Raw genomic sequence first — 70614 nt, forward strand, 5'->3', positions numbered from 1 at the left:
GCCCCATAACTGCAGGTGAAGGCCAGGTTGGCTGGGGCTCTGGGCACTGATCGGCAGCAGCCCTGCCCACAGCAGGGGGCTGGATCTGGCTGGGCTTCCAGGTCCCTTCCAAGCCCAGCCATTCTATGAGGACGCTAGGACAGCAGCTGGCTCGTGTAGCGCTAGGTCTCCCCTGAAGCCTCATCCCACGCGTGGTACCACGGCTGCATTGCCTGGCGGTGGCCTGTGCATGAATACTGCCCGTCGGAGTTCGGGACCGCTGCAACAAGAGATTGCATCACCTCGCTCGTCCAGGCTTAGTGGGCGCTCTGCGCGAGGCCCCGTGCAGGGTTTCCGAAGAGCAGGGGCGTTCAGCTCAAACCGCGACAGCGGAGGCCATTTGCAGGACAACAAAAGGCCACGCGGTGCTGCAACACCGCCGCAGCCATCACCCGTTCTCGGGCGCCACCTACCGGCCCCGATCCGCTCGATCCGTGCGCTCCCCGGCGCAGCGTGAGGAAGGGGCCGCCCCCTGGGCTCGGGCTGACTGACGGCAGGGGCGGAGCGGCGCCGTGCAGCGGGCAGCATGGCGGCCACCACGGCTGCGGGAGGGCTGCGGCCCGCGTCCTGCCCTCGTTTGCTGAGGGCGGTGGGGGCCCGCGGCGGGCTACCGTGGCCGCGGGGCGGGAGGGCGGCGGCGGCGGGATGGAGCCGGCCGGAGCCCGGTGGAGAAGCGCAGTACTGCGCCGAGCTGCTGCGGTGAGTGCTGCGCGGGGAGGCTGGGCCGCGCTGCGCCCAGCCCGCCTCGGGGGTGGGGAGAGCCGCTGGGCACCGCGGGGAGGGCGGCCCGGCCCGGCCCGGCCCGCTCGGGGTTGGGGCTGCGGGAGGCGGTTAGGTCTCGGTCACAGAAGATAAGATGGATGTAAAAGTTGTTTTTTTTTTTTTTTTTTTTCCTATTTTTAACGGTAAAAAGACTACTTATAAAAAATACGCAGGCATTCAGAGTAGTGACGTGAAACGTGGTTGTGCTTTCGACATCACTGATTTGAAGCAGTTCATATAGTAGCTCATATACTGCATGGAAATCTTAACAGTCGGGAGGAAACGAAAAGACCGAGGAGTTCATAGAATTATAGAATCATAGAATGGCCTGGGTTGAAAAGGACCTCAAGGATCATCGAGTCTCAATCCCCCTGCTGAGTGCAGGGTTGCCATCCACTAGAGCAGGCTGCCCAGAGCCACGTCCAGCCTGGCCTGGAATGCCTCCAGGGACGGGGCATCTACAGCCTCCCTGGGCAACCTGTTCCAGTGCGTCACCACCCTCTGAGTGAAAAACTTCCTCCTAATATCTAACCTAAATCTCCCCTGTCTCAGTTTAAAACCATTCCCCCTTGTCCTATCACTATCTACCCTCACAAACAATCATTCCCCCTCCTGTTATACGCTCCCTTCAAGCATTGGAAGGCCACAATGAGGTCTGCCCGGAGCCTTCTCCAGGCTAAAGAAGTCCAGTTCCCTCAACCTTTCCTCATAGGAGAGGTGCTCCAGCCCTCTGATCATCTTGGTGGCCCTCCTCTGAACTCGTTCCAAGAGCTCCACATCCTTCTTGTGCTGGTGCCCCCAGGCCTGGACACAGTACTCCAGATGGGGCCTCACAAGAGCCGAGTAGAGGGGGACCACCACCTCCCTCTCCCTGCTGACCACTTCTCTTTTAATGCAGTTCAGACAGACATAAATCGCTTTGGGCAGTGCAAGCAGCTCTCTGGCGCTGGGGTTGGGTCTCCCACACACTAGAAAGAACAGCAACAGAGTTATGCTTTATTGATGCCGATATGCACAACTTTTTTGCAGTATGCAAGATAGCCTTTTTCATAGCTACTTCTTCTTCCATTAAGCAAGTCTTCTACAAGTAGCTGGCAGCTGTTTGATAAAAGCACGTTTCCCTACTGGGTATGTTTTCTTGTCTTCTGCTGTTGATGGTGTCTGCTCCTGAAGACAAATGTATGAACTGATGATATCGTTTGGTTTTATAGCGTGGAAGAAATTCTTCTGAGGACTATTCATCTTTTCATTACGGTTAATGTCCAGTAATGGCCACAGCCTGATTCTTATCCTACTGTAGGTTAATGTGTAAGCTTATACTTACTTGAGAGCAAAGTGGTGAAGTACTGGATACCAGGCTTACAGTCGTTCCCTTTCGTTCCTTTCCTGATGCACAAAGAGAGCTGGCGTGGAACACAGTGCTGCAATTTGAATTTTATCATACCAAGGCTTATTTGAAGGTTCCAGAAAGTTCACTTTTCTGCTGTTGTGTTCAAGGGGGCACTGTCAGTGTAAAATTCACAGTTTTCTGATTTATTTGCTTATTTATTACAGTAAAACCTTTCTTTTTGGTACGTGTAAACCTCACAGCTCTGCCCAGCTTGGACAATACTGGGTATTTTTACAGTCTGTTCAGAAACAATTCCTAGGTTTTGAGCTGATAATGCTTTGCAGGAAGTATATTAACCGAGAAAGGTTTGATGCATTTGTTCTTTATTACGAATATGGCTGAAAGCCTGCTAAAATCCAGCAATGACTTTTTTTGTTGTTGATGCTTGTGGCTTTGCATCAGGCTCCAACACAAGTTTCACAAGTATTATGAGAACTCTGAGTGTTTGTTAGTCATTAGCTGTTGTGTGTTTTAGGGAGTAAGAACAGCTGTTAAATTTCATTTCCTTTTCATTTTGTGCTAAAAGTAGCAACCGTAATACTAACCCCGGTTTTGGTTTGGTTTTGCTATCTTAAGCTCACATTCAAAAGAAATAGGAGTATGTTTGAGGACAAACTTCATAAAAATGAGTAAATATTTAACTTGACGCTTACTTCTCCATTCTCAAAGCATAACTTGGAGTTGCTGCTTTTGTTCTCTTGAAGAATCGTGTTCCTAGCTTATCAAAAGTACACAAATACTGCTCAAATCAAGCAAGCTAGCATTTCTGAGGTGACCCAGTGTTTCTGGTAGTTACACCTACGTTTGGTTTTGCAATTTAAAATCATTCTCTCTGTGCTCTGATTGTTCTTAATTTAACTTAATGGCACACCCAAGCGGCCAAACAAAAGTATATCACTTTAGATTGGCGACAAGTGCCGGAGTTCTTCTACTTTCAGTGTAGTTGTCAGTAAACCAAAATTTACTGGTTAATCCAAGGCTCTTCTGCCAAGCTCCAAAGCACAATCTTTCAACAAAATGTGGTTTCGTGTTTAGAATAGAAGTCTGGAAGTCAGACAGCCTGGCTTGTGTTTGCAGTTCTGCCACAGGCATGTTCCACGCATTTAGCCAAATATCTTGAGATCTGGATTCGAGGGGTACATTTTGAGTTTAGATTGCACTCCTCCCTTTCAGAGCTTGCCTTATTTTAAAATAAACTTAAAAGGTGCTGCTTTTGCAAGAAGTTGGACTTTTGAACTATAACTTGCTGCTACTATTTTAGGAGCCCTGTACTAAGCGATAGCATGCCTGATTTACATTGAGCTATAAATAATAAATGCATTCTTTTTTATCCTTTTATAGAAAGCGAGACTATGAAGGGTTTCTCTGTTCTCTGCTGTTGCCTGCAGAATCTCGAACCTCTGCTTTTGCCTTGAGAGCCTTCAACGTGGAACTGGCTCAGGCAGGTATTAAAATTTATTTGTGATCTCTGGAAACGTGTAATTTAGAGTTTTGAAACTGTTATTTTACAAGTAGCTGGTGTTTTGCTGAGAAGAACTTTTCATATTGTAAAGGGCAATGAAAGAAGCCAGTACAAACCTCTGGCTTTGAGTGGCCTTTGGAAAATAGGCTCCCCCGATTTATTTTGTTTGTATGTGTAGATTTTATGACTCTCCTTTATGTTCTGTATTTTCAGAATTAAGTGATAACGGGCTGTGGTCCATAGTACTGCTATTTGACTGCACCTGTGTCCTGGCTTCAAATGCTCTGAGTGAATTAGAAAAGTGTAGCTAACCCCTATCTGTAAAAGGCCCATCAAAAGCTTGGATGAGGGAGTCAGTTGCTGGCAGAAACTAAATAAAAGAAAAACTGCTAAGAGGGAAGTTTGTAGTTAGAGATTTGTGGTTTGGGAGTGGCTGCAGTCTCTCACCTTTGCTGGTTGGCCAGAAACTGCTAGGGCAGGCACAAAAGTTGGTGGCACTTGCCAGAAGGGAGCAGTCCAACAGATGTGCTTACTCAGCAAACCCCATGATAAGTCTCTGTGGGCTGTGCTTCTGGCAACCCGTAGTGCTTCCCTCCCTCACTGCTGTTACCACTGCTTCTTATCCTGAGAAGAATGCCAAGGTGGGAGTTGTTCTGGACTTAAACTCTATGGGTTCCAAAGTCATGTTGTGGTGAAGATTTTATTTTTTATTTATTTATTCTCTGTAGCGGTCATAAGTTTCATTAGGAGTAAACAAATTGAGAACTGAGCTCTTTCCCTAGTGAGTTAGTCTATGTCCTGTGTCTGTCTTTTCAGTAGAGACAGACTGAAGTGCCTTAAGGAGACTGTGAATTTTACTCCAGTTGTGTTCTTTCCAGATTAAAGACTCCATAACTCAGAAGACTACAGGTTTGATGCGAATGCAGTTCTGGAGGAAAGCTGTGGAAGATATATACTGTGATAACCCACCACATCAGCCAGTTGCTGTAGCACTGTGGAGGGTAAAATACATCTTTGTTATCCTGAAGTTCACTTGATGAAAATATTGCTCTGAGAAACAATGTTTTGTATGTTGTGTGTTGTATTGTTAACTGCATTATTTTATATAAAACCGTTAATGTAAAGGGCGTGTATGTCTGTGTGATACCTTCCTACCTTCAGTCACAGAATAGAATCAGAGAAGGAGGATATTTAGATAAGACCTACTTGAAGGGTCGGGCTTCTGCGAACCAACTGCTTTTTTTTCTCTTCTGATTAGGAGGATGAATAGAATTGTGTTAAAGATAAGTTGATAGCAGGTGAAATCATAGAATTGCAGAATGGCTTTGGTTGGGCGGGATCCAGTTCCATCCCCACTGCTTATGTGCAGGCACATCTCCCACTAGACCCGGTTGCTTAAACCTGGCCTTGGACACTTCGAGCGATGAGGCATCCTCAGCTTCTGTGGGCAACCTTTTCCAGCACCTCACTGCTCTTGCAGTAGAGAATTTCTTCCTAATGTCTAATCTAAATCTGCCCTCTTTTAATTTAAAACCATTACCTCTTGTTCTGTCACTACATTTCCCTGATAAAAAGTCTCTCCCCATCTTTCCTGTAAGGCTCCCTGTATGTACTGCAAGGCCACTGTAATGTCTCTCTGGAGACTTTGCTTCTCTAGGCTGAAGAAGCCCAGCTCACTCAGCCTTTTTTTGGTAGGAGAGGTGCTCCAGCCCTTAAAGCATCCTCATAGGCTCCTCCGAACCCACTCCAGCAGCTCCACATCTTTCTTATGCTGGGGTCCCAGGCCTGGATGCAGTTCTGCATGTGGGGCCTAATGATATTGGAGTAGGGCAGGACAGTCACCTCCCTCACCCTGCTGGCCATGCTGCTTTTAACACAGCCCAGGATATAGTTGGCTTTCTGGGCTACGAGTGAATACTGTTGGCTCGCGCTGAGCTTCTCGTTGACCAGAACTCCCAAGTCCTTCTCTGCAGTGTTGTTCTCAATCCATTTTCTGCCCAATCAGTATCGTGTTTGGGATTGTCCCAACCCATGTGCTTGACCTATTACTTGGCCCTTTTGAACTCCATGAGGTTTGCATGGGTCCACCTCTTCAGTCTGTTGAGGTCATCCTGGATTGTCACTTCCCTCCAGCTTGCTGACCTCACCACAAGGATTTGCTGTTGGCTGATTATTGAGCATGCATGCAATCCCACTGTCAAATGTATGAATAAACTTTCCCAAGCCAGTGCTGGTCTTTCCTGAAGAGCAAGTTCTACAAAAAGACAGGAGACAAAGCACAGGGATTGATCTAACAAATTGTGTATGAGGAAAAGCCCAAGACCATACCTAGTTACTGGATAATGGGGAAAATCTTGATACAGCCTTTGTCCTTGCTAAGGAGTTGTTTGATGACTTCTATTTATATATGATATTCTGTGCGCTGATTTTGTGTCCGTTGAGTAACAGGAAATGTACTTGTGAACTGAAAAGTTTATTTTTACCAAGACACCCGTATGTGAATTCTTACAGGCACTAGAACATTACTCATGAAATACACCCACTGATCTGTTCTGGTCATGGCTGAAGAAAGAAATTTTTGCGCAAATTTTTTATTTCTAAGCAGAACTGCCATGGAGAAGTTCATCAGATGACTAAAGGCATTATAAATTGATCCCCCCTTGATGATTTAGAATCAGAATAATTTAATCAGTAGGGGCCTCTGGTTGTCATCTAGACCACGTTCCCATTCAAAGCAGTTTGAACTTCAGAGCTAGAGGATCAGATTTTCGGAGTCGTGTTGAGTTTAATTTCTTCAGAGATGGAAGCTCTGTGTGGTGCTGTAGGGCCACAGGCCACGTCAAGTCTTAGAACCTTTCAAAAAAGCACCTGCTGTAAGGCTTCTAGAAGATCGGAACTTGTATTTAAACTGGGGATCTCTGGGCTCCTGGACAGGAAGAGCTGCAGTGTGTCTAGGTCTCCGTAGCTGAATACAGTTAACGTAGATCCTGTAGGTAGTTAGCTGCATGGAGCAGCTGAAAAGCCACCAGACAAATATGGAGTCTTCATCCTAGTATTCATTTGCTTTGTTTGCATTAAAAATCCCTGATGACCACTGTAGTGCCGGGGTGGAACAATGCACTTGTGGGACTGGAGCGTTTTAACTTGTTTAGTTCTCTGTGGCACCTCTGAGGCCTCAAAAATGAGTTCTTTCCAAATCCTCTTCGAATGAGTGTTGACAGTGCTGAAACTGTGGCCTGTCCCTGGTTGTTCTTCCTTCAAGTGTGAAATAAAGCATAAGTGAACATTTGTTCCTGTCTGTCAACACGTGGGTTAAAATTGGATTTAGACAAGATGCTGTTCATTTAACTAAGAGAAAACACAGGTGAAGCCAAGAAGTAAAATAAAGGAAGAACACCTGTTATTTAGTCACTTTAAGGAAGAACAGAGCTATTCAGGGGTATCTTTAGCTCTTACAAAGTGTATGTCATAGCCACAACAGAGTCCGTACAGTTAGAACGTAGGCTGGCAAATGTTGCAAGCCTTTCTGCAGAATTATGGGAATTAAAATATCGCCCTAGCTTCATCTTTAACACAAACATTATAGTGTAATATTGATAGTTCTGCGCGTCAATCCGTCTGTGCCTTTGAATTTTTTTTTCCTTGTTTCTGTTTCAGCGTATGGCAAACCGCCCAGAAACAGGATCGTTTTCTCCCCAAATGCTTGTCTCCTTTCCAAGGAGGAACTTGCTTTTGTGTAGTTTATTTTTGTTTCTGAAAATATCCTCACTTTTAATTGTGTGAATAGATGAGGTACAAGTTGGTTTTGGATATGATTGTATGTATTCTTTGTGCTGCTTTTAATTTCAGGCTGCTTATGTGTGTATCAATGTAGGGCAGAAATGTTTGTTAGCTAAAGATTGACTTTCAACAAACATAATTCAGATATAAATTACAGCCCTTTCTGACGGCTCTGGCTGCCAGTCGTACCCCTTTCTCACACAGAAAATTGTTTTTGAAGTGGAAGAAAGAATTGGCCTGCCTGTGTAGTAAGATTTGGCCTTACATGTGACTTCTCTTCAGAGAGACCGATAGGAGACGGTCCAAACAGAACAGGTTCTGAAGTAAAGTGTTGGGAAGAATTCTGAAAGTATTTCTGGGAGCTCTGGTACCTCTGACTGCTGCAGAGCACTGTATTCTGTATTCCAGAATACTCAAATTTGGATTCTGAGAGTTGCATGTGCGAGTAAAGTATATAAATAGTCTGTAAAAATATTTCTACAACTATGAATGGCTCAACTCTTGGTGACTGTAAGATAAATTTAGGTGGCAGCCAATCTCTTTGTTCTTACATGCATGTCCATTTTGAACCAATGAAAAGTGAAGTCCAGTTCTCCATTCATTTCTGTGGAAAATGAGAGAATTTGAAAAAAGAGAACACTTGAATGACAGTAGCTTAAAACGGATGTAATGCGTAAGTAGGGTAATTCAGCAGAGCTTGGTGTAACACTTTAACTCTTGAGCTTCTGTGGCTGTTTCAAGGACTTTATTTGCCAGCTCACGCCTCAGATGAATGAGTGAGAAGCCAAACTGTTGTGTAGATGTAACTTGGAATTCACTTTTTTGCATACCTGGTGCTTCCTCAAAGCACAATTTGTTGAATCAGCAATAAGACCTAGTTTTATCAAACCTTGAAAAAACACTTGCAGTTGTAATGCACGTAAGGATGTAGATAGTGAACTGTAAGGGTGAAAATTATGAGAAACCTGCTCCATAAGTTTTGTTTGTAAATATTTAGAAGTATGATTATAGTCTTATTGACAGTGTGGTCTGCAAAATTCACGTGGGTTTGAAGGAGTATATGTGCCTTTGTGTGCATGTATGGATGCATCTATGTAAGTAAGAGGGTTGAAGATAAGTTGATAGAGTGAAGAGTTGCAGTAAGCAAGTCAAGTACGAGTTAAGAGCCAAAAGACAGATGTGTGAACATGAAATGCTTTAATAAAAGCAAGCAAACAAATCCCCAAACTGTAATATTCAATACAGTGCTTATTTTGTTACATAAATGTTTTTAGTTAATTGATTTGATGCCTAAGGTTTCATTTTTTGTGTGTAATAACAACTCATAGCAAATGGCAGTTAGACAGTTTTTATATTAGAAGATTCTCATTTTCTGCTAACTTACCACTTTGATTCAACCCAAAGAATATGGTCCTTGTATGAAAAGCAGTATCAAAAATAGCTTTCAAGTGTCGTAATGCAATATTGCCATCATTTTTTATACATTAACATCAAGTTTTTTTAAAATGATTTTCAGGCTGTTAAGAGGCATAACCTGTCTAAAATGTGGTTCACGAAGATTATTGATGAAAGAGTAAGTATTTACCATTCAATGTCTCATTGCTTTCAGTCATATTAGTCGTCTTCCCCATAATTTTATGTGTTTGTGTGTAAAAACAAAAGGTTAAGTAATTCATCTTTTTCAGACAGTGGTATTTCTCCTGAGAAGAACACTTCTGTATTTTCATTTAACTCTCCCTTGATGTTCTTACTCACTATTTCTGCCCTTTTTGGCCAAAAAGATAATAGAATCCCTTTAGAATTTAAAGGAGAGCTTGTGAGTCTGCATCTTTTTTGTTCCCTGCTCTGAGAACTAGTGTATCTGTGCTCACGTTTTTATATTGCAGACCTTAGTTTCTGATTTGAAGTAGTTGCCTCTAGTGGTAATCCACTGTGAGTTACACTTGGCCTTTCTGTTTGTAACTGAGAGAAGTCCTGTCTGGTGAGATTAAATAGTAAGGTCTCCATACACAACTGTTAAAAATTCTGGAAAGCTACATTTTAATAGAAATGGAAATGAGGATATGTAAGAAGCAGACCTTGTACCTGGTCTCTTTTTATGCCATTCCAGTCCTGCTGTTGGCATCTTTTTACTCTTTTTCACCTCTTATATTACCATATCAGTTTTGCCCCTAGATTGCCTTATCTTGTGATGAGTCATGGATCTAAAACCTCAAAATTGGAATAATCTGTCTGAATTTTCTGCCATACTTTGCTGCATTTCTCTCGTGTGCTTAAGCTGTGCTCGAAGTCAGGGCTGTAAAATAAGATGAACTTAAAAATACCCACCTTCTAGGAGGAAAAAATGAGGAAGAATTTCACGGGTGCAGTGATATTGCTACCAACTCTGACACGAGGGCAAGACTATGGGCAGGAACTCCTTGAAGTAGCTTTGCTGCTGAAGCTGGTATCTCATGAAGTTACACTCCGAGCAAACTGATAGTCAATTACTTTCAGTGTCGTTGCTATGAAAGACTTGGGAGTTTTAATATTTAAAACTGGTAGATTTTAGCCACAAAAGCCACTAGGACAGGAAGAATGATGGCAGAAATTCTATTTTGGGGAGTGTTTTCAATATGACTTTGAAACTCGTGTGTGATGGATTGATTTTTTTTTTCTTGCTTTGTGTGCATGTTCTAAAGTATATATTCCTGTTTATTTTCCATTCTTCAGTTGCTAATAAAGCATTAAAATTGGCAACTTGGTAGTGTAAGAATACAATAAAATGCTTCCTATTGGCTGTATCATTTTTTTTTCTGAAAAATTTTGATTTGTCATTGCAAGCTATTATAATCGCTACGGTCACCAGACTTGGTTGCAGTTGTATGTACTTACTTATGGTAGAGTTGCTATGGGTTTCAGTGCCTGTTTCTATCTGAATGTACGTTCCTTTTATATCTCTTAATTTTATCTTTCCTTTCTAATAGTGGATTAGGCTAATCTGAACAAATAGCTAGCACGAATAGCAATTATACTTACCTTTTACTGAAGTTCTGTGTTCAAATTACAGGAGAAGAATTTGGATGATAGAGCATACCGTAACATCCAGGAGCTTGAAACGTATGCTGAGAACACTCAGAGTGCTCTCTTGTACCTCACATTGGAAATGCTGGGTAGGTGCTTTCCCATTTTTAGATTTCGCTGATGACTCATTCATACTGGTATGATATTTATCATTGTTTCAAAAAAGAAAAACCAACAGTTTTTCCACCCAATTTTCATTTCAGTAGAAGTTGTCACGTTAGATTTCTTCTGAATGTCAAAGCTGAGTTTGAAAGAGGAGAAAAAAAGAAGAGTAGAAAGAGCACATTCTTCTCAGGAGGAAATGAAGTACCCACATCTTAACCTCTGATATTTGCTTTCTCAGTGGGGATTTGGTGAAATCTTGCGAGTGTCTTTCTGAACTTCTGACTGTAGAAATGTAGGACTGCAATGCCTTTCATGCTGAGAAATGTCTTTAATACTGAAGGGTGCATGGGTCACTTCTGATGCAAGCAAGATGATCCTGTTTTTAAAAGTCTGTAGTGGGGACTCCAGATTTTCTGTGTGGCCTCCTGTCATGTTTACCTTCTCTTAAATATGCCAATTTAACTAAATATCTAAGCAAGAATCTCTTTCACTATACATTAAACAATTATCCTGTTTTCTTCCACAAATGGTGAAGTTAATTGAACGTAGGCTAGCTGTTTCCCATCAGCAGTCTTTTCTAGACTACACGGACCTAGTTTTGTTTGCTGAATTTCTTGTGCTTTTTTAGCTTCTTTACTCCTGCCATCTCCAGTTTGTGTGTACCTTTCCTTGTAGTAGTGATGCTTCATTCTACCGATTTTGGGTTACTTTTCTTGTCAGGCTCATTTTGACTTGTAAACTTGTCTTCCAAAGTCTGCTTTCTACTGCCATTGCCAAAATAACTCAGTGTAGTCTGCCTGTATACACTATTTCGAAAGGGCTGAGACCCATGCAAGGCTTGGGCAGTGAATCTGCTATACTCAGTATCATTTCCAGATGTCAAGTAGGCTCATTGATCCTGTAACCCCATTTCTGTCTTTGTGGAATGTTGCTTCTGTTAGAACTTTTGTGAATTTTAGTTTTCTTTTAAATTTTCATTTTATCCTAGTTCAGCCTTGTGATCAGTATAAGCCAATACTATATGGTCTTGCCACAAAGAAGGATGGTGCTGCTCTACCCCACTCAACATCCTCTTGTCTCAGTTAGTGGACAGGCAGGAGCCAAAGTTAGCTGTACTGGTGATCTGACCCAGTTTACCATGCTGCTATCTCATTACCCATGAACATATGGGTACAGTGGGGGGAAGCATACGGCCATTCTCCTTGGCTTCAGGACACTGCTGAATCAGCTGCAGCTAATGGATGAAATCACGCTGTGAGCATTAATGCTTGTCAGGAATCTCACACTTGAATGATTTCTCTGGCAGGGAAAACAGTCCTTGGAATGTTGCTGTCCTGAAAGAAGATATACCAGTGTAAGCGGCTCTGTAGCAATGGGTAGTATCTGAACAGGAATCAGTGAATTCCCTACTGCTTTGTGCCTCTGAGATGAGGTCTCAAGGCAGGTTATGAACGTAAGCAGTTCTGTAATGCATCGGTACACTTGTTAGCTTTCCATAAATATGACTGTAGTACACATCAGAGAAGACTTCAAAAGGCCTGACAGTATAATGTACTATTTCTGCCATTTCAGGTGTGAGGGACATCCACGCTGACCACGCAGCCAGTCACATTGGGAAAGCACAGGGCATAGTTACCTGCTTGAGAGCTACTCCGTATCATTGTACAAGACGAAAGGTCTTTCTGCCCATGGACATTTGTATGTTGGTAAGAGAAACAAGTTACCTGGAATTGAACAATGTAGTTTCTAACTGCATCTCTCAGCACTAGATAGGAGTTCATACCTTATTAGCACAGAAACAGCACACTTTTTTATTTTTATTTTTTTTTAATTTCTTGATGCAATGGTTTCTGCTGCAGCCCAGTGATGCAATGGTTTTATATCTTTTGGAAGGTGAGAGGAATGACCTTCATGAAACACCGGTTTGTTTTTTTTTGTTTCCCCATTTTCTAATCTTTTCTTAAATCTAGTAGTGTATATGTAGGGACTTCTGAGCAGTCTTCTCAAGTTTCTCTTTATGTTACCTTTTAAAAAATATTCCGGTGTTCCTTTCTTTCTTTTTTTGGTCTTACACAATTGATAGCTGTAAGCATACATTCCATTTATTGCTGTATGAGATGGTATGTAGTTCTCCAATTTGAACTGTATGCCTCGTTTGTATTGAAACTTAGTAGCTCTTGCAATTTGGGTAAACTGGAAATAAAGCTCATATTTTTTCATTTATGTGATCTGTAGTCATGACAGCAGTTACTCCTTTGTTTCCAGTCTGTGTTTTTAAATGTTAATGCTGTTCTTTTTATGCTTGAGCAAAATTTATGTAATTACGGTGATGCTTAAGGGACTTGTGGTAGTTTTTTCTGTATATAATTTCAGTACAATTGAAAGTTTTGATTTGAAGTTTAGTCACTTGAGTAGTCTGCAAAAGGCACAGACACTAATGTAGGACAGGTTTATGGGACTGCCGGAAGAAGCTGCTCCCTGCTTTCAGCCCTTCTGGGACTGAATAGTGTGTGAGACTGTCCAAGTTTTTTAGGTTTTCAGTTATAATCTGAAAATTCACAGTCATCCCTGCTGTGGAAGGTGTTGTACAGTGAAACTGCATAGTTAAAGATCAGGAGACTGGCAAACAGCTTGTGTCCCTTCTGTGCAGACTGAGCATCGTGCAAGCATTTCAGCGGCAGGCAAGTATTGCAGAGTTGTACTTGAACTTGTACCTCCTGTGAAGCTCACTTGCCTACCTTTATACAGTTTTCACGTCTGAATGTTGTTGAGAAGAACAGGAAACTGGTGCAATTCTGGACAGACTGTATTCTGTCTTCCTCTGGTTACTGTAGTCAGAGAATGCTTTTTTAAATTTTTTTTTTCTTTTGGAAACCCAGGATCGCCAATCCCAGGGAAAAAATGGCTTCTTTGTTAACTGTTGCAGGCTTTGTTATGCTTACTACTGTTTTTTGGGTTATGTTTAAGTTGATCTGACTTCCCGAAACTTTAAAGTCTAACATGGTTATCTGTCTGACCACCGCGTCTTTAGGGAACAAGTCTATGTAGAGAGAGTCAGTTTCAAATGTTCTTTTTATTCTCTTGAATTTTTTTCCAAGTAACTGACAAAAGCTAAAATGGAATTGTGAAATTTGTTGAGAGTTTTTTACTTTTTGCTTTTCCTTCCTGTGTCTAGCATGGAGTTTCACAAGAGGATTTCATAAGATGCAAGCAAGAGAAGAATGTAAGAGATGTAATTTATGACATCGCCAGCCAGGCCCATATTCACCTAGAACACGTGAGATTCCTTCCTCCTTTCTCTTCTTCTGATAAACATAGTTGATGCTATCCTTTACAAAGCACCGTGAATGTGTTGTTAGAAATCTTATAGCTGCATACTTTATTTCAGATATTTTAACCTAAATTACTTTGAGAGAAGTGTAAATTTAAAGAAAAAGAATCCAAACTTTTTAAGTATTTTACAGCTACTTCTGTATGAATTTTATTATTTATGAATATATTTATCTGTAGGTACAGGAGGCCGTTTTCTCACAACCAGGTGCAGTTGCATACGTATAAATACTGCCTAAAAGGCTTCTTACTGGGAGAGAAACTTCGAGGAGACTATTATAAGTGCAAGAATGTGCCAGAGTGGCATCAGCACCATAGGAAGCACTTGCACATATGGTACCTCACAGCACAGCAGGAGAGCAGGGCATTTTGGCTCCAAGTGCTGGTTAGTGTATGGCAGGGGGGAATTCATTCCTCAGCATGACCAGACCTGCTCAGAATTGTGTTGGGAAATGTGTTTTCTGTTTGTTTCTTTTCTGGCTCACAGCCAAGCGCATTAGGAAGGATGCTTCTTGCTTGGAGCAGAAAAGAATGAATTCTGAAGACCTGCACAGTCTTTTTTTTTTTTTTTTTTTAAATAAATGCTCTTATTTTAGCTATACTCAGAATGTAATGCAAAAAACAAAATTAATCAGCAATGCATTGTTATGTCTGCCTTTATCTGGAAAATAAGACTTGTGAGAAGCACTGTAAAGAGTTTCTTATGTCAGCAGTCCATGTACATGTGTACTTGGAGCATCACATCCAATACAGGAAGTCTGAGAAAACACTGCTTCAAAGTAAGGAAATGTTGGAATTCTCTGCATTTACATCACAAATGTAATCCTCAATTACAGTGTTAGCCATAGTCACAAAGTATTTTCTGCAGTATAGGCAGGAGAACCCTTCTTCATTTTCATTTTTCTGAAAGTAAAATAAGGTATCCCTGGTTCGTTCTGAGTTGTTGATTAGCTGATTAGCTTTTAGGGGTCAAAAATGCGCAGCTTCAGGCTTTATTTTTAATACAGACTGTTTATAATTTATAGTAGGGGTATTCCTCTTCGTGCTGTTTCACCTCACGTCTCAGTTTTTGTTCTCCCGTTCTGAAGGAAGCTGTTAATTGAGCAGCGGGAAACAGAGGCAAAGAAAGTGGAAGGTCACAACTGCCCGCTTTGACGCTCAAGCAGAAACCTCTTTTTTTTCCCCTCCCTGCTCTCCTACCTGTAGCGCACAGGGCATGAAACCTCTTGGGTTGCAGTTGTCATTACAAAAATGCTAAGAGTTTGGCCTGTGACGCCTCAAATCAGTGACAGCAGGCATAGAGAACGGGCTGTGTGTATTTATTAATTGGCATTAAGAGGCAGTAATAATAGGGTGTTAGCCTCCTTAGTAATCAGATAGTCTTTGTTAATGCAAGGATAAAGGTACTTTTTCCCCTAATGGATGATATTTCAGGACATCAGGTAAATGTAGTGGGCTAGTGCCTTTCGATGCATCTGTTCTGTATAAAACTGCCATTTTGTTTTGCTTAAGGGTGCTCTCAACCACTCGCCCTCTGACTTGTTTGGAATAATAGGGAGTGGTGAAGCTTAAAGCTGCAGAGGTTTTAACAGTCGCAGAATTTACATGAGCCACACATGCCTTGGAGGATAAGGATGACAGTTATTATGCCTGTTTCACAGTCAGAAGAAACAATCTCAAAATGCTAAGTAAGTCTCAGGGATATTATGTAAAGTGTATTGGAGTAAAACGGCACTTAATCTTGCGAGGGAAGTTTCTGAAGCATGGTCAGCTCTTTTTGATCCTGTGGCTGCTGACCAGCAGAGGGCAAAAGAAGACAGTGAAGACTGCAGTTTTCTTTAGGAATGTTGTGTTTTATCAGAATGAAAGCACATGATTAAGGCGCTGTGTCAGTCCCACACACCCTTTGAAATGTATTAGCAGTCTTTACTTGTTCACTATCTTTCTCTTAAGTACTATCTCCTGCATTTTTCCAGGAGGTCTCCTTTTGGCCTTTTGCCTTTGTTTCAATTATGGTACATCAATTTGCCAGGGAAGATAGGGTGCTTTCTAAGTGGCAATCGTGCAGACCCATTCTGAGTTAAGATGATCAAGCAAGATTACTTTTTTCCTTTCATCTCACAAATAACAATAGTAAGCTAGATCAGGGAAGGTAATTTTCCTTTTATATGCATACACATTAATTTCATCTTAGAGTTTTGAAAAGATTCACTGTATTTCTCTCCTCAAGTTTCAGCCACATTTTCTCAGTTTTCTGGGAGGGTCCGTGGAAAACTAACACAGATTCATAAATACTCATCACTATTTATGAAGAGTATTTCTGTTTGTTTTAGCATGTAAGAAAAGATGAAACGAGGAGGGATTCTGAATTTATAAATAATCCCCACGGGAAGATCTGCTGAGCTGTATGTGCATTTAAACTGTAGAGCTGATTCAGCCATGGTTTTGCTTAGGCTGTTCACACATAGACACTGAGGGCCTGAGGCACTGAGGTACTTGCAGAGTCCCATGAGTATAAACGGAGCATAATTGAATTTCTGGAACTGATGGTAAGACTGGCCCAAAAAGATCCACTCAGAGAAATGCTTTTCTGGTCTGTCGATTCTGTCTCTTGGGATGCAAAGAATTATTTGATATGGAAGAAATTGTTACGCTGTATTTATTAAAACAGATGCAACTTGGAACTTTGTAGGAATGAGGGATGCTAATTTACATTGTTTTATTATTATTATTATGCAAAATGCAAGGTTGTCAAAAGGTTAAAGAATTCTAGGAGGGATCTCCCAACATAATGCACTTTTTGCATAATTACTTCTGTATACAGTGAGGGATGGTGCTGGCTTACCCATAATGAAAAGCAATAGTTTCAGTATGTCAGAGAATAATGCATTCTGTTGGCTCTAAACACTATGTATAGTACTTTATGTTTAGTCTGAAATGTTAAACTCTTCTGATAAGTCCTTTTTTTTTTTTTACTTCCTTCCCATCTTATCCCCTTTACTTTCAGGCTAGATCTTTCAATAAGAAAGTTCCTGTGGAGGCATATCCTGCTTTTTACTATACGGTGGGTGTGATAGCATGTACTGTTGACATGGTGACCTCGCTTTTGTGCTAGTACGTTTGTAAAGAGTAGAGGATCGAATTAAGCTTAAATTAATTAATTAAAATTGTTAACTAATACTTTATGTGTCTGTGGGGCAAATGTAGTATCTAAAACTTCTGTTAGTATATGCACTACTGAGGAACCTCACTGTTTGAGCAAAACTTTCACTCTTTTCTTTAACTACGTGATTTCTCCAATGGTGCCTGTGCTCATAGAGCAGCTTTCTAATGCAAGGGGCCATAATCTTGTCTGTTTTTATAATTTTCTGGTTGGTCTTGTGAAAGATAATGCTTCCTTTCTCAAAAGTTGCCTTTTGTGTTTTGTTGGAATGTGATGGTTACACTACACTTCCTGAAACAGACGTACTATCAAGTCTTTTTGCAGTTCTAATCTGGTTTCATGTATCACTTTTTAAATTTAATGCCCAATTATTATCACCATATGGACTGAGCCTTTTTTTTTCTTTTCTAGGTTGCTTTAGATGATTATTTATATAACATACGGAAAATGGACTTCAATATATTTCATCCAAGCTTACAAAAGAGGAATACACTATTACCGTTGTATTTATATATTAGAACTTGGAAAAAAACATATTAAAATTGTCTTAATATGAAGTTTAGATTGCTGTGTTTTTTCTCTTTAGTGTCTTAACTTGGTAGAATGGTTAAGTGTCTGACTTCACACTTCTGCAAACTGTAGAAACTGCTGTTCATGGGAAGTAGCGGATGTGCATGAACTGTAGCTGTCAGCTTGCTGGCAGTAGTTAAGTTTGTTCTTGGAATACGAGGCTGATATCTCTGCTTCACGTGTCTGCCAAGTCATCTGTCCTTGTCTGAGATGACTTCCCTTGTCTCTTTCCTTGTAGTAACAGCACTATGATAGAGTTTTTCTTGGATAAATTCTGTACTAATGGATACTTCTAACAGTTTACACATTAATGACAAAAAAAAAACAACACCAAAAAAAACCTTTGTGCCCCAAAGCAGCGAAGCTGTTTCAGCAAATATATTGTATATTAGCTAAGCAATTCTATTTAGGGCAAAGAGCAAACTTTTTGCAATATGATGCTTCGTAGTTGAACGAATGACCACATATATTTGGATGTAAGAAAACTGTCAGGAAAAGCTTCAGCTTTCTTAATTATCGAGTGTTTATGTAGCACTTCAAGATGGTAAAATCAGTCAGAGCTGTAGCAGAGAAATTATTTAACTGCATGTTGAGGTTGAACTTTGAAGTAACTCTAGGCAGTAGGAGGATAGCTTTACAGCAGATAAGGAGAATTCTTACACGGTTTTTATTTCTAACTCAGCCAGATACTTTCACTGTGCTGTGAGCTTGGCATTGTCTTCCTCCTGCTCCTTCCTCTCTCCGTTATCAGCCACAGCTGTCACTGCCGTGTGGGTCCGAGTGCCCGTTTATTCACATTCGCTGTGTCTCTCAGGACGCCCTCCTGTGTGGCTTCACTGAATTCTTTCTCTTTAGTACTCTTAAGAAATATATTCTTGAACGTGCCGGGTCATTTTAGTCCTCCCTCTCTGCAAATGTACTGCTCTGTTTTTTGGTGGAGAATTACAGGGAGCTTTGTACTCAGCATCTCTTAAGATCAAGCTTTAAGTGCAAAACACTTGCTTGACTTGTTTTTTGGAGGAATAATACTTCCTAACATCTGGCTTGATTCAGTTGCACAGATCCCGTAGTCTCCTCTGCCATCATCCTCGTTCTATTAAATAGCTTTTATCCTAGATACTTTTTTTTCATCAGAATTAATCCCCCCAGATGCTTGGTTGTATAACAGCATCCTGTATTTTAGTGTACAATGCTACGTAGCACATTTCCGAGAGCAAGATTGGTGGCTTTTTTAACCACAGAATGTGCTAGTGTGGTGGAAGTCTCAGGAACCCAACGTTAAATCCTTCATTCAGTGGTTTTGTTATATATGTTTGAAGTTGGTTTGTGACATAGATCTTAGTTAATTCTGCAGTTTCCTATGCCTGAGTAAAACATTTCTCTTTGAATTTGTTCAGCTCATCGTCTTGCTTTTGGTACTAGAAGTGTAATAGTCACAAATAAAAATCTGCATATACTGGCTCAAGAGTCCACTGGACTATTTTCTGAAAGTAAAATCTTAACTGGCTCTGTCCACTTCTCAGGTCAGCTGCTGTATCTCAGCGTTGCTGTTCTTGAATCGGGCAGAGGAGTCTGGCAAAAAGAAAATACTCTCTTCCACTGCAGGCACCACAGCTCTTCCTGCCAAGTTAAGAGCAAAGGCTTAAGCTCTGTTGCTACTACCAGGCCAGCTGCACGTTCACTCTGTTTATGTTCTGGAGAAAGCATTACAAATGTCTCTTTCTGCAGTTGGTCCTCGTTTTGTTCCTAGCGTGCTGAGTCAGGACAATAGAAGCAGCCCCGTTTTTCCTTTCAAATGGAATCACTCTCCTGTAAAGTTAACTTTTGGCAGGAACTTAGTACAGTAACTCAGTGTCTATGGAGGAGGAGGAAAAGAAGAAAAAAAACATGCAGTATAACAAGTGCATTGAGTTGCTACAGTGATAGCTTGCTTCCAAGCCGCAAGGCCAGTGCTTTGCTTTGGTGTTGAAGTGGAAGAAATGTTGACAATGTGCTTACAAAGGAAGCGGTGGAAAGACTGATCCGTTCTAATGTGAAAAAGAAACCGTGTGATGCAGTAAATGGTAAGCGTGGTGAGAGGAACTTATCAGTGAATTAGTAAACAAGATATGGAGTAACCAAATTCAAGTTACGATTTCAGTCACAAGAGATTTGTGAGTGACCTCAGAAAGTAAAACAGTTTGAAATGCAAGTGACAGGAGGCTGCCTGAACAAGCAGCTGGTGTCTCATTTGTATCCTTCAAGGAACAGTTTTCTTTCCTGGATGGTTGTGCCAAATTCGGCCCTTAGAAGCTGGGTTGTGAATGGGAGCATTAAACACCTGTCACACAAGGTAGCTGTAGTATGCGTGCTTTCACTAGTACTATCCCATTTTATTTCTTCATACCCATTGGTGGCACGGGAGAAATTCTGCTCATCAGTTCTGATAATTTGTAATTCTGCATCCTACAAAAAATAAATCCTCCTACTTCTGCTTTTTTTGTTGGATCTGTCAAAATACCTTCTTACAGTGATGTTAACCTACTAGTAGTTCATATCAGAAGAAAACTAGCGTGTTGCTAGCTGCTAATTACATGTCTGAAAATAATTTCCATGCCTAATTGAATCGTTTAATTAATTTAGCTCTTGTTAAGCAGCAGTCTAGCTGCTGGTATGCTCAGTTGCCTTACGTGTTTTGTGCATCTATTTGATCATTAAAGTCTTGTTTTCTTTTGGTTAAGCATTGAATTGTGTTTTCATCTTTCTTTTCGGAGTAGCTCACTGGAGTGTTCAGAGTCTCCTTCCACTTAGACTTGCAGGTTTAAGATCCTAAAACATAGTAATTGTACTGTTCTTGTAACAGTTTGTATCTTATCTGCGCTATGTAAAAACTGGAGTCAAAAGTGCTGAACAAACAGAAATTGTCATCAGACATCACTTGACTGATGATCTTGCAGTTGAGTTTGTTTCTGGCTTAGCCTGAGTAAGAACAAACAAAAGATTTCAAGGAAAAATAAAAAAAATCTCCATCACATTTGAGATTTACATCCACTGGACTGCACCCGCTTCTCTCAGACCTTCAGAACTTAGCATGTGAATATTTGGGTCTTATTTTGATCCTCTCTGGTGCTACACAGCCTTCCTCTTTTGCATTCGTCTTCATGTTTTTCAAAGGAAGATAAGAGAGGAGCCATTTAGATGATTATGAGTAATCTATGCCAAAATAATGAGGATTTTCTTTTCATGTTGTTCTCATGCCAGGTTAAGACCTGAACTACAAAGGTATACTTACAGAAGGATTTAGCTTTATGCCGAATGTGTTTTCTGTTCTCAGAATGTGTATTCTATATTCTGATAGCAGTTGCATGTTCTAAAAATTTACACCTGTCCTAATTTCCCAAGCATTTCTCCCTTTTTTCAGCCTCTGAATCTTGCTCTAAGTGCAGATTTTTTAAAAACGTGGCTGACTGCCAACTGTGAAACTCTTAATTGTGCAATAATAAGCAGTTGAGATCTTTCTTTTGCAAGTTGGCAGCGGAAGGCAACTTGTAAATGGTAGCTGCTCATGTGTAATGTGCTTATAAGATCTGGGAGCAGCTATCTGTGTACTGCAGCCTGAGCTGAGGATGATTTTGCCCTGTGTGTCCTATGCTGAGCGCAACTCTGTCCTATTCAGACTGTTCGAACTTTACATTTTCTTTACTTTTGCTCTAATTGACTTGTCCTTGTATTAAATTAGCATCACAGTACTCTGGGGAATCAAAGCCAAAACGTTGGGGCCAGAGTGGGGAGATTGTTTGGACTTCGCTCAGTTCATAGTTTAAGAAACAAAACAAAACAAACCCCTCCAAACTGTTAAAAATTCAGAGCACGTGTTTAGTTGTACCAGAGTGTATTTAGATGCTGTTTCTTGACTTATTACTGCATGTAATCAGTTAAGGCTGAAGCGTGAAAGCTTAGATTTTGTAATTTCACACCTCCTTTAGTTACCTCAGGCGGAGCAAAACACTGGGGTTTAGAGCATCCATGGCTATTTAGATTGCCATGCTTAAATAAGCATAAAATTAAATGAGGGGGAGGGAAGAACAGTTGAGCTGTCACTGTCAGGCTTCTCCAGTGTCACCAGGACCTCGTTCCTTCCGCAAAGTACTTGTGGATGGCACTCTGGGTAGAGGTCCAGTCTCCCTCCTAACCAAGACAGCCGAAGTAAAGGTGGGCTATTTTCACTCTGCACAAGTCTGCGAGATTCCCAGCCTCTGTCAACCTCCTCAATTATTTTCACTCCAACTTCCAACAAACAAAACACAGGAAAACCTCTCTTGGGGAGCTGAGTTCATACGGCAGTGTGCAAGGGGTTTAATAATGAATGCAGTTTTCAGAAATTAGAGATCTGAACTGTAGCTGCAAAAGTTGTGTGAGGTCTGCCTGGCTGCAAATAATACAGCTTTTTGTGCAGTGCAGGTGAAGGGCATGAGCAACTAAAGCACAGCAGAGCAGGAATTCACCCCATACATCTAAAACAATGCAAATAACTGCTGCTCAGCAGCTGCTGCTAATCTTCGCAGACCCCTGTCTGTAAAGGTGCCTGGAGCTGTGTCTCTGGGTGGGCTCATAGCTGTCCCAGTCTCAGCAGTATGATGTTTATCTCGTTAGCACGTCATGCAGGATCTGGTTATGTGGAAAACTACTAGTGAGGACCTAAGAGCATGGCTGGGCTTTCACAGCACACAGCCACAGCTATGGGCATTCAGGGGCATCCCAGCAGTGAAGACCCCCACCAGCTTTCCTCGTAGCTTGGAGCCTTTTCAAGCCCTCATCATGCCAGAGGGTGCCTTACCCACCAGGAGACAGCTAGTATGAAGCTGTTGGCGATGTAAACGGGCTTCTCTGCGTGACTCAGCTTTTTGCACTGATGTTACTCCACAATGGAGCACAGGATTCGCAGCTCATTTGGAAAGAGGGAGATGACTGTATGGGGCTGGTGGTTGGATTCGCCACTTCCGAGAGGAGAGCACGAAGCTCTGGTGTCCTCTTCTGAGACTGGGAATTAGGTGTTTATGTGCTTCTGAGATCTGGATCTCGGTCTGCTGGAAAGCGTTACTGCAAATCGTTGCTGGAGGGATAGAGGTCTGAAACTCCTTTCCTGCCAACCCACAGTCAGACACTGCTATCGTTGCTTAAAAACCCCAAAGTTTCAAATACAGCAAATACATCTGTTTGTTGTCTTCTAATAGCAGGAGATGTAAAAGCACCCTACAGGCCATCCACACTTTTTAAATTGAGTTATTGCCCATTTCTGTCCAAACAGAACAAAAATAAGTGTTCATCCTCTTAAACCATAGCTCTGAACAGAACACTTGAAGGATGGAATTCCAAATTTCAGCATATGGTTTATTCAGAAATGAACACATGGGACCAGATTCCTTCAGTGTTTTGCAGAATACTTCACAATGCCAGACTCCTGACAAATTTATATGATTTGTACATTTACAAATCCTATAGTTTAAGCTTTTAGTAAGATAATACACATTGAACTGCAAAAACACTCTGCTTTTATGGGACTTGGAAAGCCAAAAAGCACAAAACTCAGGACCCAGTAAAGCTTTCCACTTAAGAAATCTGTGTTATCAGATTAAGTTCTTAGAAGGGGTGGAGAATCACCTTCTGATTTCAACAGTGCAAGTTTAGAATTCAGCATTACGGGTTAGCTAATGAAAGCAGACATTAGGAATAACGGGAACGTTTGAAGGATCAGAAGGGGAGACACTGATCCTTTGGAAACAAAGAGTTATTTCTAGTTCAGCTACTGAGCCCTTCCTTCTCAGGCTGTTGGCTAGCAGTTTGGCTGTGTAAACTGAGGAAAAAGAATGCTGTTTGGAAGAGATGGGATGAACACCAAATGAATGAAAGGTTGTTCTGTGTTTACATTATTTTCTATTATACGCATTATTTTTAGGGAAAGGCCTTGCTTGTTATGGCTACTTCTCTGCCAAATTCTTTCATACCTTCAGCATGAGTGCGTACTCTTGGTTATGATGAACTCTCAGCATAGGAAAATGCAGCATAAATGATGGATTTTCCCTTGACTGATAGGAAGTTGTTCTCGGGTTCTAAAGAGATTGAGATTTTGAATGTACAGATGGGTAGCAATGGTCAGAAACTCTTATTCTTTCAAAAACTGATCCCTTCCTGTTAAAAGCGTCAGAGGAGAATCCATCAGAAAACGAGCATGGCTTGAACCTTCATGTTATTTGTTAAGATATGGTGTTAAAATGGTGCTTGCTGTGTCTCATCTGTATGGTAAGTACAACAGAGGGGCAGACAGAAAAATCGTACATTGGAGTGTCTCTTGATCTCAGTTGAGAAATAACAGATCAGTTTGCAATTTTTGGCTTTTAGGGTAGGCTAAGGTGTTAAACTCTTGTAATGTTTATAAATGGCAGTAGCTCAACAAAAACCTGAGACAAAAATTACAGAAACCTTCTGAATTACAGTCTGTGACTAGGGGCTAAACTTAGAGAACACATTTAAGCAATTTTAACTGAGGGAATTTGGGAATCAGTCTGAGATCTTGAATTTGATTCCTGAAGTTTAGTTTCTGTTGTACATGTAAAGGTACTGGCTCACAAGGTCTTCACTAAGCAACAGTAGTTTATGTAACTCTCGAAGCTTTGGAAAAAAATACTGAAGATTTCTAATACACAGAAACCCATGTTATTAATGTGACCTTGAATAAATTATTTTAAAATTATATAAAATTACAGATGGTCCTGTTTTACTGGTCTTTTTATCATATGAAAGAGACAAATGTGTCTTTTCACGGGAAAAAAAAAAAGCCCATAAATTCATCCAGATGTTTTTATTTAAAAGATGAAATGCATAAGAACAGTTGTATCTGAGTACATCAGACTGATTTTCTTTTGAATGCCTCTTCTCATTAATGTTACATGCAAAATAGTAACCACAGTGCATTAATTTTATGTCAAATACAGCTCCACTAAAATGGTGTGAGGATCCTTGTTTATCACTCAGCTATTTCCTGTGGTTATTTTGCTACGAACAATTTTTTTTTTTTTCTATGGCAAGAGTACAGTTCTAATCCCACCTTGACCTGACTGAAGTTAGAATGCCCGGTGACCTGAATCCTCAGAGGATCAAGGTGTTCAGCAATGATTAACACAGGTTTCTGTGGTTCATCCCTGGCCCTGGCCAGTCCATTAATTGGACATGGTGAGTTTGCCATGAAGTACTGATCAAAGGTTAGCAAGCAGTGTGGTAATTTTCAGAATACAAACACGGCTGGCTCCTATAGGATGAACAGAAGTAGATGGGAGCAAAATTATAGCAGCATGTTTCTAGATAATATGTATTTTATTTTGAATCCTTCAATCATCAAATAATCAATTTTAGAAGAATGAATACATTTGCACATGATGTTATGAAGGTGAAAAAAAGAATAAGATAAATTGGATAAATGTGAGGGTGAGAGAGCACTGGAACAGGCTGCCCAAAGAAGTTATGGAGTCTCCTTCTCTGGAGATATTCAGAACCTGCCTGGATGCCTACCTGTGTGACCTGCTGTAGGGAACATGCTTTAGCAGGAGGTTGGACTCGATGAGTTCCAGAGGTCCCTTCCAACCCCCGTGATTCCGTGACTCTCTGTGAAATGTAGGGATCTGTTATCTGTCAGTGTCTCCTAGAGGAGTGTATTAATTGCAGCCTCTGTAACACTGAAGCCCACATCTCAAAAAAATAAAAGAGGAAAATAATGAGAAAAAAACCCAGACTCCTTAGAAAGGCAGTTCACAAGATAAATAGGAAATTGCTCTATTTGTTTTTCCTCAGTCTCCACTAGTAGTCACTGTTGGGGACGGAGCGTGAAGTTTATTGGGTGCCAAACAGGACTCCTTATGGCTCCTAAGATCCAAGAATGGGGAGATCTGTTTTGGGCATTATGGAACGTTTGAAGAATTATTTTCCCTTCTATTTTTTGGCTATATCAAAACGAACAGATTCCATAGAGGGGTGAGGAAGTAATGGCAGTGAAAACTCCCATGTTTTACAACAAATTCAGTTGAAATTAGGAAATTGCAGTGGCTTGTTGCTACCACAGGAAAGCCCCACTGCTTAACTATTTTTTTTTCCTCTAGAAAAGGGGGAAAAACTGTTACCTTGCCTTATTGCCCAACAACTAGCTGCAGTGTGAAATGGGGAAAGCAAAACCCCGCAGTGTTTCCTGCAAGTGAGACTTTCCTTAAGCAGACTCTCAGGCTGGTTTTCAAAGCACGGACATTGCACTGGCGCAGTGTCACAGCAGGCCCTGAGTCTTTCCTCTACACAATGTGAAATTGATGCCAACATGATGGAGTTTTGCTACTGCCTCTCTTTATGTATGAGTTCTGCGGCATTTCTGGTACAGTTTGTACTATCAGGCCAGGGTGCGTTTTTCCAAGCTGACTGGCAGCTATTCAAACTCAAACAAGTTAGCGACTGCCTTCTGTTTGCTACATGTTTACATAGAGATTGATAAAAAAGAACATGACAGTCCCTATCATTCACTTCAAGGAAATGGTGCTTGAAGCGATAGACAGCTGACCCTGGGTGGTGTGCAAAGAATGGAAACATGCTTTCCAACAAATCCCCAAACTCGGGTGATGTTTTCGCCTCCCGAGAACATTGCCTCCCCCGCCACAGGCGAGCACCCACGGGCCGAGCAGCACCCGACCACCCCTCAGCGCTTCCCGCCCGCCTGGCTCCGCCCAAGATGGCGGCGGCCCCGCCCCGCGCGGGCGGTGTCCCGGAGCCCGGCCCCGGCGGGTGCATGACCGCGGCCGAGCGGGGAGAGCGCGGTGGGGTTGGGGCGGCAGCCGGAGTGCGGAGTGCCGGGCGGGGCCGGGTGAGCAGCGCGGTGAGGGCAGCGCGGAACGGACCGCTTCCCGCTCGTGTTCGGCCGCCGGAGCGGGGCGGGGAAGCAGAGAGGGAAACTTTCCTGACGGAGCGCTTCCCCGCTGAGGCTCCGGCCGCTCCGCCGCGGCCATGTTGGGAGCCGGGGGCTGCGGGCGGGCGGGCGGGGAGCTGCCCCGCGGGAGGGGGTCGGCGCGGGGTCGGGAGCTGCCGCTCCTCGCCGGGAGGGCGCTGCCGGGGGGGACCGGCGTCTGCCGGGGAGGGGGGAAGGGGCGGCGGTGAGCGCTTGTTTGTCCCGTCCGAAAGGAGTTGGGCTTTAAAAGGGGGAAAGAGCCCCGCAGCTGCCCGCCTTGGGCGTTACGTAAGTGCGTGGAACCCCCGGTGGTGCTCCCGGATACCTGGCCCAGCGCCGTGCCCGCGGGTTCGAGGGGTGCGGCGTGAGTTGGCCCCGAATTAAGAAATAATAAAAAAGCAGCAGCAGGAAGGCGGGGGAATTGCGGAGGTGCGTTTGTCAGCGCCTTGGTTGGATGTGCGTCTCGGAGGGCAGCGCCGCTGCGATGTGTGCTGCCCGACGGCGGCTCGCGGAGACACGGGCACGCGCGCTCCCTCCCGCCTCCCTCGGGACGCTGCCCGCCGCTCGTCCTGGCTGGTTATGGACGGCAATCGTGTGCGTCGCGGCGGGGAGCTGGCCGCGGAGCTGCTGCTGAGCGGTGCGTTCCGGCTGTCCCCGGCGAAGCGGCCGCAGCCCGAGTTCTGACGTGGAGCGTCGGTGCCGCAGTTGTCGGTGAACGGGGCGGCCCGGGTTCACGCGGCTGGCTCAGCGCCTCCCAGCTCCGGAGCGGGCTGCGCCGGCACGGGCTGCGGCTGGGGGAAAGGCAGGGCGGGCCTGAAACCGAACGCCTGCAGCCGGGGCGGATTTCAGAACTGAGATTGCTGATTCCTCTTTCTCTCCCGGGGTAAGGAGAACTTCAGCGCTCGGCTTTCGGTTCTTAGAACGGTGCGTTTTGAATTGGTTGGGGCTCTCTGAAAGAAGGGAAGCGTTTAAAGGTTCGGTGTTGTCAGTGCGGAGACCCCACGGACTGCACCCACCAACGAGAGGGGAGGACGGGGCTCTTCAGCGCAGAAGGCGCTTTTTCCCCCTCTGAATTGTACCGTGTAAATAAGGTTGACTAATCCAGTGAGAAATCCCTGCGCAGCTCAATCCAGAATCATAGAAGGGCTTCAGTTGGAAGGGACCTTGAGGATCGTTGAATTCCGACCCCAGATATCACGTCTGTCGGCTCAAGTTATTAAAAATTCTTTCCCCGGTGTTTAAGGGCTATGCTTATGTTCAAAATGACATCCAGGCCGTGTCTCCAAAATGCAGCGAAAGTGAAGCATTGTAAGCATGAGTCCCAAATTTTTCTGCATGCAAATAGGCTTTGTGGCTTCTGGGGCAGTTGAGCCCTGTTCTGCAAAAAAAACCACACAGAGGAAGTCCCTGAAATGCTAAATGAAAACTGGCGTGTGGGAGCTCAGAGCTGGATCGGCTTCCTCTGTCTTATCATCCAGAAACAGCGCAGTGTCTTTTCAACACGACACTACTTTCCATTAAGTTCAGCAATTATTCATTTATAACTAAAGACCACTTGTCAGGTGATGTCAAATAAGAAAACTCAGATGTTAACTGTGGGCAAAGTTCTTACGTGTCAGTAGGCAAGGAAGTCATTGGCTTGCTTCTGATTTCTGCATTAAGAAATTCAAGCTTATTCTTACTGCCTGAGTGCTAAAGGTATGCTTGTGACTTATTCCAGGCTCTGTTAATATTCAGGCTTACCTTTCCATTGGCTTTATGTAGCTTTTTAATGGTGGATGGTGCTTGTATATGTGCGATGCAGCTAACAGGGATTCGTTCATTAATTTGATGGAAGTCTGCTAATCTGGGGATTGTTCTGAAAGCGAACAAAGAAGTGTAAAAGCAGACTTTTGAAGCAGAACCGCATATTTGGAACTTTGTGCAGCAAATATGGGGTTTGCTGTTGTAGGATGACTTTGTGTTCATGATTTAGTGGAGGACTTATTACAGTTGAGAGGGGAATTAAAGCTGCTCTGTAGGTAGGTGTGGTAGAACATGCTTACAAACTAACCATTATCTTGGCGTTGTCATAAACTATGTGCCCTGATGACAACTGTGTTAGCAAGTAGAGTCCTGCAAATTCCTACCCACATCAGTAGTGCCGCTGCAGTGAATGGGTCTGCGTGCATGAGGAATCATTGGACAGAGATTCTCCTGTTATAAAAGGAAATATCATTGTGTGCAAGTGTTTCTGAACAGAAGAGTATCTGTCATGATTTTTTCAGCCTGATATTTTAATCTTACGTAGTCAAAAATGCACTAATATGTTTTCTTTGGCTCTCCAATGTTACATAAATAGGTAGGAGTGCTGCTGCCATGGGTGTAATGATACTTTTTGCCTGCTTGTGTTGCAACAATGAATAGTTTAAGGTTTTGAAAGTTTTTTCAAGTGTTATTTTTTCTTTTTTTTCCCCTTGCATTTTGATATTTTTCGGTAATATAGTGTTTGGGCTATTGTGTATTTAACGTAGCTGCATTTAGGCATTTTGTATAAATGCAAAAAAAGGAAAAACAGTTGAGTCTTCAGGGTTTCAAACACAGTAATGCTTGCCCCTGGACCTGTTCCTGCACATGAGCTGATGCCGTGCAAGCAGTGAGCTGCAGTGTTGCAGTGCAGGGGGTCCTGGTGCTCAGTGGGGGCAATGGGCTGCCAGCCCCTCCTGTGCTGAGGGATAGTGGTGTGCTGGGTGCTCCAGCACTCCACGTGCTTACACAGAGCTCGAAAGTGCATCAGATGCATTTGACAAGCTGTCAAAGGCCAGTGAGTGCATTTCCCAAGAAGGCCATGTAGTTCAGCTGTTATAATTAAGGGATTCTTTCAGGAACTGACTCTATTTTTTTTTTCCTTTCTTTTTTCTTCTGACTGTCTCTTGATTGTGAAAGAGCAATGCAATGCGTGGCTTGTGTAATTTAAATATTGCTGGAGAAATGCATTTTAATTATTGCTAGAGGCAGAGGGGAGAGATACATGATTCCAGCACTTGGGTGCCATCAGGCGTCCTGAAGCAAGGTGTGATGGGACATGTGCTTGGCTCTGAGCACTGTGCTGTGTTTCAGCTGCCTCTGAGCCCCTTTCTTCTGCTGAAATATTCTGGCTGTTCTGCTTTCTCCACTATGATACTGAAAAAGAGCTGCATCTGACTGTGTTATGTACCAGCTACCAGGTCTCCTGAAAGTAATTCTTCATTACAACATAGTGTTTGGTCGGTGTCCCACAGTGGAGATTTCTAAACTTATCTAGGGGTCAAGAGCAGCAGGAAGTCAGGGTGGCTCTGCCTGCCCCCAGCAGGAGGCTGTGCTGGTGCTTGGCCTGGGCCCTGCTTCCCTTTGTGGAAATGCCCAGTATTACCAAGCTAGTTAAAGAAACCTCTTTATTTCCAGAATAAGGCATCTGAATTTTTAAAGGATGCGTGCACATGAAAATAATATTTTATATAATTAAAAAAAAAATAGTGATGGTGTTGTTATACTTCTGAACTTGTGAGTTGTGGGGCTGTGGGGAAAAACTTCTGCTCCACTTCAAAGCAGGTTAAAAGCAAGTCCTTTTGTTGCAGTCTCTTGTTAGCAGCTAATGGCTCATGCCTAGTTCTGCCTCTCAGTCATTCTTTCTATGGCGTGGTCATGCTGTAATCAGTTATGTGTAGGCCAGCCCTTACTGGACCACCGATAAGATTGAGTAACTTCTCTCATGATGGTGATGGAAGTAATCGGAATGCTGGCAGTTTGATGTACTCATTGGAGATGCTGCAGGGAGCACGCTGGCAGACACTGCTTATGTCAGTTGCTTATGTCAGAAGACTGAATCCTCTGTTCCGCTTCGGCTGAGAGACAGCCTGGCTGCCAGGAGCTGGTTTCTGCCTGAAGCATGTGGTAACGTTTTCCTTAAGTAAGCACTTCTATATAGTATATAGCATTGACACGTGATGTGTGGAAGTGTCTCCACGTGTGCCTCCAAACGCAGTAATTGATGCTTACCACTAAACCAATCTGATTTTGAAGAGAAGCTTGTGAAGTGGGTTTGGCGGTGCTTCATGCCGAACTGCTGTAACTGGGTGGTGGGTTATGTTTTGTGCTAGCGATTCTGTGCTTCTTCCCTTGCGCCTCCCCAGATCACTCACTAAAATTATTTATCTCACCGTTTGAAAGGTATGCTGTGAATTCCTGTCATTGTGCTGTGTTGGTACAACGCCAGCCGCAACACAGCTTGTGCTGGAGTTGTTGGTCAGGTGCTTTCTGTTGGCTTCTGTCACGGCCCTCATCCCATGCCCATCTGAGCACAGCAGCACGTTTGCACGGTATGCTACATGCTGGCCATGTAAAGGTAAAACACTGCTGGCTGTCTACGCTGTTGCTTCAAGGAGCTTGAGCTTCTGGGGCTCCAAATCTGTGTAAATGTCTTCGTTTTGAAATGATATCCTGGTGTGTTCCAGAGCACCAGGGATCCTGAGCAAGAAAAAATGGGGAGGGATGGGGCCTGGGGAGCTGCTCCTGTTCCTGATCTCAGGTCAGCACCTGTCCTGCCAGGAGACAAAAGCACCATCAGCTACTAAAGTTTGCTACAAATAGCAGCCTGGCAGTGGCAACAAGCAGCTGATTTCATTATGATGCTGGATCTCTGGATCTCTTACAGGAATGACGCTCCTAGGCTTCTACACCTTCTCCCAGCATGATGATATGTAGCTCTTTGAGCCCAGTGTACCTGTGCTGCTGGGGCAGGCCCTGTGCCCTGCTCCTGCATGTATCCTGCGCAGCCCCTGCCTGCCTGGGCCTTGCTGCTTTCCCCAGTGAGGCTTTGTGACCTCTCACTAGGAACTTTGCTTGGTTTCGCAGAGCAGCAGTGCTGAAGATCTAATTTTTTTGAGATCAAAATATGCTTATAAACAGTCCTGGGAGTTGTGTTGGGCAAGCTGTTGTGACTTAGAGGGAGAAAGCAGTAGGAACAGCTTTGGGAGTCAGCACTCCTGCGTTTCTGCATTTTTTTATTTTTTTTTAATGAGTTGAAGCCTGCTTCCCTTTGCCTCATCATTTTCCTCAGGTCTCCCCTATGATTAGTTTGCATTATGACTCATTTGGCACGTCTGTCAGTTTACAAGGAGGTTAAATCAGTGTTTCTTTCCTGCTGAAGTTGATGGTATTAAACACCAAGCCGTAAGGGAAGGCGGTGTGCGGAACCCACACAAGCCATTCTGTGAAAATGGGTGCTGGCAGAGCAACTGGAGCCGCAAAAAAGCATCTCTGCTCTCACTGTGCTTGTCTGCACGCTGCTGGGCAAAGCAGGTGGGGAGAGTGTCCTGCTAAAAATAGCTTCCTGTATCCTAACCCGCTTGGGAGTGGGCTGGGGAATGTAAGGTCACATAGTTTGAAAGATCCTCCTAGAAACAGTCTCCATAGTCGAAATGTAATAGGCCTTTCTAGGCGTTTTTAGCTGGCTTGGGTAATTTCTCTGGGAGATGTTAAGGGTAATGGGCTTGTCCTGCAGGTTTGACAATAAAGCTTTTGTTTTTCTTCATTTAAAAACATTTACATTCAGTGAGCTATTCTTACCCAGCCGGTGAATGAAAAGGAAATGACAGTCCTTCCTTCTAAGTTAGTGTATTCTAAAATTCCCTATCGTGTACTGAAAGAATTCTTGAGCTGCAAGATGTTAGGTCGTTAAAATAGGAGTTACCATGGCCTGCGCCCTGAAGAAGTGGGACTTGGGACAGCTATCTGCAGGAGGAGCGTTTGACTCTGTCCTGCTACCTGCACCTCTCTGAAGGTCAGAAGAGATTCTGGGTAATGATTGTGCTGGAGAACTGCAGGGGGTCTCATTGCCTCATTTCTGCTGTTGTCTCCACCTGGAATCTGTCGCTTCATATTTCACTGTAGTGTCATGATGTCTCCTTTTGTCATTCCTCTTATTAACATCTTTTGGGTATCAGTGGTTGTCCTCTGCATCCTTACCAGCTGGTTACCTTACTGATAGCGAGGCACTTTGTGAAGCGCTTTAAGGAATACTTTGCAAACAGAGCAACTGGAGAACTGCTTGTTAGGAGGCTGCACTGCTTTATAAGTGGAGTTGTCCTGTCTCATCTTTCATCCAGGCCTCGTTGTCCCTTCACGGCTCCTGACAGGCAGCGCTGGTTTGTGCGTGAGTGTTTGAGTTGTGGTTGCAGCTCTCAGAGCTGAGCCTACAGTACGCCTCACTTTGCCAACAGAGATGGCACAGTGAAGCATTCGGGACAAGTGATGGCATCGTCCCTTTTTGTATGTGTTGACAGAGGCTGTGTAGGAGGTGGAACTGGTGAGGCCAACGTGAGATTGAAGATTTATGCTGATTTATCTCTTGACCTGCTTCAGAAATGTGGACTATCTGCTGCGCTTGTGTTCAGTTCAGCAGTTTTCCCCAACAGAATATTTTCAAAGCATTAGAGATCGCACATGAAAAATTCACGCTGTTTTGCTTGGCAGTAATGCAGAAGGTCAAGTGTTGCACTTAAGAATGCTACATGTAATGTTAATAGAGATGAAGGTACTGTTGCAGTACTGACATGGCTTCATAGCTGAGTCTGTCCACAAAAAGGCAGAGAATTACTGTGTCAGACAGAGCCTTAAATCACAGGGTTGTATGAGGGTTTTGGGTAACTTAATCCTTTGTGTTCATGTTTATTCCTCAGTAAGTAAAATTAGCACGTCCTCCCTGCATAGACAGCGCAGGAGGAAAGCTGAAGGCGTGTGAGCTGCAAATAAGGAGTATAATCATTACTTGAAACTTATTACTAAAAAGCATACATAACAGGAATGTACGCTAAGTGTCTGTGCCTGATGGGCCATCCTCGGGGAGGGGTGAGCTCTTCCTCTGATCCCAGAGAGGAGTTTCCTTACAAGTCGGTCACTTAATGCCGATTAGTTATCTGCTTTGCAGATGGTCCTTGTCTGCCTTAGGTTCACAGTTTACTTGCTTTGGGTTTGCACAGGCTTTACGGAACTTCTGTACCTTTCATGTGCGTTCAGCTTGTGTAATTAATTGTGATAAAGCAGGATGGAGTTCTGCTTGAAATCGGTGCTGTCCAAAGCCTTTGAGTTGTGGGGTCAGACTTGACGAAACCTTCAACTGTTTTACTCTCGTTTGTATTGAGAAGCCTTAGAAAGCAAAAACGTTCATTATAAAACACGTTCTCCATAGGCAAGAAGGAATGTGGGTTAGTTCTGAACATTCAGGCTGGAACGTATATGCTGATGCTGCCTGTATGCAGGGGCGAGAAGGAGGGCTGTGTATGACACCTGGACAATCCAGTGGCACATTATTACGTGCTTCCACTTAGGTCCACTGTTTCTGCCTCTTTTCTTCCTTCTGTTCCTTTTGCATTCTTCTGTTTCTTTTTTTTTTTTTCCCCTGTAAAGCTGTCACCTGAATTGCAAATGCGTGTAGTAATGAATGAGCTGCCTGCTTCCTGATACCGTGACCCTGAAAAATCCAGACTGCCTGGTCTATGTAAATGTAATGTGTTAAACGTAATTGTTAGCAACTTAATTGCTCATTGTGATGAAGATGATGGATGAACAGGCAATTAAGGCAAGGCCGGTAGCATTTTCCTCCCTTCAAGGAATGCTGAAACACAATAATGTTAAAAATCAGGTGCTTATTAATTAATGCTCGTTGGCAGGGGCTGTGTACCGAATGAGGCTGGTTCTTGCCCAGGTCAGAAAGTAATGGAGCTGTGCTGGTGCTGTTGCTTTGCTGAAGAAGCCAGAGAGCTGGGATTGCGTCCTTCTCGTGCACGCCTTCTGCGCCTGTCTGGCAGGGAGCCCTGCTCGTGGAAGCGCTGCGCACTGAGCGGGGTAAGGAAACGAGTCTGTGCTGAGCTGCCTGCAGCTCGCGTCACTGGGGCTTGGAATAAACATCCTTCTCTTTTAAAGAAGATCTCTAGAAGTATTCTGTTTGGAAAGACTAGGTTAATCATCGGGGTGCTGCGGCAAAAAGAAACACTTGTGTGCCAAGTGACTAGTTCAGTATACAGGCGCTTCAAGGATGTTATCTGTCCGCGGTGGCTGGGAGTGCTGTGTATTTGCTGAAGTTTCCAACTTCCTGAGCGTTGTGTTTTGTTTTGGACAAGTGAAATTTCTTGTGAGTAGAAGTAAAAATACCTTGATGTCAGACAGTTCTGCATGGAGTAGTGAAGCGGGGACTTGGTGAAATAATGTATCGCCTTTAAATTGTCTATTATGGTGCAGGGAGGAAAGCCTTTGCCCAGCATCCCCATCTTGAAATGGGCTTCCTGACAGTGTGTGTCAGAAGGAGGGCAAACAGAGTATTGCAGCATCCTGCAAATTGAGATTTCTTTGTTTGGGAAGGCTGGCAGGCTTGCTTGTGGCGCAGCTGTACGTAGCTAATCTTTCTCAGATGATGATCTGTTTATTTCTGTGCAGTTGAAACTAGCAGCTAGCGCCACATTGCAGCCTGTGTGCAGAAAAGAGATCTGATGGGATGGGCTGCTGATCCTCTCAGGCAAACTGAGCCCTTCTTGCAGAGGGGCGTGGGGACTTCTGGGAGCGCGTATGCCAAAAGTGGGAAGTGAGACAAACGTGACAGAAGTCTAAACAAGTATGTTTGAGGGTTTTGACTTCATGGCATCCAGAAACTGAGACTATGTGTTAAACAGTTCTGCTCTTCCCTTCAGTGGATTTGTCTAGCTGGCCATTTTGAAGCCTGTGGTACTTTCTTATTCCCTGTTTGCTGTGGGGAAGATGTGGGGCATGCTTCCAGCAATTCTCCATCACTTGGGAATTCCTTTGTTTGACCAGACCTTGAAATTCTGCATCTTGAGAACAATCATCCAGTATCTGCTTCTCATAGTGGCCAACAGCGGAAACCTCAGAAGAAAGTGTATGAAGTGTTGCCACCCAGCTCCAGTGGATGTTCTGTTATCTTCTGCAGTATATCTGAATGTGCTCTTAGAGAAGACGCTGTAATTTTAAGAGTGCTAAGGGATGATTTTTGCGTAGGTGTGAGCAGTGACTTCTTGGGGTCAGGAGTTCCACTGTCTTTTACTTACCAGGAAAGTGAAAAGTCCGCGCCGTCTTCTGGTTTCACATCTCCTTGGTCTGTGTGCATGTGGGAAGAAGAGGGGTACCCACTGTAATGTCAGCTCTTGTGACTTAGAGATAGCTTCTCTTTTTCTAGTCCTAGTCTAATATTTTCCAGCTGTGATTATTTCTAATCATTATTCTCTTTCTTCAGGCATTTTGTCCACTTTGGAACTGACGTCCTTTCTCAAAAAATGCTAGTGAAAGTGAACGAGCATCACGTGGGATTTCAGAAGGATTTAAAACCTTCGATTTGAAGACATAACACTGTGAGAAAAATGTCAGAGTGCTTCTTTTAAAAATTCTGTTAGTGTGAAAAAACACACCTTGTGCCTTGGAAGAAGGTGGCGGGATCCACCTGTAGCCTATGGCTTTTACAACCTTAGCTGAGGCTGCTGGGCGAGGATTTGTTGAGTATTATAGACAAAAGCTTCAATGCAGAGGAGATGCTATTTCTTTTTTTATCTTTTTGGCTGTCCTAGTGGTCCTTAACTTGCCCAAAATTCTTGCATGGAGTCTAGTGAGCGGTTGCTTTAACAGCCAGCTGGAAGTACAGCCTTGCCCAAGTTCTGGAGTCACGTGCCTTGGTTTTAAGCCACGATGATGATTAAACGCTCCGTGTTAGAGCTGTTTTCTCTTAGGTCGCCTTAGAGAACATTTAATTAAAACCTTTAGCCTCTTCTCCCCGCGTTTTCTCCTCCCAGGGACTTGTATTTTGAAAGCTCCCGCGGTGACCTTGGGCGGAGCTCGCTCTTGGCTGGCAGCGGGAGCAGGAGCGCAGCTTGCGGGTCGCTGTCACCTCGCACCGAGAGCTCACCGCGGTGATGCGGATGGTTGCGGGTAGTTTTTTGTTTTATTTTATTTTTCTTATCCCCCGTGAACTAGCAGAATCGCTCCGCTGCTTGTGATTTGCAGATCAGTGATTCAGAGCGTAGGCTTAGGGGCAGCACGTGTTGGTAGGGGTTAGCAGAGACGCCCATTGCTCTGCTCAGCATCCCTCTGCTCTGCTGCTCGTTTCCTTCCCCTCCTTGCAGGAGATGCGGGGGTGCTGGGTGACCACGTGAGTGACCGCTTTCTGTGGCAGCCCAAGACTGCCCTTGGTTCAGATTTGGCTCTGAGTCACTTACGAGTGCTGCATGGTACCTGTGTGTTGCAAGATAGCAGTGGTCGCTGTTAGCCCTTGCTGCTAACCTTGCTCTTTGAATTTGGTTTTTTGAGCCTAGGATGACAGCAAACAAACTGGCAAACCTTGTGTAACCTCATCTGCATTCCCTCCTTAGTGCTTTCCCCTTGGTAGAGGGAGGGCTGGGAGCTGGGGCCACCAGCGGCATTTCTTCCCAGTAGTGGTGTAGTAGAGGTGAAGCTGCTTGCTCCCCTAAAATCTCATTTAAGGTTCTTTCCCAGTGCAGGTGGTGGTAGGTGGCAAGGATGTAGAGATCTTAAAAGTGATAACAACGGGAGTAGATGTTAATGCCCAAAAAAGCAGGTAAAGATAGATTGTGCATGCATGCCCGTGTGTGCTTGTGTTTGTACTGGGTCTTGGAGTGCTTCAAAGAACTGAGGTGTCTGTTGGAAGATGTATTTGGGGTATGCCTGAGTAATAATGTCATTAAAAAAAGAAACACAATAGAATGAGTCATGTTGATGGAACTTGAATCTGTTGCTATTCTCTGGGTGGAGGAAGGAAAATCTCCTGGTGTTTACTGTAATACTCGTGTTTGCTCGTGGGTTTAAGCCAGACTGCTTTCTGTGCCCGGCCCTGGCGGAGCGTCTCCTTGCCATAAATGAGCATCTCCACAGGAGGAGGGTGGGGCTCCATCTTCTTTTAAGCTTGGTGCTGTGGGATGTAGGGATTTAGTAGTGCTCTTCTTGGGCATCTCTCTTTAAGAGAGTGATGGGCAAAGTTTCGGGGACCTTGACAAGAAGAGGAACGGGAAAAACCAGTTGGGAACGGCTAGCTGGGGAAGGAGATTGATTGCAGTGAGGGTTGCCTTGGTTTGTTTTATTTCCTTCCGCTTGGACTCCCTGTCTTCTCTTCAGAGATAAGTGACAAGCATTCCAGCACTCAGAAAACTTAGTGAAGATAGTGATGGTTATTCTGGTTGAAGGCCAGAAAGAAATGTATCATCTGCAGCAAAGCTGACTTAAGCGTACTGCTAGGGAAATATTTTTATCTGATCAAATAGGAAGGTACTAGGCGAGGCAGGAGAGGAGGTCAGGCTTTTTTTTCTTTCCCTTTCTTCTTTCATTCATTTTTTAGGTTTAACTGATACCTGGTGGAAATGGTCTGGGTGTACTTACCCGTGTGCTTCGATGCAGCACAATTGCATTTCTTGAACCCCCTTTTTTTTTTTTTTTTATCAGCCTGTTTTTGATTTATTCTGACTGACTTCAGGTCAAAATAACTTCATTTTGGGAAGCTTTGTACTTTCACTATCGGGCCGTGAACCTGATTATTGCTATATTGAAATAGCATAACTAAAGTCATGAGGCGTGTAATGAAGATTTGAAGGAAATGCTAGGCAATACCTCCATTAAATGATATTTCTGTCTTCAGTGTGAGATGTAGGTACAGGATCATATAGTGTACATAGTTTTAAGGTGGTTGGCTTAGTTACATTTAAGTCTGTGAAACAGTTTTAGTGGGTTCATTGAAAATGTTTGTCAAAGAGCTAGTGCAACTCCCAAAGCAGTTACTGAGAAGTTACTTTTTAATCACATTTAACTGCCAGTTTGTGTAATCTGAGTAAGGGCAGCGTACTGATTTAGGTGAGGCCTGATGAGTGATCTGTCTGCAAATAAATTTCTGTACAGAAGAGGAGTTCTGTCACTATTCTATAGTTGGGTTTGTAGGAAGAAGATTGACGTGCTCAGTGTTTATGCTGGTTTAAGCAGCATCAAGGCCTTGTTCCAGCCCTGTTTCATTTCATTTAAAGGCTGATCTCATACAGGAGGCAGGCAGTGTAAATCTGAAAGAACAGATAAGTGACTATAGAGGACCCCACAATCTGGGGTTGTGTTGGGAAACACAGGTTACAGATACTGGGGTGTTTCCTACTGCTCTTCCCTTCAAGCCTGTGTAAAGACGTGGATCCTGCTAAAGGGTGCTGTGAGCATCACCCCTGCAGAAGCTGAAAGCACATGGCAGGAGAGCGGTCTTCTGTCCATCCGGGGAAAGGAATGGAGCTGGTGCTTGCCCCTGCCAGCTCTCCTGCAGCTCCATGGAGCGTGTGGCTGGTTTCGTGGCCATACTCAAAAGGATTGTGGTAGGGGTATGTCTGAAACTGCCTGGCAGTTGCCTTTTTTTGACCTCTACATGGGAAGCTCTTGAATAGAAGGCAGGTTAAAGAGCTGCTTGCAGAGGTGTGAATTGCTGCAGCAACTTATTTTGGGTGCTTTAGTGTTGTGCCCTTACACGAGAAGATCTTATTCGCTGCTAGGGGAAGAAGAAGGGGATGGTTTAATCCGTAACTGGAACATATTATTCTGTAGCTTATTTTATCAGCACTTCCTGACACACAAAGCCTTCCTGCCTAAACTTTCAGCCAGTGCAAGTCGCTCACTGTTTCTCAGGAGCAGCTGGGAACTGCGTGACCTGTCCTCTGTGGAGGTCTGTCTGCGTGCGTGGTGTAATTGGGATGGATGTAGGAGAGTTTGAGTCAAGATATATGTAATAACATGACTGGAGGGGAAGCCTCCTAGTCTGTTGCCTGAAGCTCTCAGGAACAGCACTGTAGGTGCTGTCTGCACGATAAAGATAGCAGCTGTCAGCTGAATGGAACATTTTTGCTTCTAAAAAGGACTAATCAGTTGCTAAAAATTCTTGGGAATTAATAGTAATTGAAATCTAGCCCAAGTTGGCACTTCTGAGGCAGCAGGTTCTGCTAGATATTTTGAGCAGTGCAGGGTCGGTGCCTTCCTTGTGGAAGACTGCTGTTGAATCAGTTCCGTTCTAACTACAGACTTGTTTTTTTCCTATTTTTAGGATACTTGTGAAAGATGGTGGATCGCTTGGCAAACAGCGAGGCAAATACTAGAAGAATAAGTATAGTGGAAAACTGCTTTGGAGCAGCCGGTCAGCCTTTGACTATCCCTGGTCGCGTTCTCATCGGAGAGGGAGTATTAACGAAGCTCTGTAGGAAGAAGCCCAAAGCGAGGCAGTTTTTCCTGTTCAATGACATTCTTGTTTACGGTAATATTGTCATCCAGAAGAAGAAATACAATAAACAGCACATCATCCCATTGGAGAACGTCACCATTGATTCCATCCAGGATGAGGGAGACTTGCGGAATGGGTGGCTCATCAAGACACCCACTAAGTCTTTTGCAGTTTATGCTGCCACAGCTACGGAGAAGTCTGAATGGATGAACCACATAAACAAGTGCGTTTCTGATTTGCTTTCCAAGAGTGGGAAGACTCCTAGTAATGAGCATGCAGCTGTCTGGGTGCCAGACTCGGAAGCCACTGTCTGCATGCGGTGTCAGAAAGCAAAATTTACCCCCGTCAACCGTCGTCACCACTGCCGCAAGTGCGGCTTTGTCGTCTGCGGGCCTTGCTCTGAGAAGAGGTTCCTTCTCCCCAGCCAGTCTTCCAAGCCCGTGCGGATTTGCGACTTCTGCTATGATCTTCTTTCTACTGGGGAGATGACTGCTTGTCAGTCCACGAGATCAGACTCCTACAGCCAGTCGCCTAAGTCTTCTTTAAATGATGCATCTGATGATGATGATGATGAAGACAGTAGTGATTAAAGACCAAACATTTGTGTTTCAGACCGTACGGAGCTGCTTTTGGGGAAGCCTGTAGTGAGGTTCCCTGGAAAAATCCTGTTCTAGCCATAAAACATGCCTGAATATCTTCAATTGCGATGTGCCTCGATCTATGAGTTCTCTAGACTATAGATTTTTCACTCCTCTGCAGGGATAGACTGTCGCAAATGTTATCAGATTGTTTTCCAATTTCTTATACTTGAGTTATGTCTAGGTTAGACTTTTGTGGAATATTGGAAAATAGAAAGTACTTAATTTAACAACCCACGCTTCCTAATGTTACATATCGGTATGTTATGTGGGTTTTTTTTTTTTTGGTATGGAGAGGGAAACTGTAAGCATGTGTAGAACAGCGACGTTTTGGTTAATCCCATAGACCATCTGTTTTTTCTAAACATGGTATATGATGAGTTGAAATGTGACATGACTACAAACCTCAGTGTCACAGAACTTGGGAACTGTCTTGTTTTGCTCTTATTTATGACCTCCTATACCAAGCAGTGCCTTGTAACACTTGTGCTGATTCAGGAAGAAACAATCCCATTCCGTGTTGTCTGTATTCACCTGATGCTGATGTCTGAGAGATTGTTGGTGCTATAGAAAATAACTGCTGTGTTCAAAGCGGAGCTCTCAGCAGGTCACAGCTGCACAGGTGTGGGCTGAGGGGGCCTGGACTCCACGTCCTCACCACTCAGGCAGCCCCAAGGCTGCCGAGCCCCGTGGGCTTGGCCGGGGCTCTCTCTGCAGGAGCTGCGTTGTGGGTTTGGACCTGGAGGTGAGGGTGACTTTTCACAGGGATATCCGCACACTTTCTTCTCAGAGCAGTTTAGAAGTCTGTAATGTGGCAAATGCATACTGAGATTTTAGTGGGGCGATAAAGGGTTTTGCTGTGATAGCTTATATTTTTGGACATATTTCACAAATGCGACACTAACTTGTTTCTTAAAACGTGGGTGAGAGTTTTTTTTCACTTCTTTCTTCCCAAATCTTACTGGCTTTGTATAAGAATGACCTCAAATCTTGAACAAGCAGCCTGCAAATCTGCGTATGGAATTGGCTTTCCTTTGTACACAGCTGACCTCAGGATACATGTGAGATGCAAGTTGTTTCATTCTAAACGTGTACCCAGGACCAAGAAAGACATATTTAAGAACTATAATAAAATAGTGCAGAAAACGTCTCTACCATAGCATTCAGTTTTATTCTTCATAAGTTCTTAATACAGAAATGTCATGTTCCTATGTATATGTAAAGGTTAGACTTGTAAAAACGTGTTAACCCCTCCCCCCCAAATGCTATGTTTTTATATTTTTATAAAGGTAATGTCGATTTTGAAGGGGAAAAATATCTTTGAAATAGTTGTATGAATATAATAGCAACTGACTTTATACAAAAAAAAAGGTTAAACTTTTGTGTATCTTTAAGTGGCAGTTTCTGCACTGTTTGCCTTGGCTGGCAATAATTGGGTTAAATATTTATTGAATAAACAATCGATGCTGCATATTGCACTAGTCTCTCCCATTCTTGTACGCTGTATGTCAGTCATTTAAAATAATAATAAAAAAAAAATTAGCAAAGCTCTTCAAAGCCATTTCGCTCAGTGAGATTCCTGGTAGCTAACGATGCGCTGAGCATCTTCAGGGAGGCACTCTGCCTTAATTGTCTGCAGTACATTGCTTCGGGTGAAAGTAAGGGGAATGTTTTTAGCTTGGGCAGTTTCTGAAAATAACTTTTTAAAAGCACTGAAGAGTGTTTGGTCTGCTTTGCAATAAGCACAAGGAGGGAAAAACACTTTCTGATAGATACTGGGGACCAGGAAGGTTGCATAAGATTACCAGATAAGCAATATACAGCTGTACATATTTAAAGACTGAAATAATTACAGATGCTCATTCCATGAAAGACAGGGAGTGGGCAAATGGGCTGTTCTGAGAATCCGCTCTCTGTTCATAGTGCTTACTTTTTGTATCTCTCTTACTCAGAACATTTAGGTTTCAGGAAAAGAGACTTGTTAGCTGCAGTTTCTGTACAGATTCAGAATGCAAACTTCCCTTGTACATATGTTCTAATGACTAACAGAAATGTTCTTCCTGATGCGATTGTTTTCCTTTCCTACACTGTCAGATATTACCTTGTCTTGTTGAAGGTTCAATCCTACTGTGCATTTTTTTGGTGTGTTTCTAAATGTTGTGCTTACTTTCCAGCACTTTGCGGGGGGAAAGGAGTTGGATCGCATCCTATGTTCTGCAGAATGTTCTTGTATCTACTTCAAGTACCTTTTCTCTGTGAATGAAACTTGCACTGATCCCTGAAGCTGTAACCAAACCGATGTTTGGGAGGGGGGGAATTTTTCATTTGAAATTGATGTATGTGGTTCAAACTTTTTGAGAAAGTATTAAAAAAGCAGTGTTCTATGGTAATAGTCATGTCCCTCAGTGGTATTTAACACTTCGCAAAACGGACTTACCATCAACTTCTCTTGTTCCTTACGAACTCCAGAAAGGGCTTGTTTTGTTCTTTGTAATCTTGTTCTGTCAGAGTATTTTATTTACAAATATATGGTGTAGCTTCAAGCCTACGTGTTCACTTTTCTTTAACTGTGGGCCTTGGAGGGTGGCAGGAAAAAACCACCACCCCAAACAAACAGCTATTTTGCTTGTTTTTAAGACCGATTAATAAAATTGAGGATAAATATGCATGCAGGGGGAGATTAACAGTTACCCTTGGAATAAATGCCGTTACAGATTTAGAAGCAACTTCTGCAGTTGCCTGCAGCATCTCTTTGGCAAGGCTCTGCGTACAGCGTCTGCTCTGTAGAAGCAGCCATACTGAAGGAAGAAATACCACTTTGCTTTAGTGGAGTTCAGATTTTGCACGCTCTGCACTTTGCCCAGGAGCCTGTCATTTGTACTTCCTTTGCTGGAGATGCTAAAAGACGGAGAAGGCTTCTGAAGGTTTTAATTGAAGCCCATGACTTCAGCCTGTGCACTCAATCGGTGTTGTTATCTCGAGATAAGTGAGACTGTTTTGCATCTGATGCATGTGAACTTCCTGCGTCTAGTGAGTAACCTGCAAGGACTGAGCACTGCTGCTCTGCTGAAAAGAAAGTTTTAAAAACAAAACAAAGCAGGTGAGTGGATTTAGTGAAAGCTGCGAGGGGCTTTTGGTGTCCTTCCTCTAACAGGCAGATTATGAAAATGACGTGCAGAAACATTCTGCTTATCGTGGGGCTTTCCCCTGGGGATAGGCTTGAGTTAATCTCCCAGTGCAAATGAAATAGGGGTTAGTGTTGTTACCGGTTAACGTTTAAATGGAAGCAGATTAGGGATTGTGTTACCGTCATTTTGTGTCTTCCTCTAATTGCTGTGAGCTGATAGAAGACCGCCTGGTTCTGTTATCAGGTTGAGTTGCAGAAAAGCAGGGATCTTCCACTGCCTGAGCACTGATTTATTATTTTTCTTTAGCAGCAGCAAATTGTTGCGGTAAATATTAGAAATCGTCTTGGCTACGTACTGCCTTGTGTTGGATGAAATGTGAGGTCCTTGTTTGTGCCCGTGTGCCTTTGCCAGAGCTGGCTGCCGCGCTTCTGGGCAGCTCTGGGTGCAGAGAATCTCTGCTCTGTTCCCTTGTTGTGCTGAAGTTTGGGGTTGCTGGGGAGTGCAGTGCAGTGACAGATGGGCCTGCCATACAGTGAGGCGGCTCTGTTACCCTGTATGGGTCTGAAAGAGTCTTAAAGCACCACTGGGAATCAGAAGCCTGAATCTCAGCCTTCAGACCATAGAAGTGTTTTCTGAACTGCTTTTTAATTGTCCATAAAACACTACTTGTGCCCTGAGTAAAAATTGGAGCACTACAACAAATGTACATTTGGGCACGTTAGGATGAAGACAAAGAACAGTGGGATTAGATTGGATTGACAGTGAGATGATCTGTAAGGAGCAGGAGGATTTTCAGTGTTACTTGTATCCAGTATTTGAATCTGCCTTGGGTTAACTTCTTGCAGCATAAAAAGTTACCGGGTAGCTGCAGAACCAAGCATGTGATAAAAGCAGCCTTTGGGATTTTGATGCTTCCACGGAACCCCAGGATGGCTGGGTGATGGCAGGGCCCTCTGGGCCGTCAGACCCACCCTTGCTCCAGCAGGGACACCCAGAGCAGGAGGCCCAGGCCCATGACCAGGCGGCTTCTGAACATCCCCAAGGAGGAGACCCCACAGCCTCTGGGCAACCTGTGCCAGTGCTCCAGCACTGCACAGCACAGCCTGCTGCCTGGTGCTCAGAGGGAGCCCCTGTGCTCCAGTTTGTGCCTGTGGCCTCATCCTGGCACTGGACACCACTGATCAGAGCCTGGCTCTGTCTTCTTCACATCTTCTCTTCAGGTGTTTATGGAGACTGACAAGATCCCCCCAGAGCCCCGTCTTCTCCAGGCCTGAGCAGGCCCAGTTCTCTCTGCCTCTCCTCACATGAGAGGAGTTCCAGGCCCTGCAGCATCCTCATGGCCCGTTGCTGGACTCTCTCTGCTATGTCCATGTCTCTCTTGTACTGGCGCCCCAAAACTGGACTCAGCACGTCAGGTGTGGCCTCACCAGTGCAGAGATTATTCTTGGTTATACAGGGAGTAACTGGATTAAATGCTATGAAAGCATCTAAAATTAGCCTTTGGAAAGACTTTACACCAAGTTACAGCAATCTCCAAGAAAACCCCTGGGGATGGGGTGCTGCTTGTTCTGAGTATTGGTCAATTCCTTTGGTATGTCCCCAGCCCAGTCCTGTGCAGACTTCTGTGACGAGATGGGCACCTGCTTCCTTGTGTACAGATATATAGATAAGTGCAACCACTTCCTTCCTGATCCACCTGGCTTGCTTCATACCCGCCCTATCAGGAAGATAACAAATAACCATGAGCTGAGCCTGCCTCTCCTGCCTGACACAGGCGATGTGAATGTGACTCTGCAGTTAGTCTAGGCCATGGGAGCTCTGGGGTGTGCGTGTGGGGAAGAAGGAAGGCAACAGAGCTAATAGCTACACTGAGAAAATGAATGTGTTAGTAAATTAACATAGTCTGGAAGCCTTTCGGTCCACCATGAGCATCCAAAGTACTGCAGGGCTTGCTGTGGTAGGAAAAGCAACCAGCTCTGGTGAGAAGAGGCAGTAGAGCTTAGTCTGCTCTCAGTTCTTTTTCTGAAGTGAAAGTTACAACATTATTTTTAAAAGTCAGTAGTAGTGTTACTCATGGTGTGCGTCTGACCTGGCCCTTGTTATGCATAACACGGTCTTTTGAGTAGTGATCTTACGTGTTGCTGTAGTTCAGCAGAATTGAGAGTATTGTATGCAAGGAGGAATGCCCCCCAAGTTCATTTTGAATCTGGTTCACCTCTGTTTTTTGTGGTGTTTAAGTTCTTGCATGAGCTCTTTGGAAGCAGAGGGAAGTTGCCCTCTGGGTGCTTGCTCTCTGATGTTTGTCACTCTTTGTGTTATGGGTCAGCTGCTTGGGAAGGTGTGGGCATGGTACTAAGTGACGTGGTCAGTAGAGGGACTGGTTGATCCGGTTGGTAGTTGGACCGGGCGATCTTGAAGGTCTTTTCCAACCTGGATGATAGCATGAAAAGCAGTTAACTGCTGGGCTGCTCAGCACATTCAGATGAAGGGTCCTGCTCAAGGGCAGAGAGTGTTCCTTAGTGGCTACCAATGGCAGAGTCCTCTCGTGTAGCTGTTGGGAGATGTAACTCCCAGTGCTGCCAGCTGTGACATCCCAAAAGCAGGAATGGGGATGGAACCACACTTACTCTGAATACTTATTCAGAGTGCGGGTAGGGTTGAATGAATGTGGAAATTCCTGAGCAAAGCAAGCACAGAGGCTGCAATCTGCTGGCTGCAGCAAGCGTCAGCACGCCTGGTGTGTGTCACCTGGTTTGGGTCTGGCAGGTGGGGCTTGGCTATGAGCTCCTGGCTCTAGCACTGTTGCCTGTGGACTTTATCTCCAGTTTCTCTGCTGGATCTTGTGCTGTTTGGCAGTACGTGTGTTAAGAGGCAGTGTTAGAGGTATCCTTAGTTGTCTTCCCACTTGTGCAAGCATCAGTGCATGTGTACAGGAGTGTCTGAGGTGTCTGTCCCTGTTAGTTTGGTGGTGGATGCCATTCGTTGCAATGTGCAGTGCAACCTACACAGGGTAAAGAGGAGCTTGATCTGCAGGATTTACATAGAGGCACAGAATGGTTTGGGTTGGAAGGAACCTTAGAGACCGCCCAGTTCTAACCCCCCCGCCATGGGCACCTCCCACCAGCTCAGGCTGCCCAGGGCTCCATCCAACCTGGCCTTGAGCATCTCTAGGGATGGGGCATCCATAGCACCTCTGGGCCACCTATGCCAAGGCCTCACGGCCCTCACAGTGAGAAGTGTCCTCATATATCCAATCTGAATCTCCCTTCATTTAGTTTAAAGCTGCTGCCCCTTGTCCTGTCACTACAGGGCTGTGTGTGTGTGTGTACACTGGATCTTTTGGGGAACTAGATTCCTTATTTTACCCTTGGTTCCTAGCCTCTTCATGAAAGAGAAAGGGAAAGCTTAAATATTTATAATTTCGGTAAGATGGAAGAAGAGCATCTAAGAGTTGTTGGTATTTTATTTGTAGTCAGATGTTTCACACAAGATGTTTCTCTTCATCTGCTGCCATCCCTTTCCTCTGTTCCCCATTCTCACCCATACACAGTTCTTTCAGGGGAGAACTATCCTCAACTACTTCATTTTCTGTACCCTAGCATAAGTGCTGATGTTTGGCAAGGTTTGGCATGCCAGCACAGCGTGATGGTTTGCTTTGCTCCATCTCACCGTTCATGCTTTAAACCGCTTGTTGTGGGCTGATGCACCTGTCGTGGTGTCACCTCAGCTGTCACGTTGCCCTGGGCGTCACCTGCCATGGGCCCACCTACCCCTAAAGCAGCACAGCTGATGCCAGCTCTGCTCCAAGCTGCAGTGGGATAGGGCTCCTGCTCAGTGTTGTATGTGCCCGTCCTTGATGCTCAGAGCACTTCAGGCTGTAACTCCAGGAATGTCCCATGGTGTGCCTCAGTGTTAAATCATTCTGTGTTTACCACGCAGAGAAAGCACATGGTTGTAATGCCTCTATAAGGCAACACCCTGGTTATTATAGACACTGTTGTGCATCCCCGCTAGATAAGGGCTCTCTCTGTTGCTTCACTCTGTGAGGTGTCTGGACCTGCCTCCTGCAATGGGTTTCAAAGGAAAAACCTCAGATAAAGGAAAAAGGAAGGTGAGTCACAGAGGAACAAGTCTGGGACAGGGTTGGTGTGCTCCTTCCTGCTGTCTGCTTTCCCTGCACCCGGTGGATGTTAGGGGCTGCAGCTCTGGATGCTGAGAGCTAGGTTTTGTGAGCGCTGGGAGATGGAGAGAATGCAGTGTGACAGCTTAAAGCACACCCGTCAGTGGCTAAGCAACTGGGGCTCTGTTTACACACACAGATGCCAAAGCAGAATTGCAGGCACATTTTACTGGGTGCCTGGCAGCTGGACCAGAGTTTTGTTTAAAATATGAGGTAACATCGCAGATGGGAAATTCATGCTATAGTCCATTTAAGTACCCGTGCTGGAGCTGCAGGAAACCACAGGGAAAGGAGCGGCGGTGGAGAGAAGAGCGGTCGGGGCTGTTCCTGTGGTGGATGCAAGGTGCAGCTTCTGCTCTGCAAAGCCCCTTCATCACAGCCTTCTGCTGGACTCTCCAGTATGTCCATGTCTCTCTTGTATGGGGGGCCCCAGAACTGGACCCAGCACTCCAGATGTGGCCTCACCAGTGCTGAGCAGAGGAGACGGATCACCTCCTTTGACCTGGTGCCAACACATTGCCTAACACAACCCAGAGTACCACTGGCCTTCTTTGGAGCAAGGGCAGTGTGTGCCAGCATGGCAGTGTGTGGCATGGAGGACAGGACCCAAAGCCATTGTGGGAGGGGAACCAGGTTCCAGCAGGCACCCAACACCTTGCCCAGTGTCACTGTGGCACGCTGTGAAGTATCTGGCTCCCCTGTTTTGTGTAAAGTGCAAAACTTGTCAATTATCTGATGATGAGAGGGAAGTGCAAAGTGAGCAATCTTTCCCCTGCAGGGTGCAAGTGTGGGTTTTTGTTTTCAGAAGGGTAAGAAAAATTTTCAACATACAGAAGACATTTGATCTGTAATCTTGCTATGAGGCAGCTGAACACCTACCCTGCTGTGTGTGCAGCTGGTTATCAAGAGCCATATCGTGGGAGGCAGTCAGGGAGGAGGCTCACAGTCCAACTGAGCAGGCACCCTGAGCAGAGCAAGATGTGAGGAGGCAGAGGAGCCTGGTGGCAGGGGCTCCCTGGTCATGATGCTCTTTCCTTGTCCAAAAGATTAACTATGGATCATCACGTGGAGTCCCTGTCACCCAATCAGTGTGCACTCTGCACTGGTGAGTGGTCCATGGGGTGTTTCAACCCACAGAGCAGCCCTTGCCCCTGCAGGTGGGTGGGTGATGCTGCTGATTTCCATCCAGTGGAGCAGTGGGCATGCAGAGTTTGCTCCAGCAGCCCCACAGCATCCTCTTGCTGGCTCAGCATCAGAGCCATGCAGAGGGCCACGGGGACAGTGCTGCTGGCTGCTGATGTGCCAGGTGTTTTCCTGCTGCTCCACCTCTCCAGAGCAACATTGAAACATCAGGCTTCATTATGCAGCAGATGGTTTTGGAGGACAACTGAAAACATGAACCCTAAAGGCTCCCAATCTGAAAGTGAAATAAAGAGCCTGAGTGTATTATATGTACATTCTTTATTTGGAAGTGCTGACTACTTATCTTTGAATTGCTGAGGGAAGGAAGGTCTGAGAAAGGCACTGCTGTGCTCCTGTTTTTCATCCTCTATTTGGTAGCTTGGATGCCTGTTCTGGCTAAGCCACAGTGTGTCTGAAGACTTTCTGTCCTGGGTGAATCTCCATGCTCTCACCTGCTTGCATCTGCCACTCTCCTTTGGCTTCCACAGTAAATGGCATGATGGCCTGAAAGCATAAACCTTTTAAGCAAAGCAGGCCACTTTTCTTGCTTAATAATTTAAGAGCATCTTTCGTTCCAGCCCAGGGGGCATGAGCTGCCTTTGGGGAGGCCTAGGATTTTTTTTTTTTTTGCCTACTGCTTGCTCCAGTGCAAGTGGGAAAGAGCTGCATGCCTGCAGTAGAGCTGTACCCACACTTATGTGGGGGCAAAGAGAGCATTGTTTGTGCTGCCAGGTGCCAGCAGGTAAGTGCAGAGGCTCCCCTGGGGCTAGCACTGATACAGTCCCTGCCATGTCCCTGCTGTGTCCCTGTGTGTCCCTGCCAGCACCGCTGGTCCTGGTCTGGCCGTGCTGGTTCTGGGATGCAGCCTCCTGTCACAACACTTGAGTGAAACCCAGCATTGGTGTTGCTCATATTAAAAGACAAAAATCCAGCCGAGAGCAGCTCTTTCCCCTCCAGTCAGATTAAAAGCCACTTAAAGATCCTGACTGAAACAGAAATGTGCTGGGATCTGATCCTTCTCAACACTAGATATTGCCCTGTGCTGCTCACAAAGACAACTGGGCCTTAAATGGAGCTGCATGGGGGAGGATGTCCAAGTGTGGTTAATGCAAAGTTGGCTGCATTTCAGAGACCCAACCTGAGCCCTCACTGCTGCTCCACTCACATTAAAACATAGCTGTCATGTTTGTGGTTTGCTTTTACTTTTTCTTTGTAATAAGGTCATGTTTTCTGATGGTGTGGTGAAGCACGCATGGAATCAAACGAAAGCTCATAACACCCAGGTCTGACTCAGCCATGCTGGTAGGTGACTGGCTGCATGGGATTTTCAGGGGTAAGCTGGTGTCTGGCCAAGCACGGGCCCTGCAGCATCCCTCTGCGAGTCTGAGGCTTGTATTGCACAGCTGCCTGCCAGGATTCAGAACAGCAACACGTTCATCAGTGAGGTCCTGTCGTTGCCTGGCTCCCTGAGCATGTGTTACTCAGGTGTGGGGCAGGGCCTGTGGGTCCCCCCAGGCCTCAGGCCCTGTTTGGTCCACGGAATGCAGCATTGGGTGGGTTTTGCTCCACCCTGAAGAACCAGAAAACCCACTTGTGGTGCTTGGGGCTGAGTCACAGCTGGCCCTGTGTGGGCAGAGTCACAGCCTGCTGGCCCTGTTGGGCCTAGTCACAGCAGGCCGGCCTCACGTTCACTGTGTCCTCTCCTGCCCAGTGCCTGTGCCCACAGAAGCCGCTCATGGCTTCTGCCTGGGGAGAGCAGCTGCGCGCAGGTATTTGTTTACAGGCATCACAGGGAGTGTGATGGAGCGCTGCCAGGTAACCTGCTCGTCAGCTGCTCTGAGGCAGTTGGCTGAGAATCACAAACATTCTCTTCATTTCAATACTATTCATTTATTTTAACCTGTTGCAAGCTGGCGGGTGGGGACGGCTGCGGGAGAAAGCACTCATTAGCACTAATTGGTGCCATGCAGGCCTGCTGGAGCTGGAGGCAGGGGACACTGCTGGGCCGCAGGGAAGGTCTTGTGCACTCATTAGGAAGGCTGACGCCATTTTGAATATCATTGCCTGGCCATTGAGACAAGCACGTGGGATGCTATTAAACTCGTGTTATTAAGCTTGCCACAGGGAGAGCTGCGGCCTCCTCCTGTGCGTACCTCACTCACATCCCTGTCTCCATGTGTCCAGCGGTGGAGATGGGGTCCCAGTACCTCTCCTGGGGAGCTTCAGCCCAATGCACCCATATGGGTTCTCAGGTCTCTTTGGTCCATTCTCACTTTGATTATCTGTCAAAGGCACTTATGAAAATTTTACTTCTCTCCAAATGCAGCATATCCCCTATTCCAAATAATATTAGCTCCTGGCGACCCCGGAATCTAAGCAAAACACAGCAATGCGAAGATGTACAGTGTTGCATAAAGTACACAGTCAAAATAAGCAACATGAAACCCCATGTGTGCCCCAGCATAGCTCTCAGATTGCTGTCTTACAGACTCAGGGGAAGGCCTCTTGTTAGCCATGTCCTCTCCTAGAAAACAGCAGCTCAAGTACAGCATCATGCATTCCCTCTGCCACCCTCCAACATTTTGGTTTTATCATGACGTGCACCAGCAACTTCAGGAGCTGCATCTGAAAGGTGCAAAAAGTCTTGTGTAAGAAAGGAAACCGAAAGAATGAACATTTTTTCTTGCTTGTGCTGCTCCCTCTGCACAAATGGCTTCAGCCCCATCCCTCCCTGCATCATATCTGGAGAGACCTATTGTGTTCTTGCCAAAGGTGACTATGTGCTGTGTCCTTCACTTTTGACTTACATTCAGCCTCTGTGGGAATCGAATGTTGTTTCTGCATTTGAACAAGATAAGAATTTTCTTGATTTCATGGCCTCTGCTGCCATTTGGGTCCTTTATTAAAAACTAGCTAGCAACAATTTATGTACAGCCAGCACGAAAATATATGTTATACTTTGTCATACACATTGTAAAAATATCCTGCACGAGACTGATCGAACCAGAGAACAAGTCATGACATGCCCAAGGAAGTGCCTACAGAGGCATCGGGAAGGCCTGGCATCCCCCCCTCCGTGCTCTTTGTTTAACAAAGGCAGCGTCCTTTGGACAGAATGGAAGAAGCTTTGGAGAAAATCACCGTATCAACACGATAAGAAGAGTACTGAGACATCTTGGAAACTGCAGGATGGTGACTGACTGGCACAAGATAACAAGTGAATTAACAACTGTCAGAACATAACTAACAAATGTAAAGCTTCGGTAAGATTGTGAACTTGGAGTACCCAGCCAATGGGGAAACAGGGGAGGGGGTAGGCAAGGAGGGGGAAACAAGGTACAAAAGCTGGCATACTGTGTCCATAGGTGGGTGCGCTCCTGCTTGCAGGATGCCCGCCACTGCAATTGCGAATTGCTTTTATCAGAGATACCGTCCTGATAAATTATTTGGATATTTCCAGCAGCCTCCTATGCACTTCTCCACTGCTCATCGTGCCCTGTGCTCCTCCCTGTCACTGCTTGTCATCACAGCATCCCTAGTTTCCCTCAATGAGTGCCTGCCGGTGACATGCGGTGGCAATGATGGAGCTGCCAGAACATCAGCTCTGTGTCAGCGGGCAGTCTCCTAGCTGCCTTAACGCTCCCCTGCTCTGGCAGCAACAGCCCCTGAAGCTCACCTTTGTGAGCTTCAGCTGCTTTCACCAACCAGAGGAAACATCTGCGTGTTGATGTTTGCAATTAGAGAGGTGGTTCTCTTGCACCGTGCTTTAGATAGATGTAAAACAGCTGCAAAAATAGCTGTGCTTCTTGCCCTAGTCTCTCTCTTTTATGAGCTAGCCAAATATGAGTTTGCTAAAGGACCTGTATACACAAGGACATCTATACACAACCCTCCTAAAGTTTTCCTTAGTAGATTTTTCCTTCTATTATTTCCCATAGTAGATTTTTCCTTCTATTATTTCCCATATTCCATATCAATATTTAGCATGTCAATTGTTTCAGCAATAACTGATGTATCTAGGAGTGATGGTTGCTGAACATTTAGTTAAACACCAAGAATTCACAAGGAACTAAAGACAATGACTTGATCCTTTTTATACTCTTTTGCCTCTGCAGATAGTGTTCCTAAAAAAGGCTTTGTCAAACTGGAAAAGAGGTGAGTGTGCAGTAAGAGAATGGCCATTTCAGTGGACAGATGATATCTGTAATGTATCTTTATTTGTTTCTAAATGTTAAGCACTTTAAGGAGAACAGCTTTGTTTGCAGTAGTTCTGCCAACCTGGCAGCCAACTATGTGCATAGTGTTTCTATAATTTTGAAAATGTGGTTTAAGAAAGTCATGAATTCATAGAATTGCAGAATGGCTTAGGTTGGAAGGGACCTTAAAGCCCACCCAGTTCCAACCCCCTGCCTTGGGCAGGGCTGCCACCCACCAATTCAGGCTGTCCTGGGCCTCAACCAACTGGGCCTTGTGTGCCTCCATGGATGGGAAACCCACAGCTCTCTGGGGAGCCTGTGCCAGTGCTTCTCTGCCCTCTGCGTTAAAAATGAAAAGGGACAAAGTCCCTGATCAGCCTTCCTCTTTCCCATGGCATGTCACTACCCCAGATTTCACCTTACAGTGGGTCTGGCATGTGAAATTTCTTAACTAGAAATAGAGATCTGATGTTGTTTTCAGCAGGGTGACAAATCCCTCAGTTATTTTTTGTAACCTATCTGCAGGTGTAGGAAGCACACACCAAAAATCACTGAGCAAGTGATGATAGAGGCAGGCATGCAATAAACCTGCTTAAAGTGCAAGCGAGAGTACGTACACAGTGTTTTGTGAAAGCTTAAATGAATTTAATTGAGTCTGCTGAACTGATGTAATCTGTAGTTAGATAAGCTCCTAAGGAATGATTTTTAAACTGGTTTCTCTAGGAGAGTATCAGTCTGGAGGACTGCTCTTATTTCTGGCTTCCTAGCCCTGGACAAAGATAAAGGAATGATACAAAACTGCTCCAACCGGTTTGATGTAACCAGCAAAACACCAAACTGGTCCTACGGGGAAGCTGTCCTAGAGCCAGAAGCCATGCCTAGTTACAGGATGCTGCAGAGCTCAGACACAAAATCAGTGTAGGGGAACGCGTCAGTCAACTGCCTTCATTTTGCCTTTAATAAGTGGCAAAGGAGGATTTTTGGCATGCAATTAGAGGCTAATGCCATTTGGCTTGGGATGCATTCTGCTGTAAGGGAGAGCTGGCTTTGAGAGCAGGAGCCTCACGAAGCCATCGGCAGTGTTGCTGTTGTGTGCATGTCTGCAGCCCTGTTCATCCCACTAGTAAGTTATAAACATGAACATCACCGAAAGCATCGAGCTGCATCACTGTCAGCATCACAGAGAGTGGGGAATGCTCATGGGTACTTACAGCAAGGAAACAGAACAAACATTTGAGAGCCTTAAAATCCTCATCTTGTGGTCAAGTTCTCTGACTTTTATTCTTCCCTTAGTTTCAAATTCTAAAACACTTAATGATGATACACAGGGACTGCTCTTCCCCTTAGTGCCCTTGAGTGACGAGTGATACCACCCAGCTGGGAGTCCTCTGCAGTAAGCCTAGCCAGCACGTTATCACAGAGATAGCACACTGATGGTAGCAGTGCCGTTTCCCAGACATAAGGTAGGGTTCTCTGGGGAGGAAACCCCCCCCCCCTGCAGGGGCCCAGCTGTGAGAATTACCACTTGTCCATGCTCTTCTTGCAGTTACTGAGCAGCAGCAGCAGCACCCAGCACCGGCCAGCACTGATGGAGCCCTCAGCGGTGAGCGGGGGGCCTTGATCCCTGCGCAACCATTTCATCCTTTAATTCAGGTTAATGCTCCAAAGAAATGCTGTGCTTATCCCCATTGCATAACCACACTTCAGACTGTGCAGTGCAGAGACATTTCGGTGCCTGTGGACCTGATTTTAGCATCAGCTGCTGATGAAACTGCTACATTCCCAATACTGTCATATCGATTTAATTTACAAATCAAGTGGAGATAATTTGTCAAGGATGTAAGATGTAGAAATGTGTGGGCCGGGACCACATTTTATTTACACTTTGAAGTCTGTGGCTGTAGCTTATTCTACTTCTAAGTTTCTTTACCTTTCTGTGCTTTCCTCACTAGGGCTGTGATCTGTGGGGTTTTTAAAGAGATGATGCTTTAAAGAGAGCTCGTCTTCCTTTCAGACACTCCAAGCAATGCAAATGTCTGAAATTCCCCAAACTTTTACAAAAATACAAGCCCTGCCGGAGCCCTTGACTTTACCTTTGTGCCCAGGCAATGTACATGGAAGCACAAGTGATGCTGGCAGCTGGTGTGACGCTGCCTGCAGTATAGCAGGGATGCGGCCCTTTACATGCTCCTCCACGTAACCCGGTGGCAGGAGTTCAATGAGGGTGTTTGCACAGGAGTGTGTTAATGAGCTGTAATCTGCGTACCAGTGCTGAGTCAGACTATGTTAGAGTGAAAAGATTTCCCTGCAAACATACTTTGCATTTCAGTAAGCATTTGCCTTTGGATTTTGGAAGCTAAGGCAGCTGCTGCCCAGCTTATGCCCTTGCTTGCAGATCTTGCTTCCTCCCTGCAAGTGCTGTTTTTTTTTTTTTTTTTTTCCAGCAGCACATACTCCTGTAAAGCAAATGTAAGGCTGCTGACAACAGATTTACTTTTCTTAGCTCCCCTCCTGGGCCTCTCAGATGCGGTGTGTGACCTCCTGGGCCCAGGGCTGGTCAGTGCAGCACGGGAGAGAGCAGGGGAAGCAATGCAATATTTTAAAATGGTTTAATGTGAATGTGCTCAGTTAAGGGGAGATTGTCAGAAGTGTTGAGATCCTTCCCTCTTCTCCCATGTACATCTGTTCTGGACTAAAATACAGCCCAAACCATTGAGTAGCATGAGAGAGAGAAATCCCACCTGCTCCTCCAGGCAGAGAAGCCCTTGCTATCTTTCCTTGGCCACCAGAGCAGGGGACACTGCTGGTGGCACCTGTACGGGCTCAGTACAACGGGTCCCTCAGTCCCTGGCGATGCCTCCCAGGCAGTGTTTATCCAGCTCGCTTGGACATGGCTGTAGGAAGAGAGGAAAATATGTCATTTCAGACAAGTGAATGGACTCCCATTTTGAGACCTTAGTCCTTGAAATAGCAGGACAGGAAATGTGAGTAACTTGCAGCATCTGACAGAAAAGGAAAGTGGCTGTTGAGCTCTTTTATGGCCTGTCTTTTATGACCCTATGGTATGGGACAATGAAGTGAGAACGTGCTGGGGCAGACCTGATGAGGTGCTGGTACTGTCGGGTGCTGTTAGGCTGTTTGCTTTTCCCCTGCTTAAGGGTGTCCTTTGCCTTGTGATGGATGCTAGAAATACTCCAGGTAACCAAATGCCCAGAGCTGGCTGAGAGCCCTCTGTAGCAAATTGTTATTGCAAGGTCTGCAAAACCATTGGACATCTGGAAATGATCCACTTTACAAACATATCCTTTATAAAGAACTAATACTCTCCAGGCTTCGGAAGCCATTTCCAATATACTGCAGGGGGAAAGGATCTCTTCTGCAAAAACAGAGAGATGAAGGATTTTCGCTTACTGCAGCAGCCGTGCATGGAGCACCTGTCTGGGCACTGGGTGCTGGCTGCTGCCAGCTGTGTCAGCAGCGATCCCAGGCACAGCAGGAGATGTGCCCAACCCACCGTGTGCTGAGCACATGGACTTGGTTTCTCTTTGGCTTAAGTTGTCTTAGTAATTTGGTTCCAGAACATTCTCTTCGTGATTCACCAAGACAGATATATCTCACTGCTCTTCAGAAGCATTTGTAGACTCTTGTGTACCACTCTCATTTTTCATGGTTTAATTGTTTCCAGCCTTCCTCACCAGAATTGAACTAAATATATATCTAGTGTGGAAAAAAAAATGTGAAAAGAGGTGTTACAGGCATGTGTGGGAAGATGCAACTGAAAAACTGCTTTAAAGTGTTTCCAGGCCTCAATTTTAGCTTGAATAAAGTTTTTAGATAATTCTGAAGTGACCTTGCAGCATTCTTGGGGGAAGAAGGGAGGAACAGGAGTCATCATGCATAGAAAAGTCAATGCTGAGGATGGTACGATTTTGTGTTAACTCTTCATTTCATCCACCAGTGCATTGATTGAATGGTGGGCTCAGGGCAGATGGATTTCCCAAGATATACACAGAAATCATAAAGAAACTCATGTCATACGTTATTGAGCAACTGTAAAGAGAGTTTTGAGGCCATTCATCTTTCACTTCTGAATCAGATGCCTTACTGACTCAAAGCACGCAAAACAATGCTGCAACAATGCTGCTTCTGCCTCTGAAGTGCTGGAACCGGTCTGTATCAGCTCTTACAAAACCCTTCATCCCCAAATTAAACTAGATTTTGCAGTATGCATTAGGATTCAGGAAAGGCTCCTGTTTATTTAGAGGCAATAAGACTAACGATAACACTTAGTATGATAAAAACTTTTACTTTTAAAAGACACATACCCTCCTTCGCCATGCAAGTCAATCTCTTCCTGCAAGTGACAGTGACAGAGATAGAATGAGATGGAACTACACCACGGTAAGCATTACTTTGGGTAACAGCCTCTGGATATAATCCATTCCTAAATCCTTCCGCATGCTCAAGATTGTACCCTGATTACACTGACGTGAAGGTCTTCCCAGGAAGGGACATGCAGCAGTCTGCTGGAGCAATCTGCATGCTCCTTATCAGCATCCTGAGCAGCCCGCTCTGCCAAGATAAGGAGCTGGATACTAAATTCAATCTTCCTGTCTGAGGTAGCAGCTTCCCCCTTCCTGTGAACACTGTTTACATCAGTGCAGGCAGGACACAGTCTTCTGAGCACAGATTGCTGACAATCCCAATGCTTTAGTTGAAACACATTTGCTACCGTAAGTATTGCATTATCTTATAGTAAGGCCATATTGCTCCCCTTTAATTAGAGACTGAAAAATTCGATAGACACCTTATAAATCCCACCAGTTTTCAAGAGCTAGTTAGCATTTTGCCCCTCTGTAGACAATCAAGTTTTAAAATAGATGTATTTAGGGCACTTGGGGCTGGAATATTATGTCTTTGATCAGTATGAAAACGTCTCTCTTCTCTCTTTCTCCCAGTTCTTTGGTGTAAGCTCCAAGGCTGTAAGGGTTTCAGTTTCACTAAATCCTCATGAAAATTTTGACTGTTTTCTTGTATTTGAATAACAGTTATAAACCACCGGCTTAGATGCTTTTCGCCTGAATGAATATAGCTCTTGTATCTAAAGTCTGTCACCAGGAAACAGCTTGAGAAGTACTGCAGGAAGCCCAGAGCACAAATTTTAGAGGAAAATCCGCAGACCCAAATCAGTTGCGTTCAGCTCACTTGTCCTTGTAGACATCTTCATGAAACAAGCTGGTACCCTCAGGAGATGCAGCTCCTCTTCTGCACATTGCTTCACTGTGCAGCTCAGGAGCCCAGTGTGGAAGTGAGTAGGGAACAGCAATGTGAGGAGGATCCACCCCAGTCTTCTGAGCCAGACCTATGGGGCTGCAGCCATCCTAGAAGTCTCCTGGAGGGGACACCTCCTATGTGAGCTTTTGTCCTTCCTTTTGGCAAATGTTTTGTGGACATCTGAACTTCCCCCTACAGTACACTATTTTTCTCTCTTTTATTTAGGTGCGTCTGTATTACTTTAGAACTAAACAAACAGAATCCAAAATGAAGATAAGGCTTATTTGTTACCTGAAAAATGTATCTACACAGCCTTTTTACATGCAGCCTTCTGCAGTATACTACTCAGCCTTGCTTGCTATTCTATCCTCTACTAAAACTTCTTGTTCAACTGTTTCTCGTATTAGAAGGAAATAAATAAGGGAAAAAAAAGTTACGAAGATCACTCACCCAGCAAAACAAGCAACTTTTTGTTTTATGGTTTAGATATATCTGTGCTCCTGGTTAAAAACACGTTATCGATTTGGGTGCTGAAGCTAGCCTTCTAAGTACAGAAAGAGGCACAACCTCACAGATAATAGAAACTATTTAGTATTTACTTCCATCTGCTGACTTACTGAAGGACCTGAAGAGAGTTATAGTGGATACAACATTTTATAACTTGCTGTTCACCAAAACCTTAGCCATGGCTAATGGCTGATGAGCTGCAAGGTACAGGTCCTTGAAAGGCTCTCACTGCCAGTAGTCACATGCCATGGAGCAGCTCCCATCTCCCATATTGCTTTCCTACATAGACAGAAACACTCTTCTGGCATTTCTAGGCCTTGGTCTTTCATGGAATCATAGAATCATAGAATTAGCTAGGTTGGAAAAGACCTATAAGATCATCCAGTCCAACCATCCACCTACCACCAATAACCCCACTAAACCACGTCTCTCAACGCTATATCTAAATGTTTCTTGAACACCTCCAGGACAGTGACTCAACCGCCTCCCTGGGCAGCCCATTCCAGCGCCTGACTACTCTTTCAGAAAAGTAGTATTTCCTAATGTCCAGCCTAAATCTCCCCTGGTGCAACTTGAGGCCACTCCCCCTTGTCCTGTCACTAGTTATGAGAGAGAAGAGGCTGACCCCCAGCTCACTACAACCCCCCTTCAGGTAGTTATAGAGAGCAACAAGGTCTCCCCTGAGCCTTCTCTTCTCCGGACTGAACAATCCCAGCTCCCTCATAAGGCCTGTGCTCCAGACCCCTCACCAGCTTCGTCGTCCTCCTCTGAACACGCTCCAGGGCCTCAATGTCTTTCTTGCAGTGAGGGGCCCAGAACTGGACACAGTACTCGAGGTGCGGCCTCACCAGGGCTGAGTACAGAGGGACAATGACTTCCCTACTCCTACTGGCAACACTATTTCTGATACAAGCCAGGATGCCATTGGCCTTCTTGGCCACCTGGGCACACTGCTGGCTCATGCTCAGCCGAGCATCGACCAATACCTCCAGGTCCATTTCCTCTACAGTCTTCCACCCGCTCTGCCCCAAGCCTGTAGCGTTGCCTAGGGTCGTTGTGGCAAAAGTGCAGGACTCGGCACTTGGTCTTGTTGAACCTCATCCCATTGGCTTTGGCCCAGAGATCCAGCCTGTCCAGATCTCTCTGTAGGGCCTTGCTACCCGCAGGCAGATCGACACTTCCTGCCAGCTTGGTGTCGTCTGCAAACTCACTGAGGGTGCTCTCAATGCCCTTGTCCAGGTCATTCACCAGTTCCTTTCTAAGTTCTGCCATCTTTTCACACCTTGGGCAATGTGCTATATAAACACTGTATTGGACATCATGAGATTCTAAATTACACAACCACTGTTTGCCAAAATTCCTTACATTTTCAGAGGAAATTTGGGCAGGGCAAAAGGCAAATCCTGAAGGAGATTTAGTTCTTCTACTGCTGTTGCTAGAAGATATATATATGTGTGTATGAATGTAAGTACGTGTGTACGTTTATGTACACGCACACACATTTTTAGTACGATTCTTTAGCTGAGGGCTAAAAGATAATTGGCTTCAGTACAGGTCAAGGACCACTTGAGTAGTTTGGATGAAGTCATGCAAAAATCAAGTGGAGTTGCCACAGATCTGGCTGCTCTGTTCGTAATTACACCGATAGGAAACAAATACAAAAAATAGGCCGGGTGAACGTAAATCTTCACTACTCTGGAAAAAAAGTCTGTGGTCGTATAGTTAAGCAGAAGCCCGGACTGCAACGCTCAGCGGTGCTGCTCTGCCCTCTGCAGACTACGTTGTATAATCACATTTTACTCCCAAAGACTCTTTTAAAGCATGTCTCAGGCAGCAGAATTAACGCTGTCAAAGTGAACTGAACATGCACAGGAGCTACCTTCTAACCACACACTGACGCTGCAGAGCATGAGTAAGGTAAGTTAGGGGTACTTGTGAGACAGTGGTTTCTGTGTGTTCTTACCGCGTCCACGCTGCCCGCTCAGAATGTGAAATAACTGTTGCCCGAATGGCACCAGTATCTGGAGCTCAAATGCAGAAAGGATTATAGGAAATATTTATGTCTATTACTCTAACGTGTGCCATGCAGAATCTCTTCATGCTGGAGAAACAAGATTTATTCCAACCCCTGTACGCAGAGCAAGTTCCTCCTGGTACTCAAAAAAGTTTTCTGTAACAAGATTCAGGAGACTGCAAATGGAGTGATCCCTCGATCAATGTCCCACCTTTAAGTGACTACTACAGAACTAGCGCTAGCCTGCCTTGACTGATACACAAAGGTACCAGCATCCCACTCTGCTAGTTCAGTTACATGCCATCTCCCACGGCAATTGCCTCCAACTTTTCTCCTAGGTAGATGTCCAAGAAATGTGGTAAATGCATCTGCCTTTGCAAGCTTGCTTCAATTCAATGTACTGTCCATGTACTGTCTGATACAGAATGATAAAGCTCATTAATTCTGACGTAGTTGATACAACCCCACTGATGTAAGAAAACAACAGTTACTTTCTCATGATCTGGACAATGCTTTTTAATGAGTGGAATTTCATAACCGTTCCAACAGAGAAAACGTGGTCCTGCATCATTTTCATAACTCTTCTTTTAGGAACAACATATTAGAGTCACAGTTTTCAAGAAACACAATTCAGATTTGTTCCAACTTTGCATCTGACCGATGTGTTTACATTTGAAAAATACATTCCTCAGTGCATGTGTGCCCAGCTCCAGGCATCGTATGTGGCTCTCACAGATGAGCAGCATGTGACACTCCTTTATTTCCATCCCCCATCGGTTGTCCTGTCTGTGGTGGTTGGATGTCACATAAAAGGCAAAACTGGTTGGGCCCAAAATGCCTGGCAGGAGGAAGAATTTGCCTTGGCAGCTCCGAGCATAGCCCACTGTGTGACTGCCACATGTGCTGGCTGCAGACTCAATGACTCAGGAAAGAAGAGAAGCGAGCAGTCTTCTAACAAGTGGAAGCTTCTATTGCCTCACACTTACAGAATACTTCAAGTAAAAAACTGAAATACTCGTTCAGAAAAAAAAAATATCTTTATTCAATTTTACACAATGCAGATCTTGCCATATGGAATGCTTTTATGCTTCAGCAGGTTAAATTCTATGGCAGGACAATATCCTTAATAAAAAATTCATAAAGAAAAGCTATACTAAAATATATTACATACATCTGAATTTTATTCCTCTCCAGAAGTACTGCAGGAACACAGATTTTAAAAAGTTGCTATGACATTTAGCCACCGACTACGTTTCCATCTGCACACTTTTGTATGGATTCTCACTTCGTTATACTTTGTTGCTTGCTTTGTCGAGGGATCTGCTACAGACTAATGCTGCAGGCTAGAAGATTTCCAAGTACATCACTCAAACCAAATGAAAGTCTTCTTATCACCTCACCTATTTCACAAACAGAAATGGTATTATTTCTTCCAAAGCAAAAATTAAAGGAAAACAATGGTCACGTTTATACTTGGCTAAACTGTTCTCCAGTACTTCTGTTTGACAACAGCTGAATGGCATTCTCAAACAAAATTATTTCTGTATTGCCTGCTATTTCAGATAACTTGCACTGAAGTATCACATAAAGTCTGGGCTATATCTTGAGAACCTTTGTGCAATCTTAGAACACCATTAAATGAACACAGAAGCTCCAATTTTACATCTTTTTACATTCTTTTCATTTGAAGACTTTGGAGCGGTTTGTAACATCTAACACTGAAGGTAGGGAACTCAAATACTTAAGACCAGTCCTTTTTCCAACAAAATAATTACATTTAATGACATACTAATTATTCTCAGATCTAGAAACAAGCTGAATTCTGTAATGGAAAACACTGCAATAAGCACTATTTCTGCATGTGTTTCTGCCTTCACTTGGACAACATGCTGTCACACCCCATCAGTCTGACTAGGGTCAGGACCAAGTAAGTATACTTGAATAAACACGATGATTTCAGAAGAATGCTCAGGTTTCAATATGCACATACCAATAAAGACTATATTCTAACATTTTCAGGGCTTGGAGTATGGTCTTAATGGTGTTAGTGATAAGTTCATTTGATAGCAATTACGTATGAGAGCACACTGTTTCTACAACTGTCTGGGTTAACAGAAGACTGAGGGATGAGGTGACATAGGAGAACTGCTGATTTAATGGTATCAAACAATATTCACATCAATTTTTACTTCTCCTACACTCTTAGTCTGTATGCCTCTATTCCTCCCCAGTCTCCCCTTTTCAGGTGCTGCAGGTCACCTTCTGGTCATAAAAATCACTAAGACACATGCCTTGAACTTTGTTTCAGCAAGGTTCCACACACTTGGTAGTGCCAATGGGCCTAGAGAAGGTGACAATTTGTTTAAAACAGGGCACAGGAGACATGCTTCTTCTGCAAGTCACGTGACACCTGGTCTCATGAACTGAGATAGGCTTTAGGACTTTCCCTGTTTCCTGTTCACAAGTTGCAACCTAACTTGTTTTCTACATTACGGCACCTGAAGACCCCGACCAGAACAGCATCCCATGGGGCTACTTGGTCATCAGTCTCAAATGGCCTTGGAACAGGCAAGCCAAGATAACTCAGCACTCTTTGAAATGTACGATTCTTAACAAAATTTCTTCTTCTCTTTGTTTGTTAATTTATTAAGTACTATTGTTGTTCTCTTACCATTAGCACTAGTGTTCTCCAGGAATGGAAATCGCTTTGACCCACCCGAACAAATCCCAGGAACACTTACTTCTGACAGTCCACGTAAGGACTACCTCTTCACAGAGGAGAGAAAGGTCAGCTGACCTCTTCCAGTAGCAGACTGGACATTAATCAACTGGTCTGTGGTTTGCGTGTCTACTGAACCCTGTTGTTTTAGACTTGTAACTGTTGAAACTACTGTCTGAAACAGCAATTGCATTGAAAATAATACCTGGCCCCAAAGTATGTGTATACTGCTATGCCAAGGGAGACTGAAGTATCTCTCCAAAGCCAGCGCTCCTCTGAACCCACTAGCAAGGCTGCATGTGGCACTGGAACGTGCACTCTAGAGCATCGAAGCACTGTGTATGTAAGCACTGCCAGGCCTCCCAGGCATACTACAAGCCATCCGAAGGCTCTAACACTCATAGAAGTGGAAGGTGAGCAGGAAGCTGGTCACCACCAAGATCTACTCTTTCAGAAGGGTACAGCAAAGAGATAAAAATACAGATTCAAGAGGTGACTTTTGGAAGAAAGATCATCTAATTGTTGGGAAAAAGCTCAGAAAAAGAACAGATCAATCATGTACAGATTAGGGCAATGAGCAAAATGTCACAAAAACAGAAATAGAGCAGTATACCAAGAATTTGCACAAAGGAAGTAGTTTTGCATTAACGTGTAGAATATCACATACTGCACAGCAGAAATACTAACAGATTTCCCAGTATGGGACTTTCCAATAATACGATTGCCGAGATAACCCTGACCTTCCTTCCTCTCTCCTGAAATCCAAATCCATCCCTGTGTTATTTATACACAGTGAAAAGGAGGAGCTCACAAACAACGACACTAACTATAATCAAGACAATTCACCTAGTAACATGATACTGGATGTAGTGTTATGATGTAACTGGGGGAAGGGAGTGTGTTATAACAGGACAGTTACACTTTCTGCATAACATTCAGAAGTGAAGTGAAAGCTACGGAAGCTGAAAAAAAATACAAATTTTAAAGTCAGTGGGGATATCTTGATTTCTCACTTTTTATAGACCGAGCCTTCTTCTTTTCCCTTGAAAATATCAATAGAAGTCACATACTTATCAAAATATCTTTTAAATTGCATAATATTTAATAATTGCACAATAACCTGTTCATCTCTTACAGTGAAGGCTGAAAGGAAATCCAAGAAATTCCCTGTGGTATAAGTCCTGAGTCAGCAGAAGGAGCTTTGAAGAAAGCAATATGAATTGGAAGGAAATTTCCAACACCTGCAGATTTTGGCTATTGTTGGCTAAAATAATGTGTTGGGGTGTGCTGAAACCTTAGAGGTGAGAGTTGATCTTGCAGTACACTTTTAAGAGATCTACAACCACTTGCTCATTAACAGCTATGAGCAAAGCAAAACAGTATTAATTTCCGTGTAGAAATTCATACGCTTGTGTGTCATGGCTGCATCTCAGCCCACTATTTTCTCCGAGTCCAACATTTTGCAGTCAGGGGAAATAAGGCTCTCTGCTAGACAGGAGGAACATGCTTAAGGTGCTTTATCTGCATCTAAATCTGTCCATTTCCTCTTCCATTCTCTTACACTGTTGAATGTGAGCTTTAACATTATTCAGTCTCCATAAAACCTCCAAACTTTTTCTCCTAATAATTCAACTCCTCATATTGCTTGCAAGACATAGTGAAGAAAAAGAGTTTTTGGGTTGAACTCTGAGTGTTATAATCTATTTCTAGATAGAAATATTCAAGTTTCTCTCTGTTGTCAGAAAACCGCAGGTACTGCACACAGGAGGCCTTCATTCTGCATGTTTACCACAAACCCACCGAAGCTGCTGCTCTGCTTGGAGGTCAGTTAATTCACCAACGGATCTCCAGCTGCACTGACAAGCGTATGCTCGTGATCCTTTCTTCTTTATCATCTTTGCTCGTAGCTTGCTGAGCTCGGGCATGTTATTCCTGTCAAACAAGGGAGTTCAGTTCAATTTTTTTTTTTCTTTTTTTCTTTTTTTTTAAGAAAAAAAAATCATGAGGTCATTTCATTTCAGAAAAGCTCTTAACAACATTTCTGAGTGCCACTGTCAGGAATGAATTTAGGGATAAAATGCTTAAAGATGCTTAAACTCTGTTTTGAACACAATCCTTTCATAGAATCATAGAATGGCCTGGGTTGAAAAGGACCTCAAAGATCATCAAGTTTCAACCCCCCTGCTGAGTGCAGGGTTGCCAACCACTAGACCAGGCTGCCCAGAGCCACGTCCAGCCTGGCCTTGAATACCTCCAGGGATGGGGCATCCACAACCTCCCTGGGCAACCTGTTCCACTGCGTCACCACTCCCTGTGTGAAAAACTTCCTCCTAATATCTAACCTAAATCTCCCCTGTCTCAGTTTAAAACCGTTCCCCCTTGTACTATCGCTATCCATCCTCGTGAACTATCATTCCCCCTCCTGTTTATACGCTCCCTTCAAGTACTGGAAGGCCACAATGAGGTCTCCCTAGAGCCTTCTCTTCTCCAAAGAGAGCAGAACTCAGATTGTAGTTTCTGTAGTCTCAAATCAGCTGCAGCTAAATGTTTCTGTAAGTAAAGTTCTCTGTCTTGTTCACAGACCCTGCTTCAGCCTCCAGAGAAAGAGCTGAGAAGAACCAGGCAGAATTATTTTTATTAACAAGGAATTATGCAAAAAATGTATTAATCTTATCAAACTTACTGTAAAAAATCCTGCACAGAATGAGTACAACTACAGAGTTGAACACTTAAGCAGTAGCTGTTTCTCAAGATGGTACCAAAGTGACTGCAATGGCCATTAAGTGAGAAGACTGTACATCAAGCCACAAATTATTTCTATATAAGCACCCACCACAACAAACAGAAAGTCTGTATGACTACAACAAAGGAAGTTATTTCAAAAAACAGGTGAAAACTTAGCGTTTCACCTATCCCTGCTGCCATGACCTCCTTCCAGACCTTAGTGCTCACTAAGTGCTCAAAAGAACACCGGCAAGCTCAGCTAAATTAAAAACATACAAACATCAAAGGAAGAATTTTTAACAAAAAAGGTAAAGCACCTATTAAAGGAAGGTGGATATTTCATCAAGTTTACTTTCAAAAATTCAGATTATCCAAAATAAACAGCTAAACGTTTTGCTAAAGATTAAAGGTTTTTTGCTAAAGATTAAAGGTTTTCATCAATATTACAATAGTACTGAGAATAAAAGATTTTCAGTGAAAGAAAAATACAAGTTTTTGAAACTGGAGGAAAAACATAGGAAAACCAAACACATAGTATAAGAAAAATAATGGAACAGGAGATGATTTATCCATTACTGCTGTTCCAGCTACCGCACCCCCTGGTGGCCAAGCACATACTCTGAACACGTCCGTTACCTCCATCTGTGAATGGGCATACACAGAGAATTCACCAAAATAAGAATTTAAACTTGATATCTGCATTAGGAGCATGCTTACAATGTAACGCTTCACTAAGTCTTGGCATTTGGTACAGTTGTAGAGAAACTGGAAAGAACGCCTTAATTCTAACTCTTCCAAAAAATCAAAATGATTAAAGACTTCACAATATATAGCAAGAAAGTAAAACTCCCACCCCTCCAGTTAATCAAATACTAGTTCAAAAAGAAGCCTGTTAAGAAAGCAAGCTATTTGATTTTCACTGACCATGGTGGGACAACACTTGACACAGGAAAACAGAAAAGCTGACTTGAAACAATTGCAGCTTATGCGACTGAAGGTGGTACGGTGAGAAGTACATGCTGGCACTACATTCAATTTTTTTTGCATCCAGCAGTGGCCCACCAGAGGCCAACACATCACACAGATCATCTCCTTATTTTGACAGTAAAGCCGCCTCACAATTTACCAAACCTGAATTCTCTTTAAAAGCAGAAGAGTGAGAGTGAGGGAGGAAGAAATGGAAAGGCACGAAAGCAGCCTGCGGGAGATGCTGCATCCTTCTTCCTGCAGGTTTTCCCAAGTGATTGCTGAAGAGGTTGCACCCATGCTCCTTATTAGACAACACAGGACTGCCAAGGATTTTTCACCTTTCCTGTTCCCACCGAGCCCTGAAGCAGAGTGAAACAATACTAACACCAAGCCCACCTGAGACATACCTGAAAAAAAGATAATCACAGGACTGATCCCAGGTGTAGTCATTGAAAAGCGCTACACGGAAGTCGCAAGCGGTGCAGCGCAGCTGATCACACGTCCTGGTCAAAGACAAAAATACCACCAGAAATCTCCAAGAGCTTATAACAGTAAGAGAAGCTATTCAAATCGTTACTGTTTTAAACCCAAACACGCTCAGAAATACTAGAAACGTGGTTAAACTGTAATCTTCATTTTTCACATCTCTGGAATATTCATGATGTACACATTCAAACTTATGAGCACGTAGTAACTTTTCCAGATTCCTTGAATATATCACATAAACTGACATCCTCCATATATGTTCTTTGATCCTCCTCACTGGTATGGCACCTGTCATCACCCACACAGGCATCATGTGCATAATTACTACAAAAAAATCCCAGATGGAAATGCAATAATGTTCTATTGGATATCGGAGCTACGTATCTGAAGTTCCTTTCCTACTGTTAAAGTACCTTTCCTGAAGTTACAAAGCACTCTGCTTGTCCTCAGCTGGGGCTCTGTGATGCCTGTCTTCAGTTCAAGCTCTGGAATGACTTAAACCAGCCTATTGATTTAGGTGGCATACTCTGCCATCACACAGCAAACTGAAGAGAAGCACAGAAAAATACAACGCTCTAGAGCAACAATTTCCTTAACTACATGATTTTGATTTTTGGAGTCTCATGTCCCATTTGCACACGTTCTTCAGCTCCTCAAATGAACAAAGGATCCTGTGGTCACAAACAGGGGACTGGAGGGGACCAGCTGACTCAAACTGCAGTTACAGGCAGCTGTGCACTTCAATGAATATAGAGCTGGGCTGTACAGTTCAAACTCAGGGCTATCCTCCACCACAGAAACACAGTTGTGATTAAAACTAATGACAAATAAAGTAGAATTTATTTTTTTTAACCTCTTTGAAATATTTGTTCCTACGCCATTTGGTGAAGAGCTTCCACCCAGGTACACTGGACAGCACCTATATGGATTTAATTTATAAAGAAAAAATTAAGTAATAGCAAAACATGTTGAAAAAAGGTAGCATAATGCTAACTTGAACTGCTGTGTGTTACACTGCTTCAAGTAGCACTTTTTCAGCAAGACTTTCCCTCTAGTTGTTGAAAGGCGTGGTAATTTAACATTTATCGAATATAGGCAAAGCATCAAATGCTTACAAGTGACTGAATTTAAACATCTTTTCTACCAAGATATTCAAAGAAAGACTGTGATAGACACTGTCTATACCAAATATATGTGGCTAAATATTGCAGTGTTTGGTAACTGCATTTGTCCAGAAGGCAAAGGAAATTGTTGTTCCACAATTAGTTACATGGTAAGTAATTTTGACCCCATGAAAACGCATGAGTCATTCTTTAACATTAACTTTCTACTCAACTGTTTATCTTTTTTCTTCAAGAAAGTTATCCAAATACTCATTTTTTTTCTTAGCTCATGTCAACACAAATTAAACATCAGTAATACTATCAGACAGACAGCAAGCTATAATCAAGCTATGTTCAAGCAGCCCAAATGTTTTTCACTTACATCTTCCTATGAGCCTGTACAACAGTGCTATTGCTTCCAGGTGTGACACTTGGGGAGTTAGACTTCAATTTCTATTTAAAAAGCAAAGAATAAAAGGCAGCATTTCAGCAACATTGCAATAGGCTGTTTTACTTGAAAAGCAATCCAGGAAATCCAAAGAATCCAGTAAGATAGGGACTAAGAGTTTGGGATTCTTCTTGCTCAGTTTTCTGTAAGGCTGTTCGAGACAAAATGAGCTGAAGTTACAGATGGATGGGTAGCAAGACTTCTCTCCCCAAACCGAATTACCAGCTCTGCCTGAAGGAATTCAGCATGACACAATCACCTTGACTTTTGAAGACTTTCTGTTTCATGCCCTCTTTTTAATAAGTTTGCTTTAAAAACCAGGTTTAATTTAGGAATCGCTTCCCTCAACGTTTTTGAGTTTTTGTTGTATTGGAAATACATCAAAGTCTTATATTATTCAGAACAACAAAGTATCTTGGAAAAGTTTGTTATTTCCTGCATACAAAGTAAACTATCAGAATTTTAGAATATGGTAATTATAAATCCCAAATGAGAAGTTCAAGGGATATAAACAGATAAAGCCATACAAATTTAATAATATAATTCTCTCTCACTCAGACATCATTATCGTGGTATACAAGTGTGTTTTGTTGGCTCAGATTTAGACATCCTACAAGGAATCAGACAAACATAATGAAAACAAAAAAAAAATTCACAAAAATAAAGAGAATTTGCACAGAAGTTTGTGTATATATGAAATATGAATAACATTTTTCTAGCAATTATTTCTAAATGAATACCTATTTTCAATATCCTCTATCGCTCTCTTTTTATGACTCTTGTCTATGTAAATGGGTGGCTTCATCTCCATCTCCTGCTGCCAAATAACAGAAATCATTTGCAGATTATATAGAACTGGGAGAAGTGGTTGGTATGGCAGACGGCTGCGCTGTCATTCATAGGGACCACAACACATGGCAGAAATGGGCAGAGAAGAATATTTTTAAATTCAACAAGGGAAAACGCAGACTCTCACACCTGGGAAGAAATAGCCCTCATGTGCCTGTGTACACTGAGGGCTGACCAACTGGAAAACAGCTTTGCAGAAACAGCCCTCAGCATCTTGGTGGGTGATAAGCTGACCACGAACCAGCATGCACCTTTGCAGCACAGAAGGCCCACAGAATCCCAGACTGCATTAGGAAGAAAGTTGCCAGCA

General features: G+C 43.9%; 3 protein-coding genes across 13 annotated transcripts in view; 2 read left to right on the forward strand and 1 right to left on the reverse strand.

The window, feature by feature from the left end:
* Window positions 408–20386, forward strand: NDUFAF6 (NADH:ubiquinone oxidoreductase complex assembly factor 6). Its single transcript, XM_021387646.1, has 9 exons — window positions 408–738; window positions 3533–3632; window positions 4532–4654; window positions 8950–9006; window positions 10483–10585; window positions 12174–12307; window positions 13777–13878; window positions 16939–16995; window positions 17506–20386. Exons 1-9 carry the CDS (start codon window positions 566–568, stop codon window positions 17632–17634), a joined length of 978 nt encoding a protein of 325 aa, XP_021243321.1. The 5' UTR covers window positions 408–565; the 3' UTR covers window positions 17635–20386.
* PLEKHF2 (pleckstrin homology and FYVE domain containing 2) lies at window positions 26384–42915 on the forward strand. 11 transcript variants are annotated; one of them, XM_021386833.1, is made up of 3 exons: window positions 26438–26539; window positions 35883–35997; window positions 39714–42915. In XM_021386833.1, the coding sequence occupies exon 3, from the start codon at window positions 39728–39730 to the stop codon at window positions 40475–40477; it is 750 nt and encodes a 249-aa protein (XP_021242508.1). In that variant the 5' UTR covers window positions 26438–26539; window positions 35883–35997; window positions 39714–39727; the 3' UTR covers window positions 40478–42915. The 11 variants fall into 11 exon arrangements, with proteins under 11 accessions (XP_021242500.1, XP_021242502.1, XP_021242508.1 ...); XM_021386831.1 differs by lacking the exon at window positions 35883–35997 and adding an exon at window positions 34309–34483 and having other exon boundaries at window positions 26447–26539; XM_021386830.1 differs by lacking the exons at window positions 26438–26539; window positions 35883–35997 and adding exons at window positions 26826–27503; window positions 34309–34483.
* Window positions 62019–70614, reverse strand: part of C2H8orf37 (chromosome 2 C8orf37 homolog) — an 11624-nt gene continuing 3028 nt past the window's right edge. The window contains exons 3-6 of the mRNA XM_021387418.1: window positions 69390–69460; window positions 68758–68823; window positions 67826–67921; window positions 62019–65657 (exon numbers count right to left, since the gene is read on the reverse strand). Coding sequence (XP_021243093.1) covers window positions 65498–65657; window positions 67826–67921; window positions 68758–68823; window positions 69390–69460 — 393 coding nt within the window. The 3' untranslated portion in view covers window positions 62019–65497. The remainder of the gene's footprint in view (window positions 65658–67825; window positions 67922–68757; window positions 68824–69389; window positions 69461–70614) is intronic.

Source organism: Numida meleagris, chromosome 2 (assembly GCF_002078875.1).
Source record: "Numida meleagris isolate 19003 breed g44 Domestic line chromosome 2, NumMel1.0, whole genome shotgun sequence".
Classification (NCBI taxonomy): Eukaryota; Metazoa; Chordata; class Aves; order Galliformes; family Numididae; genus Numida; species Numida meleagris.

What these genes read in the sequence shown, in the direction of transcription:
- NDUFAF6 (XM_021387646.1), top strand. Translation starts at nt 566, where the DNA reads ATGGCGGCCACCACGGCTGCGGGAGGGCTGCGGCCCGCGTCCTGCCCT. An exon ending in TTGCTGTAGCACTGTGGAGG is followed by an intron (nt 4,655 to 8,949) that starts GTAAAATACATC and finishes AATGATTTTCAG; the next exon opens with GCTGTTAAGAGGCATAACCT. An exon ending in CGAAGATTATTGATGAAAGA is followed by an intron (nt 9,007 to 10,482) that starts GTAAGTATTTAC and finishes TTCAAATTACAG; the next exon opens with GAGAAGAATTTGGATGATAG.
- PLEKHF2 (XM_021386825.1), top strand. Translation starts at nt 39,728, where the DNA reads ATGGTGGATCGCTTGGCAAACAGCGAGGCAAATACTAGAAGAATAAGT.